The following is a 72,089-nucleotide window of genomic DNA, read 5'->3' on the forward strand; positions in this document are numbered from 1 at the left end:
AAAGTTACTACATAAAGAATAATATTTATTATACCAATACAGTGAAATTTTATTTCATGCAGCTTATTTTTTAATTTAATTTTATTTTCAATGTGATGTACAGTGGGGGTACAGTAATTGTAAGGTAGTGAATACATAACTTTTCAAACTTGTTACTCCCACTCTCATTTTTCTGTTTTCCTTCACCCCTTACTTGTGACAAGTTTTAATGTACATTTCCAGCATATTTTCTTATGAGTATTGCTATTACATTGGTTTATCCTTGGTCGTTTGTCTTGCCATTTTGTTGTTCCTCTTCTCTTCCCGAATTAAGGTAAATATATACACAATACACAGGGTACCCAAATCAAATGCAGCAGGGGATAAACCATAAGGAAAAACACACAGAAAATAGAAATCACATAGTACATTAAAAACAACAACCGCAAATAAAAATCTGTTTCCATATCTTGAAGTTCATTTTGCTCAGCATCAGCATAGATGGTCATATATATGCATAACAAAGCAACTGGAAAATAGTAGTTTCATGGACACTATATCATGAAAAAAACATGTGAACTGTTTTTGATGATAAAGGTAGAATTAGGATTGGTGAATTCGCAATTCTGATAAGGGAATTTTAAAAAGTTTTAAAATTATGACAGGTAAATTTTAATTGTACAAACTTTTTTTTAACAACTTAGCCTATTAAGAAAATTTAAAATTGCCTGGGAAAATAGGCTTTCATGCAAACAAATACATGGAGACTTAGTGGATAGAGAGCAATGTGGGTGAAGGTGCCTCATTTTCATACTAAACAAACAAATCTCAGAAACCTTGCTATAAATCATGTAGGGTCCCTTGAGAATTGTCCTTACCCAGGAAATATACTCTCACTGTGTTAAACAAGGTTGTAGTGGAAGTTAAATTCCAAATTCTTAAAAAAAGACATCAAAATTTTTGAATTGACCTTTAATTACCAAATAGTAATTTCCTGAAAAAGCTAATTTGATAAAAATATTTAGGGAGAAAGCGCCCTCCACAATGAAAGAAGGTATTGGGTTTACACTTTTCTGATTGTAATATTTTCCACAATATTTTTGCACGTGAAGCACTGAAACACAGAAAAAAATCTGATTGGATAATTCAAACCAATGATTTCACATTTCTAAGTAGCTCAAAAAATATAATAACCTTTTTAACATGAGATAGTGAAGACTTCTCTTATTACATAAGCCAAAAAGTTTGTGGATCAGAAAAAAATTGAGCAAATTGAAAAGGTAAGAAAATGCGTTCTTTGAAGCCCTAGCTAAGCATATTGGCTTGAGCAGTGGAGGGAGGCCAAAACACTTTTATATACATGTGTTAATATTTTTGCTACCTAAAGTGATTTTTCAGAGCCTATTTGGCTCACTACAATGCAGGACAGATTGAATGAAGACATGAAAATAAATTCCACATCCAAATAAAAGAGAAACCATGAAGATAGAGCAGTGGGGGAGGCCTTATAGCCCGTCAGCTTCACTAGACTTGAAACCAAGAAGATGTGATTAATTGGAAATCAGGCAAGAGCTAAGAGGAGGACATAGAAGTTGGACATAGAAGTATTATCCATTTTAACAGACACTGTCATCCAAGGTATGGGTGATTTAACACTATTCTTCTCCATACATGTTGTTGAGCAAATGCAAGACCAAGAGAAAAATAATCTATTGAAATAATTTTGTAAATAACAACTTCACTGTTCGAGATTTGGTATCTAAGGAGAGTCTTAAGAGAAGATAAAAGTGGAGTATTTTCAGTTTCCTCTAAGCATCTTGTTAGCAAATTATAACTTTGAGTTTAGAAGTGATTGAACCAAAAAGTTGAGGAGTACTTATTTTTGTGGGCATTTTAGACATAAGAAGACTTTCAAGGTAAAAGAAAAAAGTATAGCTAAATATTTGTGATCACAGCTTCTTGGACTGGTTTTTGGAGACAAAGTTTTACATTATACTTTGTCCTCATTAACATAGATGTTGGGATTTTGTGGCAACCAAATGAAAGGGGGAAGTTTAATGGACTCACTTGGACAAGTAAACAGCATGATAGACATAAAATGGCCAATAATATTTAGAGAATTAGTTTGACCAATTACTTTGCCAGAACAAAGAAGGAAAGATACAGTTCAAAATCACTTGACTTAAAAGTATGAAAAGAGTAGTGAAGAGAGATGAGAGAAAACCTAGAGGACTCTTTTCTCTCCAGTGTAGTAATGGGTTCTTGATCTTGTTTCTTCCATTCTATTCTCACAAGCTATAAACTGTGTCTCAGGACTGGAGTATCCAGTTCAGACAAATAAAACTCGCAGAAGAAAATATTTGCATTAGATGTAGGTGATTTATAACCTTAGGCAATGTATTTAAATTTGTTCAAAATTCTCCCCTAACCCAAACTGCCCAATTTGAACAGCTTTGGTTGCTTTTCCAAAAGACTGCCCTTCACCAACTATTTAAAATTTTGAGAGGTCATATACATACTCTCTAGAGATTTCCTTTTCGTTGTGATTTTTGTGTTTTTGTTGTGTTTTTTTCACTGAATTTCAAAAGGTCATGCAAGTGTGTTACAATTAAATATGTCCATATAATTGTCCAATGCTCCTGAATCAGAGTCACTTCTATCATTCTCAACCAATCCCTTCTCCACGATTTATTTGATTTACCACTTACTTTATCATATGTGTACATTGAGTATTCTAGCTGTACTTGCCCCTTGTTTCATTTTTCATTACTTCTGTATCTTTTCTATTATTCATTTCTTGTTTCACTTTCCTGATAGTCATTCTGTTAAACTATCTGGTAATAGTTTGAAAGGTTTATATACATACCATTGAGTTTCAATTCTGCATATACTTTAATCGATGTCAGCTTATATTTCCATAAATTATTCATTTGCCATAACAATTTGCAAGACTGGAGATGTGAAGCACCTAGACATGATTTTATTCTCATCCATTTGGAAGATTCATCTTAGTCAACAAGAAAGTTTAAAAATATCTTAGAATGTATTCCTAACTACCAGTTTTTATAAATGGCTTTGTACAATGGTTTGTGATTATTTTATTTTACATGGGATAATATTTTCTACTACCTATAAGTTTGGGAAAAGGAAGAAAATTAAAATTTACTACTATATAGGAATATGATAGAAATAGATGACAGATTTCATGTTTGTCACATCTCTGATGAGTACCCATATTCAAGACTTAAAGACATATTTCTTACTATGCTAGGCAGATTGAGAAAACATAAAACAACATATGATAAGGCAACTATTCGTGACTTTTTAAAATATATCTTATTATGTGATGAAATATTTTAGTTATTGTTTAGGTTTGACATTTGGGGGGCTGATCTACTTAACACATTTCTGGAAGCCACCTACTGAACAACACAAATGGTGGGTGGTATTATTTCTACACTTTTGTGAGTGGTTGAACCGGTTTGCCATTAGTGCTGGGTAAATAAATCAGCTCTATTGTAACTTGCAGCCTAGACTTGAAAAAGTTGCAATGTCACTAAGCATCATTTACTAGTCAAATGTTATTTTGGCAAATGTGATTTTTAAAAGTTTATTTGAAAAGAAATATATTTTCATGAGATTAAATGTAGGTTATCATTGGTTTGAGAATGACAACATTTTGATACAACAGAACCAAGTTTACTGAAGTACCAGTATTTTGAAGAACTAAGGATCGTCTCAATTAATGTTTTTCTGAATTATATTTGACCTCTAAGTCAAGTTTTTCTAGCCTTGGTAGACTGATTATGGATCTATCGTTCCAGCAACTATTTTTTGGCCTACTTATGCTAGACTGAAATCTTTCATTAATCATTAGTAGAGGGGCATTAAAAATAATTTTGTGACATTTGTGAACTTTTTCACTCATATGGGCTGGTCATCTGTAAATTGAAAGTTTGAATTATTGTACTTTCTCTCAGATTTTGTGATCTCATCTTTCATTTTAAGTTGCCTTGCAGTTCACAATTGCTTACTGCTAATTCATTTGTCATAAAGAAGTGGAGCCCTTAAATATTATAGGAAATGAGAAATTGAGATGGGTCTTCAATTACTTTCTGTTGGCATGTTGCATGGGCTTAGGTGAGAAGTCTTGCCCTCGTTATCTGATAATGTAGATAACTGGGACCTGGGATCCTAGGACCCGTGTGTCTTGCAGAAGAATAATACCTATTAGACGTTATATCAGCAAAATTTGGGTATGATCAGTAGGAATGCTTCAGAAATATGGAGAAAAACATTTTGGGACCAACGAGTTAAAACAATAAACAGAGTAACAGAGTAAAATCCCTTATAGATTAGAGGAAAACAACATTTTCTTTTACTAGGGGAATTCAGAAGACCAAGTACACTTAGAAGGTATCACAAGTTTATACCAAAGACATTGCACTGATAATTTTTGTGTTCTAATATATATTCTAAGCCTAACTATTTATATTCCAATTTATTTATTGGAATAAATATCCATTTATTTGTCAAATTATCAAATAATTCTGGTAAGATTCACTGTGTGAAATATAAAATCAGCACATATAAATATAAAATATATAACTATATTTAATATAAGAAAATGTTTTGCATTGTTCTGTTGTGGTTACGGTATCAAAGGCTACTCTGTTTTAAAATAGTACTCCATTATCTCTATCTCAGTGTTTGGTAGAGTTAGACCTAAAGCTTTACCATTTGTAGATTTACAGCCTAGAGGCAAATGGAAGCATTGTGATTAAAACGTTACCAATTTACGACCTAATGTACAGAAGAAACAAATAGACTTCTCCTGGAGATATGGAAATATTTGGTGATAGAAAGGCAATAGTGTAAGTTCCTGCTTGGTTGGAAGGTCGACAGGCCAGCACATTAGGTAATCATGCATATGAACAATTTTTGCACCTTCTTGGCTTTATCTACTTTTGAAATGTTAGGTATAATAAACAATTATATTTTGATAAAATACCTTCTAGCCTGAACTGTTCTGTTTGAACTGTTCATGTCTCTATGATCCCTTGTAACTAAGATTAGTTTTGTTCCAGTAAGATAATCTATGCTGTCAAGGTAATATATCCTGGTTGGTCTGTTCCTACAAGGAAGAAGGGTAAAGGGTCAGAGAGACATATGTGCCAGTAAGACCTCATTTGGGAAATTTTAAGCTGCAGAAATTTAGAAGTAGCTCTTAAGCAAGGCTTACTTTGAATCCATTAGCTCCACAAAGCTAACTCAGTTGATAAAGCCATCACCTGTGGACCTAGCTATAAATGCTTCAAAGTATGATCAAAACTAAAATGAAAAACACTTAAAATAGTCATTGACAAAAAAAATTACAAATGTGAGCAATCAACCAAGCAATATAAGTTTTTTCCAATATACTCAGAATTTTAGAGAAATATGATCAATAGCATTTTTAGGAACAATATGGTATTCTTGTTGGAAATAGGCAAACAGGGGTATATGCCTGTATAAAGATTGCATCGTTAATTACTTAAATTTACAGGATACTATATTCTTCAGCAGTACGTCTACACATATTACAACAATAAAGAGATTAAGATGGCACTTGCAAAAAGATGTTATGAAAATTTGTGAAGTATTCCATATTTTTTATTCTTCAGATGTAAGAAATGAAAAACTGGGGCTGGGAAGTTGGGTCAGTGGTAGAGCACTTGGCTTACTTGCCTGAGGCCCTGGGTTCAATTCCTCAGCATCACATAAGAAAAAAGCCGGAAGTGACGCTGTGGCTCAAGTGGTAGAGCACTAGCATTGAGCTGAAGAGCTGAGGGACAGCGCCCAAGCACAGAGTTCAGGCCCCACGAGTGGACCCCCCCCAAAAAAGAAAAAGAATTGAAAAACTGTTATTAAAAAATTGATGACAAAAATACAAGTCTAACAATGCATGTAATTAATTGAATTAAAAGTTAGTTTGACATCAGTGTGTTAAATCTACACCTTAGAAAGGTCTTTACATTGCATAACTTTTACAAAACTTTTGAAATTAGATAACATTGTCATTTTATCCCAGAGAAATAAAATAGTATAAGGACCTAGGGAAAAAGGAATCTTAAACTGTTTCTATATGGAATGCAATCTGAAAGGACACATTTATTAATGAACCTATGTATTATAAAACAATGTAGAATTCAAAGTATTATATTGAGGTGAGAATGAAATAGATTATGGACATTATACAAACAGAATACAGAATATTTTAAAATATATTTTTTCATACCAGCACCAGAAATATCTTTAATTTCTGTATTACTCATTTCAACAGATAAGTTTAAATTATCTCTGATTAGAAAGTCACAAACTCTGCAGAAATCATTATAGAGATATACAAACAACTCTTGAATACATTCTGACATCAAAGTCAAGCAATTCACTTGGAAGAATACCATGGAATTCATGAATTTTTAAAGTAAGATATTGTTGTTGGTTTGTATTGTGAAAATATTTTGTATGGACACAAAGATGGACTGACATTTTTGAAATTTAAGAAACATAACCAAACCATTTTTTACTTAGAAGAACAATTTGTACAGCCTTCCACAACTTCAAAGAGGTAGTGATACATAATTATCCTTTTGTCAATATCAAATGCAGTTTCTTCCAAATTTTTCTTCAGACCTGGGTTGATATAATGCATCAACAGAAGGAGATCCAGTGTATCTTTGGTATTTCTATTCCCAGCAGCAAGATGCAAGGGGGTCAAGAGAACTTTAGTTTCGGCATTGGTATCTGCATCATGATGAAGTAAAAAAGAAGCCACTCTGGTATTATTCCACATATAAGTACTGTGCAGGGGTGTCCTGCCATTCACAGTTATTGCATGAATATCTGCCTTGAGACACCTACTCATGGACAATGTCTACATGTCCACTGTAAGCTTCCCGATAAAGAGGGGTATACTCATCGTCATCCTTCGTATTCACATGAGTGGCCTTTTTGGAAAGTAATCTCCACACTGTAGTAAGCCGATTATTTTCGGCAGCCCAAAGAAGAAATTTGCTTGGATACTTCTCCATTTTTTCTTGCAAATGATAAAGTTCCTCACTTTTTCATCTTGTTCCTTGTCTTCATCAGAATTGCCTAATCAGAGACTTTGAGTACCAGTGGGAATGAGGTGTCCATGTATTTCCCCAATAGTTCACGTTGGTTGAACTGGTCAGAAAAATCCAGAGAATTTTCTGCATCTGTTTTTTTCACCATGATTTATTTTCTCTGTTTCCATTTTTACTATTCTAAATTATTCTATCTGGAGAGTAGGGAATTGATGGAGAGCAGAGGAAAGATTTTCCTCAGTATTCAAAGGTACAGACTCAAAATGAGGGCCAGTGGTGTCTTCATGTGCAGGTTATTCTAGGAATGAGAAAATAGGAAATAATGCCTTCTATGTAAATGATTTGGGAAATGGCAGAGCAGAAATTGAAATGATGCAACCAAAAATATAAAAGCAAAATAAATTAGGATAATTATGGAACAGTCATATTATCTATGAGAAGCATGAAGGGGAGAGAGGAAGAGAAAGACAGATGTGCAATGACCTACCTGGCCACAAAATCCATCCCTCTTATCAATTTATAAAGCAAATAATTTTATTTTTAAAAAAAGATGGAAATGGAATTTATGTATTTACTTGAAAATAGTAAATATATTTTTAGTAGCCTACATGAAGAGGCATAGCTTTGACCAAATTACAGACAAAAATCCAAATCCTTGATAATTCTAGTAACAGATCTGACTGAAATCATTTGAATTACACTTTTCCTATACAATGAAGGAATAGGTCCAGGTTAGGAAAACAACTAGAGAAGGCAGGCCAATTGTATCTGTGACAAAACTTTGTGGAAAATGGTATTGAACATTACTTACTGGTGATCCATTTACGCTGGAAGTGTGATTCTGAACTATTATTGCTTGTTGATTCTGAACTATTGCTTTAATCATTATATTCTCCAAGAAGAAAAGGTGAGATTTAATTGATAGCAAATACTACTAATGCACTTTGACTTCTCATTAAGCACCTTCAATCATCAAAATCACCCGAAGACAGTAGACAGGGCTATTTTTTTAGATGAAAACAAGTGTCTTTTTAAAAAAAAAAGAAGAAATTTAAGTATTCCTACAAAGGACTCCTATTTTACTACAGCATTATACATTTTTTCTAATGATGGATAACGATAAATAATGGATTGAGTAGAAAGCACTTAAAGTTCATATGTTCAATAGTGAGTTCTCTTATATTATATCATGATATTTTTTGTTTATGGTCTTAAGAAGAAATTTCCTAGCTTAAATTTCTGACAGGACAATGTCATCACTGTACATCTTGCTTCTATATTCTCAGTTTTAAATTACTATCTAAGTATGTGCTTTAGATAATTATAGAGGAAAATGTAGAAACCACACTGGTGGCTCATGTCTTTAATCCTAGCTAATCAGAAAGATGAAATCTGAGGATTGTGGTTTAAAACCAAACCAAGCAAAGAAAAAGTCCTTAGATTCTGATTTGAAAGTAACCAGCAAAAGCTAGAAATGGAGCTGTGGTACAAGCAGTAAAATGCTAGCCTTGAAGAAACTAAAACAAAAAAACCAACAAATTGTGGGACAGAGCCAGGCCCTGAGTTCAAGCCTTAGTATTAGCACCAAACAAATGAATTAATGAATTAATTAAAATAAATTAAGTGGTCACATGTGGCGAGGCAAGTAAAATGTAACACCCGTGGTGACGGGATTGTGTACTATTTTGTATTGAGGTAAATTATCATTGGTCCTAATCACTAATATTTAAGTTGAACCTTTTTTTACTAAACCCTGAATTTAGCATGCATGTATATGTGTGTGTACATGTGCCCACATGTGTGTATGTGTATATGTGTGCGTTTGCTATTGCAATATTGCTTGCCAATGTGGACAGGATGAGGCTGAAAAGAGCTAACTGTGTTGCAATGTTCTATTTATCAGTATTCTCTCATGTCATTTCAGTGGAACCACCCTTCAATAACATCATCATAATCGAGGCATTTACAACAATAAGTTAGATAAAAGAGATCACTTTCAGCTCTTATTGTATGTTAGGGAAGAAGATACAAACATAATTAGGTACTAAGTTATCACTGTAAGATGACTGTCAGTACAAAATATGTATTTGACCTCTTAAATTGGTTATACTTTTAACGTATACTCATGGAGTGAGTTTGACCGACTTGACCAAACAGGTATTTCTCTGTGTTTATTCCTGTGAAACACCAAGTGGATAAACTCCGGATTTCTGTTGAAAACAACTCTCTTTGTAAGATCGTATCTATTCTTTTCTTTTTTTTTTATTTTGAAAATACTGTACATAAGAGTTACAATATCATGGGCAAGATAATGAGTACATTTCTTATCAAGCATTGTAGCCTCCTAATTTGTTTTCCCTTCCCATCACTTCCCACCCTCCCCCTGCTCCCCCACAATCCTCCCCCCCCCCCACTCACGAAAGTTGTAAAGTTCGTTTTCGACATAACGACTTGTACATCTCATTGTTGCAATGGGTCCACTTGTACCCCTATTTAAACCATTTGTTTTTCCCTATCCCCTCCACAAATTATACTGACATCAAATACAGTGAAGGCAGGGATTACACTGTGCGGGAGGGACATATAAAGCAACAAAGAAATTATCTTATAAATGTGTTAGAAACAATCGCATGAAAGAAAAAAAAAACCTTTGAATACATATCTTAGGGTTCATTTCCCTAACATCACCTTATCTGACCTTTTGTGCTTGACTCAGACATATACTAGATATTGCAAATAAGGGAAACCATGGGACCTATGTTTCTTTGGGCCTGGCTTACTTCACCTAATATAATTTTTTTCCAAGCCTTTCCATTTCCTATCAAATGGGGCAATCTGTAAACTTGTTCAACCACTTTGGAAAGTAGTATGGAGGATCCTCAAAAGACTCTTCATAGAGCTCCCCTATGACCCAGCAATTCCACTTTTTGAATTTACCCAAATGTTTACAAACAAGACCACACTAAAGCTATAAGCACGAATATGTTTATTGCAACATTATTTACTATAGCTAAGATATGGAACCAACCCAGATGCCCCTCAGTAGATGAATGGATCAAGAAAATGTGGTATATATACACAATGGAATTCTATCCCTCCATCAGATCATATCTATTCTCACTAAGATAATGAACCCTGTTTTTTATTAGGTTTGAATATCCCATCATTTTGACTGAAAATCACTATTGTGGATATGCTTATTAGATATACATTTCAAAAACAAAAAAAAAGCATGTGTCACCTCCAGATTGTAGATGCATTTGAAGTTGTTTTGTAAATGCAAAGGGGTCTTCACTAACTGCCTTTTGTGGGAGTAACTTTCATAACTTTAACAAATAATGTTTTCAAATATCTTTTCCAGTATAAATAACATCCCAGAGAGAGTCTTGCAATTTCTCAAAACCCTTTGAATATTTTAGTATTATTTCAGTTCATTGACTATAGAGCTACAGACATTTCTGAAATAAATATTGTTAAAATCTGAAAATGTAAGTGGGTATATAGACTTTTTTATGCATCTTTTTATGAAAACCCAGTTTTTCTGAAACTAAATGAAACAGAATATAAGAACGTAATTTAATTAGGTAAGCTAATTATTAGTGTAGCTTTGTTTTCTGTTAATACAGTAATTTGAATGTAGGTGATGTAGTTAAATTATTTCCTTTGTGTCACTGTGCTTCAGTTATTTTTAGAATTTTTCTAGTTGTAAGAGTGAATTTGTAGTATAAATAAAGGTCTTTAAAATGATTAGGATTAATCTTGTGTTTTGTGTCTTACTCCCAAGAAAATACGTTATTTTCAAGTGTTAATAGTTTGTCAATATCATTCTCATTATCATAAGGAATTTAAAAAATGCATTATTATTGTTGTCTTTTTAAACCAATTGTATTCACAAGTTAATTCATGCTTAGGTCTTGGTGTCTATGATTTTTAACCTATCCTTCCTTACACTAATGATAGGTCAGATTGTATTTTTGAGTATATGAAAGGTAAAATATTTATCTGGGTCAAATGTGATTTTTATATCAGTCTTGCTTTAACAGCATGTTAAAGTAGTACCTTTCTCTCAAAATGTTGGGTATAAAAAGCAATCAAAATACTTCTAATGGTAACCAACTTAGGTGAGGTACAATGTGGAAATGATTGGTCCATAAGAGCTGCAGTGTGTTTCCATCAGGAATTGGGAAGATCATTCTTTCAGTAAGACTGGTAAACAGATGGGGTAGAATATGATTTCTACTATTTTGAGCTAGCTGGATGCATTGGATCATTTCCACCATCCTGCACTATCTACAGGCTAAGATTGGAAGGATTGCAGAATCCAGACCAGCCACGGGAGGAAGCTAGATGAGTTGGTGTGCAATTCTGATGCCATTGAAGATGGGAAGGCTTAAACGACAGATCAGGTGCATGTTCTTGTGGAAAGAGAACCCCTATCCTAAATTTAACCACTGATATGACACCAGCAAGAAAAATATCCCAAGTTGAAATCCTCATAATTTTCCACAACCAAAATAAGTATATACATTTACATCCAAAAACTTAGTACAATCTGTTCTTTGCACTAATATCAGCTTTATCTAATTATCATATGATGTGACAGAATAGTTTCTTTATTAAACGTAAGATATATTTGAAAAACCTAGAAAATTCTTTCTCACTTATTAAGTGCAATCGAATGTCAAATTGCCTCATTTCTTACATATTTGATGACCACTATAAATTCATGTTATGATTATTTTTAATAGTAATATATATATATATTTATTAATTTATTTGTATCAGTTTTTAAACTTTTTGCTTCTCTGCTGAAGCTAAAATATATTCAACATCAAAGTATACTCCTTGAGGTCTTAGGGCAGTTTTTTACAAAGTTTTTAACAATGGCTTCTAAGAATTCTTAATTGCTATATTATTTGGTTTATTATTAATTTCAATTTCATTTTATTTTAAAGGTAATGTACAGAGGAGTTATAGTTACATAAATAAGGTAATGAGTACATTTCTTATGGAAGGAACATTTTTATCTATTCCATTGATTTTTTTGTACACTCAAACTAAGAACTACTGATGCTTTTACTGTTGCTATTGATCAATGGGTAATTTTATACCCATGTTAATTTATATTTTCATGATTTTTACACATGTAAATAATTCAGACATGTATATTTTCTTTTAAAATATTTAACATGTGAATATTTAAAAATTATTTTCATAATTTTTATTTGGTTTTGAACTTAAATAAATTTATTTTCTTCTAGTTATATACATAATTTTCCAGGTAGCAAATATTCACTGTATTTTCAAGAAGCACATACTTTACTATGAAAGGCTTCATTGTCTGGTCACATTTTGAAAATATTTGTACTTGAATTAAAAAAAAGAATGTTTGAGCTGGGCATAATGATTTCTGGCTTCCATTTTCTAGCTGTGCTGGGAAGTGTAAATAGGGTTTGTAATTTGAGAGAGCCTGAGAAACTATGAGACTTTATTATGAAAATATCCAGAGTGAAATGATTAGATAATACCCATCCCTAGCAAGATATAGAGCACCTGATTATTATATTCTAAATCTTGAGTTAAAACACCAGTAACATCAACCTTTTGTCAAAATAAAAGGATACGTGTTTCAAAATGTTCATTATTTAAAATTTATTTGCAAATGTTCTCATGTCTTCTATTTCTTAATTCTGTTTACTTAATCTATAAGAATCCAAGTATATTGTGACTATTTTATTTCTACTAAACTTTTAAAAAGTATGAGCCATATTATGATTTCATATATTAACATACTTTTACTATTTGTGATATGTTCCTGTTTAATACGATAATATCAATATTACAAATGTGTGTATGTGGTGTGTGTGTATGTCTTTTTGTGTTTATGTGTTTTTGTGTGTGTGTGTGTGTGCTTTGTTTGTACTTTGTAATGCTTAGGAGATCACACAATTTTTTCACATGTGCTAGGCCAATGGTTTACCACTGAAGTATACTGTATAGTTATAATCCAAATAGTGTTTTAAATTATGACTTTTAAACTTTCATTTCTAGTGTACTTTTTCAAAATTATATATGATAAAATGTGGTGCATATTCTATCCACATTAGCAATTTTTATTGTTATTTAGAATATTTACACTGCCTTTCCACTTCCAATCTCTTGTGTTTGTTATTGACAAAGGTTATACTTTGCTTCTTTTCTCTCTTTGTTCTTTTTCCTTTTAGAGTTTACCTATTCTTTCTCTTAATTCTTTGGAAATTATCATATTTCTATTACAATTTCTTTACAGGTCTATACAATGCATTATTTCCTATTTTATTTTTTCCCATTGTCTCTGACTTTCAGTCTAAACTATTAGGTGGATTAAAAAGAAACTTCATTCAGGACAGTTTATTTTTCTCCTTCTCTTCTCTTAAGACTTTCTGATGTTTGAAACACAATACCAATGACATACAGCTCCTATGTGGTCCATCATTCTTTCCCTCTCACTCACCTCTGCTGTGCAGCTTAAGTTATCATTAAACTTTATTATGCTACAACGTTATCTAAATCTTCACTCATTCCTAAATTAATTTTAGTTGTAACAAGAATTCTCTAAAAACATTTTTCTATATATGATATCTGGGATCTTGTGTTTTCACAAGGTGCAAAATATGAGTGATTATCAAACATCTAGATATCTCTGTAGAATATTGGTCCACCTGCTCAATAAACTCGAATGTAAATTCAAGGAATGCAGGTCAGTCAGAAAAATCTTGTAAAATGGTGTAATGAGACTTCATACTAACTTTGAATCTAATGACAATGTTTAGTAGTAATGACAACATATTTCTACTATAAGAACAGATGTATAGAGAATGTAACAGATTTGTCAAAAATAAATTCTTAGTTTTATGGTCAATAGATTTTGAAAAGTATGTCATGACATTATGAAATAAAAATAGAATCTTAAATGGATGTATTGACACTATAGCCCCTCGAGATTTAAAGAATGATCTTAGACTATTACCTCAAAGCTTTGTTTTGTTTTATTTTTTGTCGGTCATGGGTCTGGAACTCTGGCCTTAGGCGCTAAACTACAGCGTTTAAAACAAATATGTCATTTCTGTTTATTTTGAGGCTTTTTTTTCTGTTTATTTTGAGTTTATACAGAGATAACTCAATCAAAAAGGCACTTTCAGTTCAAGGGAGTGCCCTACCGCTTAAGCCACAGCACCACTTCTGATTTTCTAGTGGTTTATTGGAGATAAGAGTCTCATGGACTTTCCTGCCTGGGCTGGCATTAAACTGTGATCCTCAGATCTCAGCTGCGTGAGTAGCTAGGATTACAGGTGAGCCACAAGCACCCGGCCTACATCAACCTTATACAAAAATTTGATATAAAAATTATTATCAAACTAAATGTGATAGGTAAAAACCAATAAAACATAAATGTAAAAATAATGACATTGGATTAGTAAAGGAGAAGAAGAAGTACACCAAATGCAAGATGCTGTCCACACATATATGTAAATATAAATCCTGTGTTTAAATAATGAATTTATGACTATCGTGGCCCACTCTGGGGATCAATGTCAGATCCTGGGAATGGCCTAACTCCTTAGTTGCTCACAGACTGGTGAATTCACCTTGAACTATTTACCAATTAGTCTCCTTCCATTTGGAGGTGGCAGGACCAGGATTCCAACTGTGGCCTCCAGCTCCCACCACTTAAAACTGATGATAGGGAACTCACCAGTCTGTCCAAGAACATCAGCAAGACCTATGATTAACCAGGCATAAGTGGCTCTCACCAGGCCTCCTTGGTACTTACAAGGCTGTGATAGGAGGGTCATGGTCAAAATAACCCTAGGCAGGAAAGTCCTTGAGACCCCTGTCCAACTTGTGCCAACAAAGCCAGAAGTAGAGCTCTGTGGCTCCAGTGGTAGAGAGCTAGCCACACAGGCCCATACTCCACGACCTTATATCCCCTCTCCTCCCAACCACTGGGACCCGTGCCTCCCCCATGCCCCATGGTCTGGCCCCGGCCCTGCCACAAATGCACCCCAGGGATGGGAGTGGGTGTTGGCCCGAAGATTCCACCCCCATATTTAGCACCCAGTGTCCCAGGAAATGGGGAGATGAAGGGTTGGGTGAGGAATAGGCACAGCAGAGCCCCTGGCCTGGAGTAGTGGGTGCCACACAGTGGCGTATCCGCACCCTTCCTCTCCCTGGTGGGAACATGGTATCTTTAGTCAGAGGTGGGGTGCAGAATGTTCACACCTACCTTCAGGGGTTTTTTCCTTATTACACGGGTGGAGGGTGTTGGATGCAGAAGATAGACCCCCCATGCTGTGTGAGCCTTCGTCTTCTGTGCTGGGTCACCCTTTCACTTGAAGAGGGTCCCAGAAAAGCCCAGTAGGGAGGTGAGGGTGCTGGTGGTCAGAATTCATGGTGAATATCTGGGAGGAACACTCTCCACACACACGCACATACACCCGGCCTGTCCCGCCCTCCTCAGCTGTCAACAGTTCTCATAGGGTGATCATATTTCCCAGCTCTGCCAGCTTTGGCTGATGCTCCCTGTCCATCTGGTCTCCAACAAACTCCGGAGAGGCACTGCTCTGAGTCTGTGTGTGTGTGTGTGTGTGTGTGTGTGTGTGTGTGTGAGAGAGAGAGAGAGAGAGAGAGAGAGAGAGAGAGAGAGAGACACAGAGAGACAGAGAGACAGAGACAGAGAGAAAGACAGAGAGATCACCTTTCTCCTTGTACAGCCTGACTGTGATCAGGTGAGTGATCAGTTAGCAAATTGCAGGTGCTGCATGTAACTCGGGCTGGCTATGAGCCATGATCCTCATGTCTCAGCTTCCTGTGTAGTTAGGAGTATAGGCCTGAGCCACTGGCACCTGCTTAAGTTTAATTCTGACCTTCTTTCTTTCTCTCTCTCTCTCTCTCTCTCTCACAGGAACTGATTTGAATGGGTGCTGGAGGAGGTAGCCCAGAGTCCTCATGTGGCTAGAACCAAGGTGGCCCTCTCATTCTAGATGTGGGCTGAGGGTCAGGTGCTGTTTCACTTAGTCTGTTGTACCAGCTCCATGAGGTAAGCCCCTCTGTGCCTTGGCTAGACCGTGACAGTTATTCATTGTCCATCTAGCCTTACTGGACTTAGTATTGCATTACATGTACTTTTCTAGCAAAATTTTCTGGCCAAAGTTATGATACATAGTTACCGAATGAAAATGTAATGCCATCTTAAGAAAGTCCTTTAGGGCTCTGGGAAAGTGGCTTCATGGTACGGTGATTGCCTAGCATGCATGAAACCCTGAGATCAATGCCTCAGTACCACATAAACAGAAAAAGAAACCATGAAAATGGTGCTGTGCCTCAAGTGGTACAGTGTTAGCCTTGAGAAAAAAAAAAAGCTGAGGAATTATTCTCTAGCCCTGAGTTTAAGCACCAGGACTGGCAAAACAACAACAACAACAATAACAACATCAACAGCAACAACAAACATTTAGTTTGTAAATGCAAAATAAAGAACCCATACTTGGAATATATAATTGCTCCTTCCATAATAATACCTAACAATAATCCTTAACTCATGTACTTTACCTACATTAGGATAGTGTGTTGAAAAAAATGCTTTGTTCATTAGGTCATGGTAATTAATGCCAAGAATGTGCTTAGATGTCAGATGAAGATTAATTCTGGAAATTCAAAGATTCCAGGCTTTTGAGTGGTCACTGCTAATCACAATGAGAAGGGTAGTCTAAGTGAGATTTGGAAACCTTTTTGGCCAGTCTTGGCACCAAAAGGCAGAGGCTAGTTAACGGTTGTGACAGAACGGAAGGAATAACTACAGAAGAAAAGTATAAGTGATAGTATCTAAGATATAGCAGAAAGCGTTCTAGAGAGCCATTTTTGGTTATTGAAGAACTAGTTATCAACTAGTCTTATTCCTCATTGCCTTTAGCATTCTAAATCTCTTAAGTTAGTTCTTAACCTTTGTTTGATAAATGTATCTCTTTCTATGCTGTTCTTTCATACCTGATCTCCTTTGCTTTCTAATAATGTCTTTCTCTTTCCCTATGAACATTTCCTGATACTAAATACTCCTACACAGATGGAAGAGGATGCTAATGCAAGGGTCCCATAGCTCATAAGTCATTAATATAACAAAATGGAAAAAGAATATATTTATTGCTACCTCAATTATTCTGAAAAGTTGCAATGCCATATAATTTGAGTCCGATTTCCATTCTTTGTCTAGGTAGTGTCATTAAGTGAACATAAATGCAAATATGAGCTGGGTGTTGGTGGCTCATGCCTGTAATTCTAGCTACTCAGCAGGTTGAGACCAGAGGATTGTGGTTCAAATCCAGTCTGTTCAGGAAAGTCCATGAGACACTGATATTCAATTAACCACCAGAAACCAGGAAATAGTGCTGTAGCTAAAGTGGTAGAGTTCTCAATTTGACCTGAAGAGCTGAGGGACAGCACCCAGGGTCAGAGTTCAAGGCCCACAACCAACAAAAAAGTGCAAATATGACTGTAAGTTTCCCCAAAAGTAATGATGGCATCAATACTAATCTTCCCAAGCAGAGAAAAAATTCCAAAATGATTCAGTGCACCTATTTTTGCTGAGTTTTTTAATTTATAGATTCTTTGTTGGACATATTCTCTTCTTTAAAAATTGACAAATATTAGCTTTATAATAAATTTCATCTTTTATTTCTTGGTTCAAGAGAGAAGTCCATACAGTTGAGGTCACTTGGATATCTTGCTATCTTAGTTCAAAGCCAACCCAGACAGAAGAGTCTTTCAAACTCTTGTCTATAATGAAACACCAAAAAAATCCAGAAGTGAAGTTTTGGTTCAAACAGTAGAGTACTAACCTTGGAAGCAGGTGGGCAGGAAAGACAACTAATCAGTGACAGGGTCCAGCCTCTGAGTTCAAGCCCCAGAACCAGCACAAACTAAACAAACAAGCAAATAAAACAAACCCCAGGTATTTCTTTGGGACCCTACTTAAAGTTGTACTGGTCTAAGAAGAGTCTGTTTTTGCTGATGATACTCACTGGATCCTGCTTTTTTGGAATCCTTTTTGCTCCAGGGAACTCAGGACCAGACTAAAGGAATTGATAACTGAATCCTACAACAAGAGAATCAGCTCAGGAGTGAAACATCTGTCCATAAGACACTTTAAAACCTCCATATCTTTGTTTCTTTGCAGTAGAACACTATTAAAACAACGTTATTTCCATTTTTTCTATGCTGGCCTTCAAATGGCACATTGTTTCCTTTTGTAATACTCTCAAATAGAAGTTTGCACACAAGTTTTATATGAGTAAAGAACACACTCAAAACAGTCAATATCCTTCAAGCCTTGTATTTTTTTCTTGTGCAGTAAAAAGGAAAGGAAAAGTTAAATTGAACTTTGTCATTCCTTTATGTTCAATTCCTCTCCTAGGATCAGTTTCCACATCCATTAACAATTACTTTCACTTACTTCCAGTTACAATCTATGGTAATGGGTTCTTGATCATGTTTCTTCCATACTATCTTCATAAACTGTCAAGTGTGGCTCAGGACTGGAGTATCCAGTTCAGACAAATACAACTTGAAGAAAAAAGATAATGTTTTCAGCAGATGTAGGTGATTTATAATATTAGACAATCTACTTAAATCTGTTGAAAATTCTCCAAACTGCCCTCTTTTAAAAGCTTTGTTTGCTTTTCCCAGGGCTGCCCTTCATTAACTGTTTTAAATTTTGAAGGGTCATATTCATACTCTCTAGAGATTGATGTTTGGTTTTGATTTTCGTGTGTTTCTGTTTTGTGCTTTTTTTGTTTTTTTCACTGTATTTCAAAAGGTTGTGCAAGTGTGTTACAATTAAATATATCCATCTAATTGTCCAATGTTCCTGGATGAGAGTCACTCCTTCTATCATTCTCAACCAACCCCTTCTCCAAGATTTAGTTGATTTAACACTTCCTTTATCACATGTGTACATTGAGTATTCTAGCTGTATTTGCCCCTTGTTCCATTTTTCTTTTTTTATTGTGAAAATACTGTACAGAAGGGGTACAATTAGATGGGCAAGATAATGAGTACATTCCTTATCAAGCATTGTAGCCTCCTCCTTTGTTTCCCCTTCCTATCCCTTCCTATCCTCCCGCCACCCCCCGCCCCCAGTCTTCCTCCGTGCCTCACCAAAGCTGCAATGTTTGTTTTTAACATAAGCACTTGTACATCTCCCTTGTTCCATTTTTCATTAATTCTATGTCTTTACTGTTATTCCTCTCTGGTTTCAAATTTCTGATAGTCATTCTGTTAAACTGTCTGTTGATACTTTAAAAGGTTTATATACATTCCGTGGTATTTCAATGCTACATATACATGAACTGATGTCAGTTTTTATTTCCACAATTCATTCATCTGCAATAACAATTTGCAAGACTGGAGACATGAAACACCTAGATATGATTTTATTCTCATCCATTTAGAAGATTCACCTTTAGTCAACAAGAAAGTTTAAAAATGGCTTAGAATGTATTCCTAACTACAAATTTTTATAAATGGCTTTGTACTATAGTGTGTGATTATTTAACTTTACATTGGATAATACTTTATTCTACCTATGAGTTTTGGAAAAAGAAAAAGAAAACTAAAATTTACTACTATAGAGAAATGTGATAGAAATAGAAAACAGATTTTGTTTGTCACATCTCTGAAGAGTACCCATATTCAAGACTTAAAGTCATATTTCTTACTATGTTAGGCAGATAGGGAAAACATAAAACAAAATATGATAAGGCAATTATTTGTGACTTTTTAAAATGTACCTTACTAAGTAATGAAATTTACTTTATTAGTTAACGTTTGGGTTTGAAATATGGGAGGGTGATCTATTTAACACAATTCTGGAAGGCACATACTGAACAACACAAATGCTGTGTGGTACTATTTCTACACTTTAATGAATGGTTGAACCTGTTTGACATTAGTGCTGTGTAAATAAATCAATTCTATTTAACTTGCTCTCTACACTTGAAAAATTTGTAATGTCACTAATTATCATCTGCTTGTAAAATGTTATTTTGGCGAATGTGATTTTTAAAAGTTTATTTGAAAAGAAATACATTTTCAAATTAAATGTAGGTTAACATTGGTTTGAGAGTGACATTTTTATACCATAGAACCAAGTTGTACTGAAGTGCCAGTGTTTTGAAGCACTAAGGAGCTTTTCAATTAATGTTTTTCTGAAATACATTTGACCTCTAATCAAGCTTTCTGAAACTTGGTAGAACAATTATAGATCTACCCTTCCAGAAACTATTTTTTAACCAATTTATGCTGGACTGAAATCTTTCATTAATCATTAGAGGAGAGGTATTAAAAATAATCTTATAACACTTTATGATCTTGTTCACTCATATGGGCTGGTCATATGTAAATTGAAAGTTTGAATTACAGTACATTCTTTCAGATTTGTATCTCATCCTTCATTTTAAGTTGCCCTGCATTTCACAATTGCTTACTGCTAATTCCTGCATATCAAGAAATTGGGGCCCTGAAAAAAAGGAAATGAGAAATTGAGATGGGTCTTCAATTACTTTCTGTTGGCATGTTGCATGAGCAGCAGAGTAAAATCCCTTATAGATTAGAGGAAACATTGTTTTTTACCATGTGAATTCAGAAGACCAAGAATACTTAGAAAGTATCACAAGTTTATACTGAAGACATTGCATTGATAATTTTTATATTCTAATATATTTTCTAAACCTAATTATTCATATTCCAATTCTATTTATTGGAATAAATAAATATCAATTTATTTGTCAAATTATCAACAAATGCTAATAAGTTTCACTGTGTGAAGTATAAAATCAGCACATATAAATATAAAATAGATAACTAGGTATAATATAATAAAAAAGGAACATGTTTTGCATTGTTCTGTTGTGGTTAAGGTATCAAAGGCAACTATGTTTTAAAGTAGAATTCTATTATCTCTAACTCAGTGTTTGTTACAGTTAGACCTAACGCTTTACCATTTGTAAATTTAAAGCCTGTAAGCAACAGGAAACATGGTGATTAAAACATTACCAATTTGAGGCTTAATAAGGAGGAGAAACATAGGGACTTGTCCTGCAACTCTGAAAATATTTGATGATAGAAAGGCAGTAGTGAAAGTTCCTGCTTGGTTGGAAGGTAGACAGACCATGACATTAGGTAATCATGCATATGAACAATTTATTCTCCTCCTTGACTTTAGCTACTTTTGAAATGGTAGGTATAATAAACAATTATATTTTGATAAAATACCTTCTAGTCTGAACAGTTCTGTCTGAAATGTTCATGTCTCTATGATCCCTTACAACTAAGACTTGTTTTATTCAAGTAAGACAGTCTATGCTGTCAGGGTGAGATATTCTGTTTGGTCTGTTCCTACATGGAAAAAGGGTAAAGGGTCAGATAGACATTTGTGCTGTAAGACCTCATTTGGGAAATTTTCAGCTGCAGAAGTTTAGAAGTAGCTCTTAAGCAAGGCTTACTTGGAATCCATTAGCTCCACAAAGCTAACTCAGTTGGATAAATAAGTACTTGAAACAGCCATCACCTTTAGACCTACCTATAAATTCTTGAAAGTACAATCAAATCCCAAATTAAAAAGACTTAACATAATGATTGACAAAAATATTGCAAATGTGAGCAATTGACTGAACAATATAATTTTTTCCAGTATTCACAGAATTATAGGGAAATAAGATCAATAGCATTGTTAGGAACAATAAGGTTTCTTTGTTACCAATAGGTACCCGATAATATAAGCCTGTATAAAGATTGCATCATTAACTACTTAAATTTAAAGGATATTACATGCTTTAGCAACACGTATACCCAAATTACAATACAGAGATTAACATGGCTCTTGCTCAAGAATGATATGAAAATTTGCGAAGTATTCCATATTTTTCATTCTTCAGATGCAAGAAATGAAAAACAGTTATTAAAAAGTTGATTACAAAATTACAAATGTAACAATAAATGTAATTAGTATAATTAAATGTTAGTTTGACATCAATGTTTAAAATCTTCACCTTAGAAAGGCCTTTACATAGCATAATCTTTACAAATCTTTTGAAATTAGACAACTTTGTCATTTTCTCCCAAAGAAATAAAATAGTATAAGGACGTATATATAAGTATAAGGAAAAAAAGGAATCTTAAACTGTTTCTATCTGGAATGCAATCTGAAAGGACACACTAAAGAACCTATATATTATAAAACAATATAGAATTCAGAGTATATCTAGGAAGAATAAAATAGATTATGGACGTTATACAAACATAGAATATAGAATATTTTATACTATACTATTTTCAGACAATGACCAGACATACTTTAGTTTCTGTACTACTCATTTCAACATATAAGTTAAATTATTTCTGATTAAAAAATCACCAACTCTGCAGAAATCATTATAGATGTATATAAAACTCTTGAATACATTTTGACATCAAAGGTAGGAAATTCACTTGGACGAATTCCACAGAATCCATGAATTTTTACAGTAAGATATTGCTGTTGCTGGGCGCCAGTGGCTCACTCCTATAATTCTAGTTACTCAGAAGGCTGAGATCTGAGGATCTCGGTTCAAAGCCAGCCCAAGCAGGAAAGTCCGTGAGACTCTTATCTCCATTAAACCACTAGGAAGCTGGAAGTGGAGCTGTGGTTCAAGTGGTAGAGCACTCTCCTTCAGCTGAAGATTGCAGGGATAGCACCCAGGCCTAGAGTTCAAGCCCCAGAACCAACCAAAAAAAGATTTATTTTATTTAGATTGTGAAAATATTTTGTGTGGACACAAAGGATGGTCTGGCAATTTTGAAATTTAAGAAACTTAACCAAACCATTAGGACTGAGGAGAACAATTTGTACAGCCTTCCACAACTTAAAAGAGGTAGTGATACATACTTATCCTTTGGCAACATCAAATGCAGTTTCTTCCAAGTTGTTCGTCAGGCCTGGATTGACATAAGGGTTCAACAAAGGGAGATCCAGATTATGCAAGTGGATCAAGAGGCCTTTAGTTTTGGCATTGGTAGCTACATCATGATGAAGTAAAAAAGAAGCTACTCTAGTATTATTCCAGATATATGCACTGTGCAGGGGTGTCCAGCCATCTACAGTTACTGCATGTTCCACTTGAGCAATCAACTCATGGACCATGTCTAACTGTCCACTGTAGGCTTCCCGATGAAGTGGGGTATATTCATCGTCATTCCTAGTATTCACATGAGTGGCCATTTAGGAAAATAGTCTCACACTGTAGTAAGCCGATTATTTTCAGCAGTCCAAAGAAGAAATTTGCTTGGACCCTTCTCCATGTTTTCTTCCAATTGATACCATTCCTCACTTTTTCATATTGTTCCTCATCTTCATTAGAATTGCTGAACCAGAGACTTTGAGTGCCAGTGTGAATGAGGTGTCAATGTATTTCCCTAATAGTTCATGTAGGTTGAACTGTTCAGAAATATCCAGTGAATTTTCTGTAACTGTTTTTTTTCACCATGATTTATTTTCTCTTTTTCCATTTTTATTACTCAAAATTATTCTAACAGGAGAGTAAGGAATTTAGGGAAAGCAGAGTAAAGATTCAAATGTACAGACTCAAAATGAGGACCATTGGTATCTTCATGTGCCGCTTATTCAAGGAATTAGAAAATATGAAATAATGACTCCTATATAAAAGGCAAATGACAGAGCAGGAAGTGAAATGAGGAAACCAAAAATATAAAAGCAAAATAAATTAGGATAATTATGTAGCAATCATATTATCTATGAGAACCATGAAAGAGAGAGAGGAAGAGAGAGAAAGATGTGCAATGACATAGCTACCCCAAAATCCATGCCTCTGATCAATTAATTGAGCAAACAAAATTTTATTTTTTTAAATAGATGGGAATAGAATTTATGTATTTACTTGAAATTAGTAAATACATTTTTAGTATCCTACATAAAGAGACACAGCTTTGACCAAATTACAGATAAGAATCTAAATCCTTGATAATTCTAGTAATAGGTCTGACTGAAATCAGTTGAATCGCACTTTTTCTGTGCAGTGAAGGAATAGGTCCAGGCTAGGAAAGCAGCTAGAAAAGGCAGGCCGATTGTATCTGTGACAAAACTTTGTGGAAAATGGCATTGAGGATTAACTGCTTGCACTGGAAGCATGATTCTGAACTATTGCTTGCTGATTTTGAACTATTGCTTTGATCATCATATTCTCTAAAAAGAAAAAGTGACACTAAATAGCAAAGGACTACTAATACATTTTGATTCTAATTAAGCACCTTCAATCATCAAAATCACATGAAGACAATAGACAGGCCTACTTTTTTAGATGAAAACAAGTGTCTAAAAAAAAGCAAGGAACTTAAGTAGTCATGCAAAGGACTTTGATTTTACTACTGCATTATACATGTTTTCTAATGTTGGGTAACAATAAATAATGGCTCTATTAAAAAGCTCTTAAAGCTCATACGTTCAATAGTGTGTTCTTTTACTCTATATCATGGTATTTTTTGTGTATAGCCTTAAGAAGAAATGTACATTACTAACTTGAATTTCTGACAGGACAATATCATCACTGTACATCTTGCTTTTATAATCTAAGTTTTAAATTATTGTCTGAATATGTTCATTAGATAAACATAAAAGAAAAAATAGAAGCCAAACTAAAGGCTCATGGCTTTAATCCTAGATAATCACAAAGATAAAATCTGAGGATTGAGGTTTGAAACCAGACCAAGAAAAAAAAGTCCAGGGGCTGAGAAGGTGGCTCAGTGGTAGAGCTGTTGCCGTGCATGCATGAGGCCCTGGGTTAGATTCCCTGGCATCACATAAGAAAAAAGAAAAAAAAAAGCCGGAAGTGGCGCTGTGGCTCAAGTTTTAGAGCACTAGCCTTGAGCTGAAGAGCTGAGGGACAGCACACTCCTGAGTTCAGTTTTCACGACCAGACCCCCCCAAACAAAAGAAAGAAAAGGAAAGTCCAGTAGATTCTGATTTGAAAGTAACTAGCAAAAGCTAGAAATGGAGTTGTGGTACAAGCAGTAAAATGTTGTCCTTGAGAAACTAAAACAAAAAAATAACAAATTCTGGGAGCCAGGCACTGAGTTCAAGCCCTAGTATTAGCATCAAAAATGGATTAATTAATTAGTTAATTAATTAAATATAAATAAATTATTTGGTCACATGTGGAGAGGCAGGTAAAATGTAACACCCGTGGTGACTGGATTATGTATTATTTTGTAATAAGGCAAGTTATCATGTGTCCTAATCACTAATATTTTTTTGAACTTTTTTGTACAATAAACCCTGAATTTAGCATTCATGTAATTGTGTGTGTACATGAGCGAACATGTGTGTATGTGTATATGTATGCGTGTGCTGTTGCAATGTTGCTTGCCAATGTGGACAGTTTGAGGCTGAAAAGAGCTAACTGCGTTGCAATGTTTTCTTTATCAGCGTTCTGTCATTTCATTTCAGTGGTACCATCCTTCTGTACCTTTTATTTGTCAAATAATATCATCATAATCAAACCATTTACAACATTAAATTAGATAAAAGAGACTGCTTTCAACTCTTATTACATGTTAGGTGAGAAGATACAGACATAATTAGTAGTAAGTTATTTCTGTAAGATGATTGTCAGTACAAAATATGAATTTGACCTCTTAAATTGTTTATATATTTAAGATACACTCATGAAGTGAGTTTGACTGACTTGACCAAAAAGTATTACTCTCTGGTTATTCCTGTGAAACACAAGGTGGATAAACTGTTTCCGGATTTCTGTTGAAAATAAGTTACTTAGTAAGATCATACCTATTCTCACTAAGAGATAATCAACCCCATATTACATTTGAATATCCCATCTTATTGACTGAAAATAAGTATTATGGGTATGCTTGTTAGATATTTCTTTCAAAAACAAACAAGCAAAAATCATGTGTCATCTCCAGATTGTGGATGTATTTGAAGTTGATTTGTATATGCAATGGGATCTTCACAAATGGCTCTTTTGTGGGATTAACTATTGCAACCTTAACTAATAAGGCTTTTAAATATCTTTTCCAATATAAATAACATCCCAGAGAGAGTCTTGCAATTTCTGAAAAGCCTTTGACTGTTTCTGTATTATTTCAGTTCATTGACTGTAGAGCTAAAGACATTTCTAAAATAAATATTGTTAAGATCTGAAAATGGAAGTATATAGGCTTTTTATGCATCATTTTATGAAAACCCAATTTTTATGAATGTAAATGAAATAGGATAAAAGAATGTAAGTGAATTTGGTAAGCTGATTGTTAGTATAACTTTGTTTTCTATTAACACAGTTCTTTGAATATTGATGATGCAGTTAAATTATTTCCTTTGTGTCTCTGTACTTTAGTTGGTTTTAGAATCTTTATACTTATAAGAGTGAATTGTAGTATAAATAAAGTTCTTTAAAATGATTAGGATTAATCTTGTGTTTTGTGTCCTACTCCCAAGAAAATAAGTAATTTTCAAGTGTTAATAGTTTATCATCATCATTATCATTATCATAAGACATTTTGAAAAAATGCAGTAGTATTGATGTCTTTTTAAACCAATTGTATTCACAAGTTAGCCTTTAATTCATACGTAAGTCTTGGTGTCTATGAGTTTTAACCTCTCATTCCTAACATTAATGATACGTCAGACTGCATTCTGGGGTATATGAAAAGTAAAATATTTATCTGGGTTCAAATGTGATTTTCATATCAGTCTTGCTTTAAGAACATTTTAAAGTAATATATTTCCCTCAAAATGTTGGGTATAAAAAGCAATCAAAATGCTTCTAATGGTAACCAACTTAGGTGAGCTACAATGTGGAAATGATTGGTCCATAAGATCTGCAGTCTATTTCCATCAGGAATTGGACAGGTCATTCTTTTAGTATTACTGTGTTAAACAGAGATGTGGTACGCAGGCAGTGCAGAGTTGAGTCACGGGATAGAATATGATTTCTACTATTTTGAGCGAGAAATCAAGAATGTTATGGTTTAGCAGTTCCTTTCAGCATGGAGGTATAAATTGATTATGATCATGGAGTTTTCATATTACAGTTACTTATTTTCTTTTCTTTTTTTTTTCTTTTTTTGGTCAGTCGTGGGTCTTGAACTCTGGGCTTGGGCACTGTTCCTGTGCTCTTCCACTCAAGGTGAGTGCTCTACCTCTTGAGCCACAATCCCACTTCCGGCTTACTAGTGGTTTATTAGAGATAAGAGTCCAAAGGAGGAGGCTACAATGCTTGATAAGAAATGTACTCACTATCTTGCCCATGTAATTATAACCCCTCTTTACAGTATTTTCACAATAAAAAAAAAAGAAAAAGAAAAAAAAAAGGAGTCTCATGTTCATTTCTGGGTGTGCTGGATTTGAACCATGATCCTCAGATCTCAGCCTCTTGAGTAGGTAGGATTTCAGACGTGAGCCACCAGCACCCACCTTAGTTACCTATTTCCTAACAAAGTTAAACTGAAATATTATTAGAGTGTGCACAACAAATTTGGGAAATTTTCTTAGAATTAGTAGTCTGAGTGCTGATATTTTAGTCATAAAATAGAATGAGGTTATTTGATATGGTGGGAATGGGCCTCAAGCTAACACTTACCATGTGTGCAATCTTGTACTAGTAATTCCAACTCAGAAGTCTTCAATATCATCATCTTAGAATTAAAAATAGAAGTAGTTCCACTTTATGGGATTATTGTGAGGACTAAATTAGATACCATAGGTAAAGTGCTTGGAAAAACAAGCAGTATTTAATACTTTCTACCTGTTATTTTATCATGTGATGAATTCTAATATTTTTACTATGATTTTTATATTGTGTCTATTTAGGATATGCAATGTACTGTATTAATATTCATTGCGTTGTTCACTTTTCTGTCATTATGAGAAAAACACCTGCAAAGAAAATATCTGAGGAGGAAATTATTATACTGATTCATGGTTTAAGAGCACAAAGTTTAAGAGCAGATATCCCCATTGTTTTTAATTATATTTTATTAAATAGTTGTACGAAGGAATTTCCATTCAGCAAATCAGTTTGTAAGTACAATGGATCTTTACATAACTTTCCCACACCCTTCCAAACCTCACCCCACTTTTTTTTTTTTTAGTTTCCTGCTATCTGCATTGAATATTATGCCTTAACTCTCTTCCTCCATAGCTCTCTTCATTCCTTCCCTTTGACTTCCCCTCACATCTTCCAAGTGATAGTTTTCTGGTATTCATTTTATAGGATTAAAAGTTCAATTTTATAAGAAATTACACCTTTTAACTTCTCTGCAAATAGCATGGTTTGGATAATACTGTTGTGTAAACTTGCATAAAGTTCTAGCTTCTAAATACACAAAAGAAGTGGGTCCTTTGTGTGTCTGGCTCTGACGTAGTTTACTTAACATATTTTTAGATCTATCCATTTCTTCGCAAATGATGTAACAGTCTTCATAATGGATGGGTGCAATCCAATTGTGTATATGTGCCAAACATTCTCCAACCATTCCTCCCCAAAGGACATCTGGGTTGTTTCCATAACATGGCTATGGTGAATAGTGCAACAGTGAACATATTTGTGAAAGTGATTTTACTGTAACCTTTTGGAAAAATTCATCACTATCTTTCTGGGAGCAATCGTCTAGCCAAGTTTACAGAATAAGCACATCACTCCCTTCATCTCTATCACAAAGTTTTGCAAGTCCTCAAAAACAAATTAACTCCTCCTAATGATCTCAATAAGGTAAAACCACACGGTGCCCATATTTTTTCAAAACATTTTTTCATAATTATTTAGTGAGAACCTGCTATGTACTTTACTAATGTGGGAATGAGGGAAATGACAATAAAGTAAGAAATATGTAATTTAATTACCTATTACCATATTTAAAATCTTTTTCAGCTCTAACTCATAGCCTCACTATTATTTTAATCTTTATTTGATTGCTTCATCTCTCCCCTAAATTATAACAGGTGATATAAATATAAAGGCAAAAAGTGTGGTTTGATTTTGACACTCATGTGTGAGGATGCACAATACGAGCAAATAAATGGATTGGAATTAATAATTATTATCCATTTTGTTAAAGTAAAGGTGGTTTCTCCAAACTGATTCTCGCAATACATATTCCATTCAATAAGAAACATGTGACAATTCCCTTATTAACTTTTGTTTCCATTTTATTTTATATCGAAGGATGATTTCATAAATCTACTATAGATGCAATAGTAGATGTTAAAATATTTCTATCTGTATGCATTGATATATACATACACACATATACAGGACATAATGATAATTTATAACTTCTTAACTGTACAATTTACTAAATTATTAAAAACATAGATGACTTATGCCTGGAATCCTGGTTACTTGGGAAGCTGAGATCTGGTGATCATAGTTTGAAGCCATCCTGGGAAAGAGCCTCTTTTCTCCAAACAACCAACAGAAAATCAGAATTGGAACTGTGGCTCAAAGTAGTAGAGTGGTAGCCTTGAGAGAAAAAATTCAGGGACATTACCCAGGCTCTTAGTCCAAGAACTACAATCTACCTAAAAAAGTCTATTTAATTTATCCCTGGGTAATCGAGTATTTCCATCACCCAAATGTAGATCCATGCTCATTTACAAGGTAACACTGTTATGTCTGGAGTACCACATAACATTATCACTTAAGTAGAAAACATTGCAACATGGGTTAATTCTATCTCTCTCATGGATTTTTCTCCACTCAAATACTCAAATGTTACAATTATTCCAATTATTTAAAGCCATAGCTTTTTTCTTTAATACCCATAATATTAGAGTTTGAATTGAGTGTCTTGTTTCTCCTAAATGGGTGTTCGTATCATTTTGTCATGCTCCCAGACAAAAATTATCCTGATTAATTTTCAGATAGAATCTGGATTCTTACTTGTGTATGATCCTGGGCTCAGTCCACTTGGTGTTATTTTTCCTGGAATTTAGAATAACAGTTGCCTGGAATTGTGTACAGATTGTTCTGCCAGTCTGGACTTTAACCACTATCCTCACAACAGTACACTCCCATATAGTCAGGATTTTCATAAGCTTATAATAGCTGATTTTTAAAATATCTGTGCATTTCCTGCAGGTTCTTGAATACTGAATTAATTTGTGTTTTTTTTGTTGTTGTTTTCTTTCATTTGAAAGCATGTGTTGAGTTGCTCCTCTCTTTTTTTTTTGTTTCTTCCACTCATGTTCTTACCTAAAGTGCTGAGAAACCAATTGTGCTTTCTCAAGATAGTGAAGGTGAACATTACTTAGTCCAAAGCAATTTCAGTAATATTTAAACACCTTCATATCTATGAATGGTGTACATATGCTAAGTGCTGAGAAGAGTCTTTTTATTTTCACAGTTGTCTTTGGCATACACAGACAGATCATGAATTATATGAAGATAATAAAACTACAGATGTTTGCCTGGAGGAGAAAAACCTATTATTAATTGTTTGACAGTGGATTCTTTCTCATGAAAGAAATATGCTGCTTTATGCAAGATTTCACAAAATCATATTGATAGGAAGAACCTAAACAATCATCTAACACTACAGAGTTGAGGGAGATGAATTGACCTCCTGAATAATTTACTTTTGGGTCAAATAAAAGCATAATGAGTTGTAGTAAATAGGTGCTTAGCTGAATTTGGCAGTTTGTGAACTAGTACAGGTAAATAAAGTACAGCAAGGTAAGAAATAAAGAACTCTGTATTGAAATACATATTTGTGTGTATGTGTGTGTATGCACACTTGTCATGTACACACACGCACATGTGCATGTGCTCATGCATGCATTCATCATTCCTGCGGCTGATAGTGCCTGAGCACTATCCCTAGGATTCTGTGACCAAGGATAGTGCTCTACCACTTGAGCCACTGCTGCACTTCTGGTTTTTTGGAGATAATTGCATGTATTTTCATGATTGGAAAGGCTTTGAACAGTGGTCTTCAGATCTCAGCCTCTCAAGTAGCTAGCTAAGCTGATTCAGCCTCTTAGTAGCTAGTTAAAATTCTGCCTGTCCTGTATGCTTCACTGCTCTTCTATTCTTTTCCTGCGATAATCACAAGCCTAAGTCATATATGTGTCTAATTTCTTTAAAAATACTGTTACTGCTCTGCACCAGAAGTTCCCATCCGTACTCTTAACTACTGAGGAGGCTTGAGAACAGAACCCAGTCCAAATTTTAGTGGCCTTCCTTCTCAATCTATAACTGGGTGCATTGGATCATTTCCACCATCCTGTACTATCCTAGAGACTAAGATTAAAGGACTGCAGGATCCAGGCCAGCCAAGGTAGGAAGCTAGACAAGATGATGTGCAATTCTGATGCTATTGATGATGAGAAGGCTCAAAGGACAGATAAGGTGCATGTTCTTGTGGAAAGGAAACCCCTATATTAAAATTAACCACTGATATGGTGCCATCCTAGCAAGAACAATATCCCAAGTGGAAATCCCCACAATTTATCACAATCAAAATAAGCATATACATTTACATCCAAAAACTTAGTACAATCTGTTCTTTGCTCTAATATCATCTTTATCTCATTATCATATAATGTGACAGAATAGTTTCTTCATTAAACTTATGATATATTTAAAAGACCTAGAAAATTCTTTTTCACTAATTAAGTGCAAACGAATGGTATATTGCCTCATTTCTTAAATATTTGACTACCACTGAAAATTCATATAATGTTTATTATAGTAATATATTCTGATTTATTACTTTTCTTTGTAAAAGTTTTTAAATTTTTTCTTCTCTGATGAAATTTAAGTATTTAAATATTATCATCGAAGTATATTCTTTGAATACTTGGGGCAGTTTCCTACAACGTTTTTAACCAATATCTTCTAAGAATTTTTAATAGGTGTATTATTTGGTTTATTTTTAATTTCTATTTAATTTTATTGTAAAGGTAATGTACAGAGGGCTTACAGTTACTTAAGTAAGGTAATGAGTACAATTCTTATGGAAGGAACATTGATACCCCCTCATCGATTTTTGTTGTACACTCAAACAACTTCTGATGCTGTTGCTGTTGCTATTGATCAATGGGTACTTTTGCTTCTTTGTTCATGTGGTTTTTATTATAAAAATTTATATACAGAGGGTTTACAGTTACTTAAGTCAACTAAGTGTGCACTTCATTTCATTTTCTAAATGTCAAATTTTGAAAATAATTACTTATTTTCTTTTGTTTCTTTAATGTAATTTTTTAAGAGTTGTAGGATTAGTTGATTTACTTTTGCGTGACTTTTACACATGTAAATTATTCAGACACATATATTTTGCTTTTAAAATATTTAATATGTGAATATTTAAAATTGTTTTCCTATTTTTATATGGTTGTTGAATTTAAATAAATCTATGTTCTTATAGTTATAAACACATTGTTCCAGGTAACAAATAGTTACTGTATTTTCAAGAAGCACATACTTTATTAAGAAAGGCTTCATTACCTGGTCACTCTTTTGTAAATATTTGTACTTGAATTAAAAATGTTTGAACTGGGCATGGTGATTTGTGGCTTCCATTTTCTAGCTATGGTAGGAACTGCAAAAAGGGTTTGTAATTCGGGAAAGCCTGAGAAACTAAGAGACCTTTTTATAAAAATATCCAGAGTAAAAGGATTAGCGATATATCCATCCATAGCGGGATATAGAGTGCCTGGATATAATATTCTAAATCTTGAGTTAAAACACCAGTAACATCAATCTTTTGTCAAAAGGATATATGTTTCACAATGTTTATTATTTAAAACTTGTTTGCAAAATTCTCATGTCTTCTATTTCTTAATTTTCAATTTACTTAATCCATCTGAATCCAAGTATATTGTGATTATTTTATTTCTACTAAACTTTTAAATAGTATAAGCAATATTATGATTTCATATATTAACCTACTTTTACTATTTGTGATAATTTCCTGTATTTAATATGATAATATCAATATTCCAAATGTGTGTATGTAGTGTGTATGTGTGTGTGTTTATGTGGTATTTTTGTGTATGTGCTTTCTGTGTACTTTGTAATGCTTGGGAGATCATACCATTGTTTCACATATGCTAGGCCAATGTTTTACCACTGAACTATATCGTATAGTTATAATGCACAAAGTTTTTTAATTATGACTTTTAAATTTTCATTGCTAGTATGTTTTTTCAAAATTATGTATAATAAAATGTGTACTATATTATATTCACGTTAGCAATTTTTAATGTTATTTTATTGTTATTTAGAATATTTCCACTGCCTTTCCTTTTCGATACTCTTGTGTTTGTTATTGATAAAGGTTTTACTTTGCTTATTTTCTCTCTTCATTGTATTTGCCTTCAGAGTTTACCTATTCTTTCTCTTATTTATTAGGAAATTAATTATCATATTCCTATTACAATTTCATTACATTATAAGAGGTCTAAAGAATGTTTTACTTTCTATTTTATTTTTCCCACCTTCTCTGATTCTCAGTACACACTATTATGTGTATTCAAAAGAACCTTGATTTAGGTCACTTTGAATATTTTCCTCCTTCTTTTCTCTGAAGTCTTTTTGATTTTTGAAACACAATACCAATGACATACAGCTCCTATGTGGCCCATCATTCTTTCCCCTCTCACTCCCCTATGTCTTACAGCTCAAGTCTTTATCATTCAGATTATTTAGGCTATAGTCTTATCTAAATCTGAATTCATTCCTAAATTAGTTTTAGTTGCTTGAAGCATTGCCTAAAGACATTTTTCTATATATAATATCTGGGATCTTGTGTTTCACAAGCTACACAATATGAGTGACTATCAAACATCTAGATATCTCTGTAGAATATTGGTCCACCTGCTCAATAAACTCATATGTAAATTCAAAGAATACAGGTCAGTCAGAACAATCTTGTAAAATGGTGTAGCTTGAGCCCTCATATAAGATTTGAATCTTATTACCATGTTCAGTAGTGAAGACAACATATCTCTACTATAAGAACAGACACATAGAAAAGTGTAACAGATTTATTAGAAATAAATTCTTAGTTTTATGGTCAATATATTTTGAAAAGGATGCCATGACTTTATGAAATAAAAATAGAATCTTAAATAGGTTTATTGGCACTATTGCCTCCATAGATTTAAAGAATGATTTTAGACTACTACATCAAACCTTATACAAAAATTTAAAATAAAAAGTGGTTATCAAACTAAATGTGAGATGTAAAAACCTATAAACATTCATGACATTAAATCAGTAAAGGTTTCTAAAAATTTGACACGGAAAGTATTAGTTGCTAAAGAAAAGCAATAATAAACTGGTTAATATCAACTGATAACCTTTCATAATTCTATGAAATAAGTGAAAACATATCCAACAGATAGAGGACACGTATTTTTCAATGCTACAATGTTAATACTACAATGGTCCTGAGTCTTAAGTACTTTTACACCTTCTAACACTATATAAGTTTTTCCCTGCAGGATAGCTTTTAAAAAACATATGTAAGTTAATAGTAAATAGGAGGAGCACATGAATTAAGCTCCTCATTAGGATCTAAGAACAAATATAAAAAACTCACTAGTATGATCATCATATAAAAAATGACAAAAATATAGTAATGCATTTGTGGAGAAATTGATATACTCCACATATCAGAATGATTTGTATAATACTGCAATCATTTTAAGCAGCAAATTTTCGAGTCTTCAAAAGGTGAAAGAGAATTGGATGATCCAGCCATCACACTTCTATGTATGTATTAAAGAGAAGTAAAATCACTTGTTTGGACTGGGAATGTAGTTCATTGACAGTGCACTTGAATAGTATGTGTGAGACCCTGGAAATAATCCCCCAAAACAAACTTTCAAAAGACACACTATAGAGAATGTACTCTGCAAAAATTCCTGTAACTGAATTTTATATCTATTTTAATGTCTGTTCTAAAATTTACAACATTTCTATTTGAAGAAATGCAAGTTTGTGAAAATTAGGCTTGGAAAACCTGTGATTGTACAATTCACTTCCAAAGCACTAAAATGTATACAGTAAAAGGAGATAATACATTGCATATAAATTATATGAGAGCAAAAATAAAAACTATTGTTAAAAATACTTTACACAAATTGCAGAATATCTGAAAAGATATTTTCGGAGTTGGCTAAAAAAAACTACAGCTTTTAAAAAAAGATGATATTTCTGTTTATTTTTTGGTCTATTGTTTTGAGTTTATGCAGAGATAACTCAATCAAAAAGTGTATGTGATAAATGGAATATCTAGGAATTATGCATCACTTATGAGTAATTGATAACCTTTTCTGGAAGAAACTTTTAGCAAATGAGAGAAGACCCAAATCTATGCATCTGCATTTTATGAAAGCCATATGTTACTTGTTCAATCCAATTGCTTTTCTCTACTTTGCTAGGAAGAAAAAGTATTCTCAGGTTAAGAGGCAATAGCAGTGAAAAGAAACAAAATAGACAATCATCTTGATTTATTTGTGAAAATATTAAATAAAACAATTCCACTCAATCGACTCCAAATTTGGTATCTATGAAGATGTTCCTGATTGCCAACATCCATTGAATTTTTGGAATTTTAATTTCTACCAACATATGAAAACTAGAACAAGAAAAAATTACAGTCTTAGAGCAAACCAGCCTTGGAATAATTTTCTTAATTGTTGTGAAATTACAGAAGAATTGATACTGTTAAGAAAATGATCCTTTCCTATGGAAATCAGTTAAAAATGGTTATCACTTATTATAATTCCAATACCAAACAAGAGTAATTTTATATAATCATTAAAATATCATTTCTTACTATTGTAAAATAGAATAAAAGACCAGTCTCAATATATTATCATTATTCTTAATTTCTAATCATTATCTAAATATCTTAAACAATCTAAATATTCATGTCTTTAACATAGACGTAAATATTCTATACTTTCTTTTTTTTTGGGGGGGGGTCCGGTCGTCGGGCCTGAACTCTGGGCCTGGGCGCTGTTCCTCAGTTCTTCAGCTCAAGACTAGTGCTCTACAACTTGTGCCACAGCACCAATTTGGGCTTTTTTCTTTTTGCTAATGTGGTGCTGAGGAATCAAACCCAGGGCCTCATGCATGCAAGGCAAGCTCTCTAGCACTGAGCCACTTTCCCAGCACCAAATATTCTATAATTTTTACTTAACATTTTCCAGGTGCATGTATTCATGTTTCTAAGAAATGTTCATAGCAGTTAAAAGATGTTTTGTGAAATTAATGTGCTATATTTTGTTGTTTTTGTTGTTAGTGTTTGTAATTGTTGGCATTGTCCCTAAGCCTTTTAATGCTCAAAGCCAGCACTCTACAACTTGAAGCACAGAGCTAATTCCTGTTTTTAGTGGTTAATTGGAGAAAGAATCTAACAAGTACTTTTCTGTCTAGGCTAGTTTCAACAAAATTCTAAGATCTCATTACCCAGAATAGCTCGAATTATAGGCGTGAGTCACTGGCACTTGTTTTATGTGTTTTTAAATTTTTAATTATGTTTTATGATATTTGTTTCACTATATTGTATACTGTTCTACACATAAATTTAGATATATGTATATATTTCTGATGACAATGATCTCTAAAAATGTATGGTTTTCTTTTTTTTCTTTGATTGGAGCTTTAAAAAAAAAATTGGTAGAATACCGTACAGAGGAGTTACAATTACATGGGCAATATAACGAGTACATTTCTTATCAAGTATTGTTGCCTCCTCTTTGTTTCAACTTCTCATCCCTTCCCATACTCCTTCCACCTCCCTCCACCCAATCCCCCCCCCACCATAGTTGTAAAGTTTGTTTTTCGAAACAACGACTTGTACATCTCATTGTTGCAATGGGTCCACCTGTATCCCTATTTATAAGATTTGTTTTTGCCCTTTCCCTCCAGAAATTTTACAAACATCAAATACAGTGAAAGCAGGGGGGAGGGACATTCAAATGAACAAAAAATCATCTTATGAATATGTTCTAAGCAATCTCAAGAAAGAAGAAAACATTTGAAGTCGAATCTTATCTCTTAAAACCTACCAGTTTTAAGAGATAAGACGAAGGACAAAATTTCTCTTAGAGACCAATATATCTTCAACATATTTGGTTCTAAGCATTCCGTCTAAGGCAAATTCAACAACTAGTGAAACTTGTGTTGGCTGTAACTATGTGTCTTTCTCCATGTGTTCATGTACACGTGGGTATAAGTATGTGTGCATTTGTGTGTATAGTAACATACATGTGTACACATATAAGGGCTTATACACATATATGTATATATAAATAACTATACATTTAAAATATATGTGCACACACTAATATATATATATATATATATATATATATATATATATATATATGCACACACACACACATATATCAGGTGTTCAGTGATTTAACCTACAGTTCCCAGCACATTGTCATTCTCACAAAGTGTACATGATAAACTGCTCTGAGGTTCTGTGGTATATAATGTGTATCACTTTGTACTCATTTCCCCCATTACCTTGTTTCTCATCCCTGTGAACAACTTCAGTCTATTTTCCATAGGACAGCTTTGTTTTCATTACATGTAGTTACTTACTGATAATAAAATAAAAAGGTTGTTTGTAAAAGAAAAAGAACTTTTAGGTCACAGGTTAAAAGTATCATATTCATCCCAATGTTTCCTATGAGATAAAATTTATAATTGTGGTAAAAGAGAAAAGGAATTCCTAGATCTGTTGTTTTGCCATTTAGAATGACAGAGAATAATATAACGTCACTGTTATAACTCTTAAAGAATGCAAGGGTAACTGATGGTCCCTATCATGTTCCTACAAAACCAGTGGAACCTGAAAGATAATAGTAGACTAGCAGAAATTCTAAGTAGCAGACATGCAACATGAAAGAGAAAGAGAGAAAATGAGAGTGAAAGAGAGAGAGAAAAATCATAATACTGAAAGTGCATAACAGATAAGCAAGAGCTGTATGAGAATACTCATACTGCTATCCTTAGATTCTACATGTACGTTTGAATGTATTTGATGTATGATAACCCATCAACATAAAATATAAAGTAATTTTGATAAAACATAAAAATGACTCAGAACAAATTATAAATGCTAAAACAATCTTCACAGAAGTAAACTCTCAGAGATATTTCATGACTTTGAAAAGAATAAAGTAGCTTTGGTTAATAAAAATTTAGAAATATGACAATTCACAAAAATATAAAATGATATTCATATATTTCATTATATAACCCAAAGTAGAAAACAAATGTTGTTTAGATGATTTTTTAAAACACAGTATCTCAGGTGCTGGGAAGGTGGCATAGTGGTAGAGTGCTTGCTTTGAATGCATGAGGCCCTGGGTTTGATTACTCAGCACCACATAAGCAGAAAAAGATGGAAGTGATACTGTGCATCAAGTGGTATCGCTTGATAAAATTTTTAATCAATATTTTGTTTTAATTTTGTTCTTTGTAAATTCATGTGCATCTATAAAAAAATGCTGTGACAATCCCATTAACATCCTCAAAGTACCTCTTAATGATGACTTAAAACGTTGTATTATAGTACAAGAAAAAGAATGCTACAAATAAAGAAAACCAATAATTAAATATTAATGATTAATAAAGTAAAAAAAATTACCAGTGTTTCCAGGACTTGAAGTGTATTACATATTAGATTTTTACTATTTTCTCGTATTCCTGTACATTTAAAACTGGCTAAGTTTATGATGTTCAACAAGAGTTTTATAGGCGATGAGTAGGCGATGATTAGTATATATGGCTCATTTTATCGTTTGTACATGACTTATATCATCATTTGTTCTTCGCTAACATAAAAAGTATGGAAGCCCTAAAGTTTTAACAGAAACTGTGTAATTAACAAAGTCTTAACTCTTCATTCTGCTTCTTTAGACAAAGACTTTGCAACTTCTCAGTAAAGTTTCTATAAACTCTGAAATGTATATATTTAGTAGTATATGTCTGCTAATATAAATCTTAAATAGTTTATGGAAAAGTATTTTCACCTGCCAGACTTCATTTTGGCATATATAAGCAAATTCTCAAAATTAAATGTTTAAGCAGTAAAACTTTAACAAATCTTTACACTTGCTGCAGTGTTCATTATGGCAGGTGCCTTGTATACAATAATTGAATTCCTCCTCCTACAATTTCTTGAACAACAAATATCTGGAATTATTTTGTTGTGGACAGGTTAATCTTGACTTTATTCTTAATTGTGTGCTTATGGAAGAAATACATGATTCTAAAATTTCACGACAATTCTTTTGAACTTACTTTTTCTTTAATTGTCTAGTTTAAGAAAATCAGTTGCACTTTAGAGATTAAAAAAAAAACTGTTCTGTGCTCAATTTGGCAGGACATACACTAAAATTGGAACAATATAGACAACATTAGCATGGCAGCAGTGCAAGGATTACAAATGCAAATTACTGAAGCATTCCATTTTTACAACAACAGCTGGAGGCGATGTGGCCAGAAGGGAACCCTACTGCATTATTTGTGGGAGGGTAAACTTGTCCAACCACTTTGGAAATTAGTGTGGAGGTTCCTCAAAAGAGTCCATATAGAGCTCTCCTATAACCTAGCAATCCCACTTTTGTGCATTCACCCAAATCACCACATGCAAGACCATATTAAAACTACCAGCACAACTATGTTTATTGCAGCATCATTTAACATAGCTAAGATATGGAACCAAACTCGATTCCCCTCAGTAGATTAATGGATCCAGAAAATGTGTGTGTTTGTGTGTGTGTGTGTGTGTGCATGCGTGTGTGTACATGAATTGTATGCCTACATCAGAAATAATGGCATCACCCAATTTGTTAGGAAATGGAAATACTTGGAAAAAATTATATTAAATGAAGTAAGCTAAGTCTCAAAGAACATATTTCCCATGGTATCCCTTATTTGCAATAATTAATATATGTCTGGGATAAGCAGAAAAGATCATAAGCTATGTGCATAGGACTAGATAAGATGATATTAAGATAAATGAACCCCAAGATAAGAACGTAAGTTGTTTTTTCTTTCTTGCTGTTGTTTCTAATGTATTTATAATGTACAATGTGATTTTTTTCCTTTTTTTTATATAATCCTCCCTCATAGTATAACCCTTGTTTTCACTGTATTCAGTGTTGGTGCTCCTGCATCTTGTATATCTACTTCGCTAATTTGGGGAGGGAAAGAGAAAAAACAAAATGCTTAGATAGAGATGCAGGTTGACCCATTGTAACAATGAGATGCACAAGACACTATGTTGAAAAACAAACTTCACAATTTAGGAGGGCAGGGGGTAGTGAGGGGTGGAGGGCTTGGGGAGTGTATTGTGGAGGTGTGAGGGAAGGGATGGTGGGAAAAACATTTAAATAAAAAAATAAAATACATGAGAGCAGTAACACAAGAGATGGGAGTGGGGGAAATACTGTACTATACAAAGAAGAGTAGAACAGCTGTGGAGAGCAGTAATTTTGCTTTAACATAGGAGGAATAAACTAGCAAACAAATTTTCAGCCTCATGTCAGTCACTAAGAAGAGCGGAAAAATGCACAATCAGTAAACCAATAGCGATAAAATAGAACACTAAACAATGAAGAGGAACAGATGACTTGGAACAAGAATAACAAATGACACAATTAGGAAACAAATAACAAGCTGGTAAGTTTAAAAAAATTAACCATACTTCTATCAAATCTTTTTTACCTCATAATTTGTTAGAACTATAACTTAAATCACAGATTAATAGCATATTATTTTAATAATAAGTTACTTATTATTGATTTCTTAAGTTTAATGTTTAATATATAATTTAAATTTTAGTATCTATGGCAACGAAGAAAGTGAAACTAAGTTTAATAAGTTTAATAATATATTTCATGAATTGTAAAATTGAGAAACATTAGAATTTAAACAAATAATATATCATTATTGTTTCAATTCTGTGAATTATGTAATAATTATGTAATAATTCAAAGTGTATTCTTAATGTTAAATAATAAATTATTGCACATGACTCTTGGTATTAGGCAGAAGGGTTCAGCACCGTGGTAAAATTCACACAATACTGTACATGAGCATATGACTCCTCTCTAGCTTATATTGTGGAAATTTGATTTCTACATGCATGTTAAATTCCTGTCTAGGTGACAGCTATACAATTATATATGTGAGGAGTATTTCAGATGATACTTAAAAGTCATATTCATTAATTAAATTTTTATTATTTTGTACTAAATAAATATTTATAGACAGACTGAATTTCTGAGTAGATGATGGTGTATGTGTGCCAGATTACATGTATTGAGGATTATTTAATATTTCTGACATTGTTTCTACGGTTAGATTTAATTTTCCATAAGGGGTTAAGTGTATTACACTGGATATATGAAAGTAAACTGAATGTTTATTCCATTAATCCTTTGCCACTTGTCTAATCCCAATATAAATTATCCATGTATTTGAAGTAATGAAAATAACAACAGATATAAGCAAGATAAATCAGTCATACTAGACAAGTATTTTCACCTTTATTTTGATAGTTGGTCCTCTTTTACACTACAGAATATTCTTGGGAAAATGTGCTCCAGGCTGACCACAACTGCAGAATATTTTGGTTTGATCTGTCATAAGAGTAGGAAAGAAGGTGAACCTTCCTTCCAAAAGTCAGCTCCCAAGGATGTGATCTGTTTTATGGTGGTGACTTGGAAATGAACATTTTTCACAGTTAATCTTGAAAAGCAATCTTGATAGACCATTTCTGTACATGGTTACAAGGATTATTCATGGCTTTTCAAGGATGCCAAATTGCCTCATTTTGAGACAATTAAGACAGGAATTTAGTTAGCTGTTCTTTGTATCTTTAGGAGAAAAAACCATTGACTCTAGGCCAGAGAAATCAATGAGGCCCAGAGAAGCTACTACCTTGAATAGTAATCCTAGACATCTAAAAACAAACAAACAAACTAAAACCTCCAGTAAGCACAGCCAGTCAGGGCTGCTATCACAGTCTACATGAAGTCAGTCAAAAAAAAAAAAAAAAAAAAAAAAAACAGAAGCTGAGAATAAGTTAGCTGATAACTAATATATTTTTATGAGGGAGAATGAAATGAGATTCCAGAGAGAGGGTCAGAAAGACTGATCAGAGAGTCTAAAATTGGTCACACGAAGATTGGAAAATAGAATTCCTTGTAGAAGAAATAAATCATACAAAGCCTGTGCATGTAAGTACAAGACAGCAGACCAAATTTCAGAAACGCACAATTTCTTAGAGGTCAGCTTAATGAATTATCCAAGGAAATCTTTCAATTCTTAAAAATTTACCACATGTGGGAGAAGGCCAATTGCTGAAGAGAAAGAAAATGGCATCACTCTGATAGGAGGTCCAATATCACATTAGGAAGCAATCGAGCACAGATTTGTAATAAAAAGAGAAAAAACATTATTCCAAATGAGGGTTTCATTTCTTATGATGTAATAGTTCCTGATTTAGGTGCTAGAGATTACCGTACAATTGATCCAGTCTCACAGCTCAGTTAATATTGACTGCAATATTCCCACATGTAGGAAGGAGAAAATTTACAAATGTCTGATGACTGAGTTGAGGGAGAAGTGTTCTAATAGTGATATCTGAAGTTTAAACCCAATATAAGAGACGGATTTTCTTCTTTTATAAAAAAACAAAAAGAACCATTTTTAGCCTGGTGCCAATGGCTCACAGCTGTAATCGTAGCTACTCAGGAAGCTGAGATCTGAGGACTTCTGTTCAAAGCCAGCCTGGGTAGTAAAGTCCCTGAAATTCTTATCTCCATTTAATCACCAGAAAACCAGAAGTGACACTGTCGCTCAAGATGAAGAGCACTTACCTTGAGTTGAAGAGCTCAAGGTCAGTGCCCAAGTCCACTCTTCAAGCCCCTTGACCAACAACAACAATAAAAATCTCCCTTTTCTTGGACTGCCTACATATTTTCCTAATATTCAACAAAGAAGGCATTTTATCACCCAGTATATTTAAGTCCTATCCTAGCTACTGCAAATAGAATGATTTGGTACCTTATGTCAAGAGATTCGTATTTGCGGAAACAAATACCAGCAGTAGTAACTTTCTTTCCAGTCCTTGAACTCTGGGCCTGGGCTCTGAACATGATTATGCTAGCAGCTTTAACATGAGCTTGTTTGTTATTTATTGGATTACTGTCCATGAGGAGTATTACTGAGTCATAAGGGAGATCTAGGTTTAGTCTTTTGAGGAATCTCCATACTGCATTCCAGAGAGGTTGAAAAGTTTAATTTCCCACCAACAGTGTAATAGACTTCCCAATTTACTACATCCATGCCAGCATTTGCTATTGTTAGTTTTCTTGATAATGGCCATCCTAAATTAGACGAGGTAGAATTTGTCTTGTTTACTTGTAGATTTGTAGGCACTTTCTTGCTACCATAAATGAATCAATGAAACCTATATTTCTCTGAGTCTGTATTCCTTTCTCTTAGTATAATTTCCCCAACCTTTCATTTTCCTTAAGACTGGTGAAAAGTCATCCTTTTTGATGAGTGAATAGAATTTCATTTTGTGTGTGTGTGTGTGTGTGTGTGTGTGTGTGTGTGTGTGTGTGTTCATGATGCCTATAGGCCCATGAGTTCATTTCTAAGCCTTCTGTTTCATCTGTCATTTTGTAATTCCATATTAAATTTGGATTGCTTTCAAGACTGCGTTGAAGAATATTATTGGGATTTTGATGGGTATTGCAATGTCAATTGTTTGGGGGCAGTTTTTTTCCAATGCTCCTGTTTGGAAGAATTAACATCCTTAAAATTGCAATATTGAAAGACTTTCCATTTCCTTTAATCTGCTTCAATTTCCTTTTTTAGATTTTTAATGTTTTCACAGTAGAGTTCCTTTGCATATTTAGTTAAATTAATTAATTCCTAGTTGTATTGTTGTTTCTTTGTTTAGATTTGATTAGATTTTGAGGATAATAAATATGAGTTTGCTTTTTGGATTTCAGCCTCAACCTTCCCATTGTTGGTAACACAGAAAAACTACTGATTCTTGTGGGTTTTACACCCTGCTACATTGCTGAATGTTAGCATAACCTTTACTAATTTGAGGGAGGAACATATAGGTCCCTTTAAATATAGGATCATTTCATCTGCACAAAGGGTTTGATTTACTTCTTTCCTATTTGAATTCCCTTTATGTGTTTCTCTTGCCCTTACCTCTTGCAACATGAAATATATGTTACTACATTAAAAGAAAGAGAGCAGACTTTTTAACCTGTTTGCTACAAGAAAATTAATATTAAGCAGAGCTAATTGAAGTAATTACTTATTTTCTCTTCAGATGGTGAGTATAGTTCTCTTGGATATCTTGGAAGAAAACACTTTACTGGTGCATTACATTGAAATAACTGGCTAAACTTTCTTCTTCAGAAAGGCAAAAGCACATTTCTTTCATATTAGTATTATAAAATCATAAATAGCTGCATGTTGAATTGTTTTCCTCTGTAATTTTGAATTCTATTCTTCATCCATCAGGTATGTAGAGCTTTGAATGACCAATTATTTAAATTCCTATATTGCTTATATTGTGATGTAAATCTTAGGAATATTAATATGGATTTATCTTTGAGTCTCATCGTAAGCTACATTCATATTAAACTTATGCAGTCTCAAGAAAGAAACCTGAGTATTTTACTCTTTTCTATGTTTTATTCAATAAATCTTTTCTTTTTAGAAATATGCTCTCATCTTTAATATTGTTCCAGTAAACATCATGTATTTCTAGTAGTTTTACTGAAATAAATATCAAGTTTGGAACAGAAAGACATACCAAACTCAGTGTTATCACTTTAAAGTAAATCCTTGGGGATTATTTTTATACATAAAAATATAAAAGTGCAGTGAACATGTTTATACACGAATAATATAATGGTTAAGTCAATTAGACACAAGAACTACCACATCAAAACTCAATTTACTTAAAGGCACCAAAATATTTGTGTTCATGAATTTTTAGAAAATGACTAGTCAAAACAAAGTTTATATAATATTTGAAATTTAAAAAATGAAAATTAGACCCAGATTTGCTGTCAATATCCTGATTCAAGGAATACATTTACTCAGCAAACCGAGAAACAAAAAATAAGGGATTGTCACATAGAATGAAAGATGTAGAAGCACACTGTCTTTCCTTAAGATGTTAAGCACATGCAAATAGTCTGATTTTTTTCAAAGATACTATAAAAATTCACAAGAGGATTTGAGATCAGAAGTGATACATAAGCAAAGTAACTGGAAAACTGTATATGTAAATTGGGCTTTCAATATAGGATGACAATTTTTCAATAAATGAGCCTATAGAAGATGATTTTGTATCTCCAACACACAATCAGTATTCTACATTTCCCTACATACTCCCATTCTCTAACCTCAGTTTCTGATCAATATGCTTCTAATTTCATCATGTCAATTGCTACTAAAATAACAAGGTGGGTGGTTTTTTACGTTTCTAGATCCAATAAATTTTAGTATTTTGGAATAGTAATATAAAATCATGAAGTTTGACTTGAATAATAAATTTGGGGATATTGTATTCAGGATACTGTTAATTGGCCTGAAGCAGCCAGGGATCCTATTATGAATGCACAGACATACAGTATACTAAGAACAAGGGACCTGATCTCAGGGAAAGATACAGGACCAGGCACGATCCTAAAGCAAAGAAAAAGCATAGGAGCAAACATCAAACCACTATCAATACAAAAGAATGAAACTGATCTCTGATGGGTCTGGGTGGTAGTTCTGTCTTTGTGTGGGAGAGAGAGAGAGAGGGAGGAAGAGAGAGAGAGAGAGAGAGAGAAAGAGAGAGAGAGAGAGAGAGAGAGAGAGAGAGAGAGAGAGAGAGAGAGAGAGAGAGAGTGTGTTTAGAGTGGCTTCCATATTTGCAGTGCATAGAGCATTACTTGTTAGGGAGAAGGTGCTCATATTAGAGCTCTGATACCACTGTCATCATTTTTTATTGTGAAAAACACTTGCTTAAACTCTAATTAAAAAAGGGAAAAGTAAACTAACATTTTACACGATTGTTTTCAGAATTAATTGGTATATTTAAGGCCAAAAGGAGAAACTGGAGATTAATATGATATATTTGTCCCTTCTGAATATTACACAACAATAGCTGTGATTTCAGGAGTCTCCAGCATTGTCCTCACAGCTGAATTACTAATATGCTTAAGAATATGAAACATATGATAGAGAAATAGATCAGCCAGCAAGCACAAAGAACTAGTGATAAAATCGAACTTTTAAGCAGGTTGCCACATCTTTTAGGAATGTAATTCCTTCGTACGAATTTTAAATTTTGTGGCTTCCCTCTGTGATTAAAAGGTAACAAAATACTATAGAAACAAGAATTCCTGTTCAGCCAAGTAGAAAGTGCTTGTGATCCCATCCTCACGTTGCAAATTTCCATTTCATAAAACTCTCTTTTAGAGTGCTTTCATTTAATACACTTCAGCACCTCATCCTTCCCTGTGGAAGACAGGAAAAAAGATAATTTTGTTTTAATATAATCTTACGTAAATTAGAGTGGACAGACATGATTTGTATAATTACAGAAGTTAGTAATAAATGTAAGTAGGGATCATGTCACAACGAAAAATATAATTAAATTCACATAACAAGTCTAGAAGTCACAGCATTTTGTGCATGAAAACATAGATTAGTTGCAGAATTTCTGTTCTGAGATTAACTTTATATTAAAGTATAATACACTTTGCCTAAGGATTGAAACATTTTATTGAAAATATATTTCTTAGAGATAGTTTTTGCTGCATAATTTTAAGAAGAAAATAGTCCCAAAGTAATCATTTTTCTTATTATTTTACGGTTTCCATGTGATTAACTTCCAAATTAGAAATCCAGGTATGATTTAATTTAATATAAACAAAAATATTATTAAGTATAAAAACCTTATACTCTCTACATTCTTCACACTAAGGTCATCAAATATGGTGAGTCTGAATAATTAGTCTCTGTGTGAACTATGTAAATATCACTTACAATGTGAGTGAAATGTTTAGAAAGTAGTATGTATTTTTGTTTAATTGCTCTGAAGAGAAAATAAATGTTATAATCAAAGGCTAAAATGGTTAGATTTAAAATTTAGAATTCAGGAAATGATTTTGACCACACTGGTTATTAGAGCCTTCACAAAAACCTCATGAGAAAATTCATATTGATGAAGCAAATATCCCAGAGGTTAGACATTTACGAATAGAAAAATCCTGTCATTCTGAATATATAGAGCTACATATCAAACATAGAAAATTTAGCTTTTAAATACCTTAATATATTAATATATTTACTTGCAAGGTAAATACTTGTTCTGAAAGGAGAATTTGAAAAATAAACATAAGTATTCATTTGATAAAAGACAATGTTTAAATATCTCTCATTCAAGAAGCAAGATGTACAGTTTGTTCTTTTTCAAGCCAATTATGTTCTCTAGACTTACCACAAACAGTAGATTCGTAAACCTAAATCATTGCTTTGTAGGGAAATAGAAATTTATTGTCCTAAAAGTCATGACTATAACTTTTTTCTCAAACAATTACTAAGTAACTGTTTTATATTTTTATCATGGAATCATATTTGAGATATTTTTATTGATTAAGTTAACTAATTCATCAATAACAATATATAAGTTATGCATGAACAAAGTTTATCTAACACAAGTACTTTCTTCACAAGTCATATCATGGCTCTGCTGAAGAACACCAGAAAGAATGACATTGCCTCATTTGTTAGGAAATGGAAAGATTTGAAAAAAATTATATTAAGCCAATTAATCCAGGCCCAAAGAAATATAGTTACCAAGGGTCCTCTTATTTACAATTACTAGTATAAGTCTGAGACAAGCAGAAATGGTCAGATAAGTTGATGTTAGGTGAAATGAACCCCAAGATAAGAATTCGAACGCTTTTTTTCTTTCTTGCTATTGTTTATAACATATTTATAAGATGATTTCTTTGTTGCTTTGTATGTCCCTCCCGCCTGGTGTAACCCCTGCTTTCACTGTATTTGATGTTGGCATAATTAGTGGAGGGGAAAGGAAAAAACAAATTGTTTAAATAGGGATACAGTTTGAACCATTGCAACAATAAGATGTACAAGACGTTATGTGGAAAACCGAACTTTACAACTTTTGGGAGGGGGAAGAGGAGAAGTGGGAGATTGGAAGGAATGGGAAGGGGAAATAAAGGAGGAGTCAATAATGCTTTATAAGACGTGTACTCATTACCTTGCCTATGTAATTGTAACCCCTCCGTATGGTATTTTCACTATAAAAAAAGAACCCTATTAGGTAGTGTTATTTATTTCTTAATTTTGAGTTATTTTGTTAATGGTTATTACTTCCCAGAATTGGCAGTTTCATTATGCTCTTTCCATAATATATTTAAAGCATTTGATTATACTTCCTCTATTTACTTTTTCGTACTCCTTCCTCCAAAGAACTTCTGTTTTTCACATAAAATTACATCTTTATATATGCACATATAATTTAATTTGGAAGATTTAAGGTGAAATGCTACTTAGTTCAAGATGTACAGTGGATTAACAGGATGAATAAAAACTTGAATATTTTTGTTAAATTCTGAATTGAGCTATCATTATAGTTATGGTTAGGGTTAGGATGCCAGACAGAATTAGAATGAGGTTAAGAGAAATAGAAAATTTAGGTTCAACACAGGATGACTCATTGCAACAATGATACTCACAAGACACTATGTTGAAAATCAACTTTACACCATGGGGAGGGAGGAGTGAGGGAGGTGGGAGAGGGAAGGGATAGTGGGACAACAACAAAGAAGAGGGTAACAATGCTCAACAAGAAATATACTCATTACCTTACGCATATAACTGTAATCCCACTGTAAGTGTCTTTACAATAAAATAAAGTTTTAAAAATGAAAAAATAAAACCTGACATGAAATAGAAAAACACTTTAAAATTTTAGGTTCAAAATGTAAGTAAAATTTAGACCTACATGCCTAGCAAGAATTAGGATAATTTTGAAATAGAGCCTTGCTATTAATATTATGATTCAGTTATATATAGGTTTAGGATTAGGCAAGGTGTTCAAGTTAGAGCTGGGGTAAGGATGAGAAAAATATGTAAGATATTGTATAAAACTGTAACATGTTTTAAGAAGAATGAATGGCATCAAAGTTAGAATGAGAGAAAACCAGTGTCTGTGTTACTTTAAATATTCAGATATAATTTGGTTTAAAGTGTGAGTTTTTTTAATTTCTTGTTAGGATTAGGGAAAGATAAGCTTTAGTTTTACACTAAGAAGTAGAAACAAAAAATGTTTGATTGAATAAAATCTACATAAGTTTCCTTACATTAACCATTTGGTGTTAATTCAGATTTTTATTAAGATTAGGTTTCTGGTTAAATGGGGTTTAGGATAAAGAAATGGGTTAAACTGGTGGCTCATGCCTATTATCCTAGCTACTCTGGAAGCTGATTTCTGAGGATCACAGCTCAAAACCATCCCAGGTAGGAAAGTCCAGGAGAATGTTATGTCCAATTAACCACGGTAAAACCCAAAAGTGGTGCTGTGGCTCAAGTGGTAAAGTGCACACCTTGAGCTAAGGAACTCAGGGACTGTCCCCATGCCTAGAGCTAAGGGATCATATTGAGGCCCAGAGATCAAGCCTCTCAACCAACAAAAAGAAAAAACAGGAATTGGCTAAATGTTAAGTATATCCGAATTTATTTCAAGTTCTAGGAATTCAGGAAAAGCTGAGGTAATAGAAGTACAATGTATTTCATAATATCATTATTTGAGATCAATGGGTATAATGATTCCTGCTGTGGAACAAGATAGATTCACAGTGAAGAGTGAGAAAATCACTAGGGTTTAGGAAAACCTGCAATTTACTTCAAGAATTAAATCTCTATTGAATTGAGATTGGAATTTCAGTTAGGATGACACAAAATCAGTATTTTTCATAAATTCAAGAATTAGGATAACATTAGATTCAAAGTTATGGTTAGGATTCCAACCATGTTTAGGGTTAGAGGGAAGGAGAAAAAAATGAGGCTCAAATTGAAGCTAAATTTTAGAATAAACCCGATAAGATTAGAATATTTGTGAACGAAATTAGTGCTATTAATATTAGAATCTACTTACAATTAGGCTTCTGGTTATTCTCAATGTTCCAGTTAAGATTAAGTTTAAGGTTAGAAAATGACTAAGATATTGGAAAAAAATTGAAATCTTTGTTTGGAAGGCTTATTTCTATAAAGAGGATGTGAAAATTACTGTACTTCTGTTACTGTTATTATTATTATTGACATAAAATTTCGATTAAGATTAGGTCAATATTTTGTTCTTATTATGATTACTGATATGAAAAAAGGTTTTAGTATAAAATTGAGTTTTCACCAACAAGTAGAAGAAAAAAATGTGAGATTGAATAGTAACTAGAGCATTATCATTATATTTAGAATTTCTCAGTGATCATTCTTGTAATGATTAATAAGAGTTTTCCAGCCAGGTTTAGGTTGAGAGTTAGTGTTAAGTAATGAACTAGATGGTAAGTAAATCTGAAACTGTTTTAGGTCACAGGGGTTCCAGAAACGGTAGGATCAATTGAGACAACAGTATTTTTCCTGATAGGAGAATTTGAGGACAAGTAATATAGTGGTTCATGTTAGGGAACAAGATCACTTCAAAGGTAGAGTCAGGAAATTTGTGGGAATTAGGGCAAATTGAAGCTCATTTCCAGAGTGCAAACTGGAGTATTCATTACAATTAATTAAAACTACAGTTTTTTTCTTAAACATTAGAATTGGACTATCTTTAGGGTAAAAGTTAGTTTTCAGTTCCAGTTGAGCGTAATGTTAGCATTAGGGAAATGGAAAATTTAGGGGTCAAACTGAAAGTAAATCTTCAAATAACAAATCAAGTTAGAATTATGATATATGTGAAATAAGAAACTGCTAATAATATTAGGATTAAGGTGTGATTAGTGTGAAGGTTAGCCTCAATGTTCCAGTTAGGGTTCGAGTTAGAAAAATGGCAAGATATTGAGTAAACCTACAAACTTTTAAGAAAGATGAGTTAAATCAAAGATAAGATGAATAAAAACTCATGTATTTTTATGGCTTTTAGAATCCTAAGGCAATTAGTTCTAGGGTTAGGGTTATTTTCTATTACAGGTTAGACAGGGTTAGGGAAAGGAAAGTTTTAAGGTAAAACTGAGTTTTCTTCTAACACTTTCAAATAAAATTATTGTGAAATTTGACAAAAGGTACAGAGTTTTCCTTAGTTTCATATTTAGTGTTCAATAGGGTTAAATTAAAAGTTAGGTTTTTAGTAAGGTTCAGGTATGTAGTTAGGTTTAGGAAATAGAGTTGATTTTACGTAAACCTCCAACTTCTTTTTGGAGATATAGAAGTAGAGTAATAGTTAAGATCAGTGGAAACTAGGGTATTTTTCATGATATGACGATTTGAGGTTAATGATTCATAATAGGGAACAAGATAAATTCAGATACCAAGTTAGGGTATCTGTAGGATTTGGATCAAACTGCAAATCATTTCAAAGACAATGAGTATCTGTTAGGATGTATCTAAACTTGAGTATTTTCCATTAACTTTAGGATTGGGTTACTATTATCATCAAGGTTACTCTTAGGGTTCTGACAAAGATTAGAGTTAGGATTAGGTAAATGGAAGGTTGAGCATAAAACTGAAGAGTAAATCTGAGAACTACAGGCTGAGGAAGAGTTAGGATGAATGTTAAACACAGGATTGCTATTTACATGAGCATTCAGGTACATTTAGTGTTAGGGTTAGCCTCAATGTTCCCATTAGGGTTAGAATTAAGGTTAGGGTTTGAAAAAATATAATATATGAGGTACCACCACAAACTATTTTAAGAAGGATGTGTTGAACCAAAGTCAGGATGAGTAAAAACCAATATATTCATATGATTTTTATTTTAATCCATAGGGTTAGGATTACTTTTCTAATTCAGATTAACCTTAGGGTCAGGGAAGGGTAAGATTTGAGGTAAAACTGTTTTCTACTACTAATTACGGGTCAATTATTTGTGAAATTTAATGTAAACTACAATGTTTCCCCTACATTTCCTATCAGAGATCATTTGGGTCAGGTTTAGGGTAAGGTGTCCAGTAAGGTTAGGGATAGGGTTATGGTTAAGTAATAAACTAGAGTGTAGTAAATCTGAAACATTCTTTTGTATACAGGAATTCAGGAAAAGTTAGGCTCAATAGAATCTACAGTATTTTTTGTTATGTATTTTAATATTGTGAGCATTTGAAGTCAATGGTTAAAACTACTCCTAACTGAGAATAAGATAGATTCAGAGTTTGAATCTATGCTGAATCAAAACTCAAGTTCTTTTTATAACATTAGGATTGGGCTACCATTCGCATCAAGGTTATGTTTAAGATTCATGTCTGGGGGTGTTGGTGTTTATGGAAATGGAAAATTTACTGTCAAACTCAAACTCAAACTAAACTTTAGATCTACAAGACAAATAAATTTTCAGATGAATGTGAAGTAGACTTCTGATACTAATATAAAGATTCTGGTGCAATTAGGGTTATAGTGAGTTTCACTGTTTGATTCTGGATTAGGGTTAGGCTCAGAAAAAAGGTTTCGATGTCGGGTTAAAAATAACCAATTTCAACAAATATCAATTCATTCAAAGGTAGGATGAATGAAACGTAGTACATTAGGAGGGTTATTAGGGCTAGGTTTAGGTTTGTTTTTCTAGTTCAGGCTAGGTTTTGAGTTGTGGAAGAGGAAGCTTTAGGATAAAACTGAGTTTATTTTTATTAACAGATGTAAAATAAGTGTGAAATATTCTAGAAAGTGTAGTATTTTCCCTACATTTACTTTTCATTGTGTATTAGCCTTAACTTTATAAATTTCGGTTTTAAATTACATGTAGATTTAAAGTTGGAGTTAGGAAATGGATTAATGCTAAGTAAATGTGAAAGTTATTTTAGGATCTAGGACAGAAAAAGCTACAACCTAGAGAAATCATAGTATTTTTCATGATGTCAACATTCCAGGTCAATTGATAAAATGGTTCATGTTAGGGACCAAGGTAACTTCAGGTCTAGAGTCAGGAAATCTGTAGGACTTAAGGTCAACTGCAACTTATTTCAAGAGTGATAACTAGATTATCTATTAGAATGAATAAAAATTGAGTAGTTTTTATTTACTTTATGAATTGGCTACAATTAGGATGAAGTTTAGGGATAGGTTTCTGGCAGATATTAGGGTGCAGGTTCGAATAATGGAAAATGAAGCATCGATATGAAAATAGAATTTAGAACTACAAGAAACAAAAGACTTTGGACAAGTGTAGAGTATTGGTAGTAATTTTAGGATTTTGGTTTAATTATATTTTGCGTGAGCCTCAGTGTTTTAATTAGGGTTAGAGTGAAGTTTAGAAAAATGGTAGGATACTGCATAAAACTTCAACTTATTATAAGGAGGATGCATTAAATCAAAGTTAGGATGGATGAAAACTATTCTGGTATCATTCCTTTTAGGTGAGATTTACATTAGTACTGGTTAGGGTTAGGAAAGGGTTACATTAGGATTAAATTGTATTTTCCAATAACAAGTAGAAGAAAAAATAAATGTTATATTGAACAGAAACTTGAGAATTTACTTACATTTTCAATATGGTGTAAATTTGGTAAGGGTAGTGGTAGGTTTCTGGTTTTGTTTAGGAATTGGGTTAGGATGAAAAAATGGGTTGGACAGCTGGTAAATCTGAAACTTACATTAACATCTAAGAGTTCAGGGATAGTTAATATCAATGAAAACTATAAATATACATATGTGTGTGTGTGTGTGTGTGTGTGTGTGTGTGTGTGTGTGGTGTGTGTATGTGTGTGTGTGTGTGTGTGTGTGTGTGTGTGTGTGTGTGTGTGTGTGTATGAGAATATGAGGTCCATGGATGTAATGTTCATGTCAGCGAAGAAGATTCTTGCATAATTATGAGTCAGGTAACCTGTAAGATTTGGGGTTAATTCCTTTCAAGAAAGACAAATGGTGTATCACCTAAGATGAATAAAACTCCAAGATTTTTCTTCAACTTTAGGATTAGGCCACCATTAGGAATAGGGCTCAGGTAAGAGTTCTGTGCAGAGATATGGTTAGGGTTAGAAAAATGGAAAAAGGAGGCCTAAACTAAAAGTAAATACACGCCAAGTAAAGGTGAGGAGGAATGTGAAACATACGTTGCAATAATTTGAGGATTCATATATAATTAAATTTAGGTTTAGCCTGAGTGCTCCAGTTGGTGCTAGGGATAGAATTAGAAAAGAGAAACTATGAGGTAAAATGCAACTTACTTTTTTTTATTGTATTTTTTCTATTGTGAAAATATTCTACAGAGGGGTTACAATTACATGGGCAAGATAATGAGTACATATCTTATCAAGCATTGTAGCCTCCTCCTTTGTTTCCCCTTCCCATCCCTTCCCATCCTCCCCACCACCATCCCTCCCAAATCTCCCCGACCCACCCATCAAAGTTGTAAATTTCGTTTTTGACATAACTTGTACATCTCTGTTGCAATGGATCCACCTGTATCCCTATTTAAACCACTTGTTTTTCCCCTTCCCCTCCACAAATTATACCGGCATCAAATACAGTGAAAGTAGGGGTTATACTGTGGGGGAGGGACATACAAAGTAACAAAGAAATAATCTTATAAATGTGTTAGAAACAATTGCATGAAAGAAAAAAAAAAAAACCTTTGAATATATCTTAGGGTTCATTTCCCTAACATCACCTTATCTGACCTTTTCTGCTTGACTCAGACATATACTAGATATTGCAAATAAGGGAAACCATGGGACCTATGTTTCTTTGGGCCTAACTTACTTCACTTAATATAATTTTTTCCAAGCCTTTCCATTTCCTAACAAATGGGGCAATGCCATTCTTTCTGATGGAGGCATAGAATTCCATTGTGTATATATACCACATTTTCTTGATCCATTCATCTATTGAGGGGCATCTGGGTTGGTTCCATATCCTAGCTATCGTAAGTAATGCTGCAATAAACATAGTCGTACTGGTAGTGTGTTCTAGTGCTTTAGTGTGTTCCTGTTTGTAAACATTTGGGTAAATGCCCAAAAGTGGGACTGCTGGGTCATTGGGGAGCTCTATGTGGAGTCTTTTGAGGAACCTCCATACTACTTCCCAAAGTGGTTAATAAGTGGGCTAAAGACTTAAAGAGAAACTTCTCTGAAGAATTAAGAAGGATGCCCAATAGACACATGAAGAAATGCTCAAACTCCCTAGCCATAAAAGAAATGCAAATCAAAACAACATTGAGATACCACCACACTCAATTTAGAAAGGCTAAAATCAAGAACTCTAATAACATCAGATGCTGGAGGGGATGTGTACAGAAGGGAACCTTACAGCATTGTTGGTGGGAATGCAACTTACTTTTAACAATTATCAATTGAGTCACTGTTAGAATAAAAGAAAATAAGTATGTTTGTGGGACATTTTGCATGCAAGAATAATTCGAGCTAATTAGGTTTAGCTTTCTAGTTTTACTTAAGGGTAGAGTTTTAAAAATGGAAGCTTTAGGGTAATACTGACTGTACTACTTTCAATCAAAATTAAAATAGATGTTAAATTTTATTAAAAAAATAGCAGTGATTTTTTTCCTTTCTTTTTACTTTTACACTTTTGTTTTTAAATTAGGTTAAATTTAGTGTTAGGTTAAAGGTTAGGTTTAGGGATATAGTTAAGTTTAGGAAATCAATTAATGTTAATAAAATTGGAAAAGGTAGGATCAATGGAAACTAGAGTTTTGTTTTTTTCCTGATATCCACATTTGAGGTTAATGGTTGTAATACTTCATATTAGTTTGTGAAATAGCTTCAGATTTTCAGTCAAGAAATATGTAATTTAGAGTGAGAAACTGTTATGTTTCAAGAACTATCCTTTATATCAATTTTAATTATTTACACACATTTAAACTTTCAGAGGTAGATACATAGTTCTTTGATCACTTTTGTTATTGTCACTGTTATTTAACTCTGCCATTACATGAAGACTAAAGTATCCTTAAGTTCTTATTCTAGTGATTAGAATATATCATTTAAATAAAAATGAAAACAATCAGTATGAAGACTTGAAAAAGTTAGAGACTTTGTACTCATTGTTCCCTTTCACCATCCTCTATGACTGAACCTCTCTTTCCCTGGTATTTTTCATTCTAGAGAAGAAAATTAAATTAAGTTGGCACTGGTAAATGTATTAACATTTTCTATAATGAAAATCTAGAATGTATCCTTTAACCTACAGACTTTACTAAACTTGTTCTCTCACCTGCATTATTCAATAAATGATGCTGCTTCCAAAGGAGTTCTTAAGCATAAAATGTAGCTAATGAATAATGTTCATTTTCTCTTCATGTTCGCCTTAACAGGACAGAGAATTCTAGTTAATGACACAATGGTACAGCCATTGGATGAATGTGAAGATGATCTTGGATGAGATCGTGCAGAGGGGCCATGAGATCAATGTCCTGTCATTCTCTACTGCCATTCGTGTGGATTCCAGAAAATCATCCCTTTTTAAATTTGAGATTTACCAAATGTCTTTGAATACGCAGGTGTTGAAAGTCATTTCAAACAGTAGGTCAATGAATGGACATATGAGTTCCCAAAATACTGTCTGGAAATTTTATTCAATATTGCAAAGCATGTCTAGAGAATTTTCTGATGTTTATGAAATCCTCTGCAAAGACATGTTCTGAACCAAGAAAATTTGAAAAAAATTACACGAAGAAAAGTTTGATGTCCTGCTAGCAGACCCCCTGGTTTCCTGTGGAGAACTGCTGTCTGAGCTACTGAAAATTCCTTTTGTGTACACTCCCTGCTTCTTCCCTGGCAATGAATATGAGAAACAGTTTGGAAGACTTCTGTTTCCACCTTCCTATGTGCCTATTGGACTGTCTGAGATCAGTGATCAAATGTCATTCATGGAGAGGGTAAAGCAGATGATGAATATGATTGTTTTTGATCTGTACTTTCAAACATTTAATGAGAAGAAGTGGAATCAGTTTTATAATGAAGTTTTAGGTAAGCTACCATTTAAATTTTTATGATTTAATCCTAACTTTCTGTTCCTTTGAAGGTGAGCTGAAGTAAATATCAATCTTAAGCACCTGAGGGAAATTCAGATCAACGAAATGAAAGGCTTACATTAGAGGAGGAATTAAAATTCTCTGGCTATCTTCTTTTTAGAAACATTTCCAGAAGGAATAACTCTGCTACTTGAATCACAGACTGCGTTTCCAGAGTATTGTGTATTTTACTACACTTTTATGTCAGGTTAAAGAACAATATTCCAGGTACCAAATGTTCACAAATATAATCCTTCCTATATGGAAGGTTAACTTCAAATAAGCTCAGTCAGAAAAGTCAGTGAGACTTTTAACTCCAATGAAACAGCAAAAGGCCAGAAGTAGAGCTGTGGCCCAAGTGTGGTAGCGTGCTAACCTTGAAAAAAAAAAAGCTCAGGGATAGAAGGGTTGACATCATCCTAAAAGCAAAGCAATATATCCATTACCTGACTTGTGCAACTGTAACCGCTCCTTACATCAGCTCTATAATAACATTAAAAAAATTGAGTGATTATTAAAAAAAACTCAAAAACAACACAGATCCTGATATCAACCCGTAGACATGTACAAAAAGAAAGAAAATGAAGTATAAATCTCATTAATGTCTTAATGAGTACAGCTAGGTAGATTTACTCCCTACAGTTGGTAATTTGTCACCAAAACTATGAACAAAAGGAAAATATTCCATCTTTTGTAGCTTACTTTTCTCAGTTATAAAGTATTCATTTACCTATAGTTCTAGGAAGAGCTAGCTATTTACTTATTTACAATTAGTAAATATTGTCTGTCCCCCCAGAGAAAATGCACTAGTGACTGCATCTAATTGTCTCTCTCTCTTTCTCTCTCTCTCTTTTCTTTGAGAGGGGGAGAGTAATATTATCAACTACTTAATATGAAACAAATGCAATAACACAACTCAGAATTTAATTAAGACTCAAAAAATTATTGTTGTGGGAAATAAATCAAGGATCAACACATTTCATGTTAAACTAGAGAAACCTGAGAATACTTTCTTAGAGTATGTGATATTAGTAATTGGTTCTGGACATCCATATGATTCTAACATTTTATTTGATACTTTTATAGCTTTGAGAGAATGTATTTTATATACAGAGTAATGCTTGTGTCATTATAAACAAATATCCCTTATCAAAATATAATATCTACAGGTCTTACCTACATTATTTCACTTATTTCATTAAATCATGTGTTGTAGTCAGGGAAAAGTTTTTCATGATCCTTCCTATCATATTCTTTTCTCCATTCAGGAAGACCCACCTCAATCCTTGACCTCATGGAAGCTAATATATGGCTCATTAGGACTTACTGGGATGTTGATTTCCCTCACCCACTGTTACCAAATTTTAAATTTCTGGAAGAACTCCACTGCAAACCTGCCAAACCTCTGCGTGAGGTAAACCTGTCCCTGTTGGCTTGGTGCTCCCTCTCCCTGTCCCACTTTTCCCTCTGGCTTTTCCTCTCCCTCTCTTTTTCCTTCTTTCTGTACTTCTTAATGGCTTTGCATCCTCTCTCAGGGGTCTCCATCAGCAAAACAGATGTGAGAGAGGGAATGAAGTGTCCTGTTAATTGTGGATTCGTGTATTTCCATTCAACTCTCTATGCTTCATGACTGTCAAGAAAAAGGTAAGATAATGAAAACGATTGGAGTATATGATCAGTTAAATTGAGCCTTCATTGTTGAAGTCATAATGAAGAATGCATTTTCCATGTAAAGATTATTTACTGACTACAATATACGAGAAGAAAATGGTGGCTATCCAGAGAAAGGAAGTAGAAAGAGATTCTGAACACAGATTTTAATTCAATTTGGATTGGGTAACTAGAAAATAAAACTTGTCTGAAAGTGTTTTCAGACAAGAACAGGGCTGAAGTCTCTGCACCTATAGGACAGAAAGGAAGCTTGGGCTGGACTCCTAGACAGAGGGTGCCAGCAAGATAAAATACAGTGGAGCCATGAAACAAGGGTCTGCCTCATTTGTTGCCCTGGAGCAGCAAAACCATAGTACACAGAAAGTGCCTCTGGGCTCTAAATCAAGTTGGGGAAGGCTTGGATTTTGCTGTTGTGTCCAGCTGGGTGGGTTTCTGCTCTGGGTTTAGGTGAGCATAGGGGTCCAGCTGTGCTGCAGGCACAGGGCTGATGATGCCTGTCTGCTGGTTGCAAGCAGGCAGGAGGATTTTCTACCTGGACAGTGAATCCCGACCTTCAGATAGCTGATTTTTAGTAGCAACTGCAGATGTGTGCCACTACTGCCTGGCTCATTTTAGAAGCCATAATTGTTTTCTTTTTTCTATATTTTTAAGTCCAGGACCAGGACTCCCACAAGCCAACCAATGCTTTCACTAACTTAGCCAGGCCTCTCCACCCCCTTAATGCATCTTTTCTTCCAACTTGCCTTTTCCACTTATTTTTTGTTTTGACATTGTTATATTTTAATTAATGAATTTATTTATTTTTCTGTTGGTTCTAGCACTTGAACTTAGGGCCTGGCAACTGTATGTGGGTGTTTTTGCTACAGGTTAACACTCTCTGTAACACTTGAGCAATAGCTGAACTTTTTTCTTGTGGGTGTGAGTGTTTGTGCGTGTATGTGTTTTAGAGACTTTTATTGGAAATAAGAGTCTCATAGAAACTCCTAGCTTTGGCTGGAGGTGGCTCATACTTAAAACACTAGCTATTCAGAAGATGTAATCTGAGGGTCCCAGTTTGAAGTGAGACTGGGCAGGAAAGTTTCTGAGATTCTTAGATTGAATTAACTACCAAAAGACAGAAGTGGAGTTGTGCCTCAAGTGCTAGATTGCTTGTACCAGAGATGCTCAAGGATAGAGCCCAGACCCTGAATTCAAGCTCCAGGAATTCCCCTCTCAAATGAATGCCTTTAGGGCTTAGAAGTGTGACTCAATGTGGTAGAGTGCCTGCTATTGAGCAAAATCATTACATACTGAGTTCAAGAGCAGGACTGTGAAATATAACTGGCCTTAAGCAGAGTCTGAAGTTCATTTCTGTTTCTTTTCATCTGTCTCTTGCTTTCACTACCTCAGGCTTCTCTGCAATTCAAATTCCACTTTAAAAGTTCAGACAAGTGACTTCAAACTCTTCCCGATGAGCATCAATTTAACTCCTAAATGAAACGTATAACTTAACTTATGAGCTAATTAATAAAAGGCACAATTATTAATTTTCTTACAATCAAAGAGAGTCAGAATATTGGGAGCAAACTCAATTTTCTACATGAAAATGTGTCTTAAAATTTTTTCCAACGAGGAAGAAATAATAGTGAACGAGAGTCATTTATTGAAATTAGGGAAGCTGATGCAGCTTTCAAACGTATCCAAACACATAGGAAAGAAACTCAGACATGTTACTGGGAAACAGAAACTCTACTTGCTCTTGCTGGGGAAGTGTGTGTGTGTGTGTGTGTGTGTGTGTGTGTGTGTGTGTGTTTGTGTGTGTGTGTGTACACCTAGCACAAGTCTTCAACTCAGGCCTTATTCTCTGCAAGGATGGGACTAAATCACTGAGCCACAGGTCTTCTGGCTTCTTAGTAGTTAATTGGAGATGCAGATCTAATGGATTTTTCTGTTTGGATTTAATCTTCTGATCCCCTACTGTTACTGTGGGTACTACCACAATGTGAGAGCCCTTTAAATTGAGAGTAATATGGAAGTCACTTGTGCAAGATGCAAAGTAACCAGTTCATTAATTGGGAGTAACACAAGCTCACATTTAGAGTGCCTTCAAACACATTGTTTCTGATAAGTTTATCTGAAGCCCAGAGCATAATCAAAACCCATTTGCCACAACATGTGTGTAGCATATATTTAATGTATAGAATATGTAAAATGAATTTGATCCTGAATCAGAAGCCATGCTGGGTGTGGTACTTAAAATATTCACAAATCGATTGTCATTGAAATGACTGGCAGACTAGCATGAGCAACAGAGCATCCGCTTAGTGAGAACAAGGCCCTGATTCCAAGCCCCAGGACCATAAAGAAGTAGAAGAAAGTGAAAGAGGAGGAGAAAGAGATTAAAAATGGAGATGAAGGGGCGAGAGAAGGGAAAAGGAAAAAGAGGAAATGGAGAAAGCAGGAGAAAGAGGAGGAGTATGGAAAAGGGAGAAAAAAGAAGGGAGAAGGAGGGAAAGAATGAGGAAAAGGACCAGTGGGAAGAGGAGGAGAGGAGACTGGAGGAGGAAGAGAAATGCAATATAACAACAAGAATGTTGGAAAATATTTTCCATAAGTGATCTGCATGTGCACGGCAGCATTATTTTTTAATCAGAGAGAGCTAGCCCATTGACAATGTGGGTGAGTACCTGTTGCTAGCTCATTTTATTCTGAAGACAGACACTGCTCCACGTTTTTGCATTGAGAAGTTTAGAAGACATCCTGTTCGGTGTTTCACAGATTCACTGCAGGATTTCTTTTTCATGTATCTTACATGGGAAAGTCCTAAATGCAACCTTCATTAATTAAAGAAAATAGAAGCAACATTTATTTGTATTACTGAGCATGAAGAAATCCTGGAGATTTCTGGTTAATTCAGAGGGTCCCAGGCAAAAATATAGAACAAGAGGAAAGTAAAACTCTTTTTAAAAATATAATAAGTTAGCATTGATGTAAAGATTTAGGGGATGTTTTTCCTTTTTACTTGCCAGCTGTTCAGTGCTACAGCAAGGCTGTGCCCTGAATCCTCTTTCAATTCACCATGTGAACCTCCATTTTACTAGTCCTCTTCATAACTCTTACAACTGTCCCCTCCTTTCAAACATGTAGCTTTATTCAATTTTCCTGTTCTAGCTTTCATTTTGGTACTAGCATCAGTAATCTTCTTCTAGTATTTGACAATGAAATTCCATTTTTTGATAGAGAGCTCAGTTCATATTGACAAAGGCAGACTAATGAGAATATCATAGAGCATAAAATACAGAATATTATTAATGTGATCATATGCAACTATTCCATAAATTAATATAAGTACACATAAATGTGTATTTTCATATAATTTTTAAAATGTGAAACAGTTGCATATCTATGTCATAAAATTATACAGATCACTAATAGTAGAGAATAAGCTAAACCTATTGTATCATTCCGAATATTCTTTGTAAAATTTTCTTTTTTCATTAATTTTCACATTTGGCTTTTCTTTTCCTAGCAACCAGTGATATATTGATGTCCCTATAGTTTAGTCACCTCTGAGTAATCTCTTTCATTTCCACCTCTAGTTAGTCCCTCATGTTAAATACCTGAGGTATAACTTGTCCCAATGTGCCTCAATAGGACAGCAGTACCCAAGTCCATGGCTGTGCCCATTCTTCCCTTTATTAGGGAAGGGGATATCAGCAACAGGGGTGTTAGGGATCAGGTGGCTGGAACCATGGTGTTATGAATTATGGGTAGCAGAACAGAGTAGCAGAGACTAGGATACAAGGGAAAGGGGAATTGTGACTGTAATTGCTTAGTTGCAGTGGCAGGAAATTGTGTAGTAGCAACAGCTTTTCAGGGATTGGGGTAGCTAACACAGGTATTGAGACAGATTAGCAGGGACAAGGAAGCAAAGGCAAAGTGAAAGAGTAAAAGCTGTGAGGGATTAGGGTGACACAATCAGGGTAACAAGATCATGGGTGTGCAAACTGGGTAGCCAGTACTACGGTAGAAACAACTGGTATGGTAGACTGATGTGGTGCAGAACTCTGGGTTTGCCTCTCCAGTTTTGACTGTTAGATCTTTAGGGAGCTACTCCTAGCAGCTCATTATCAGCATGTTGGGTTCAGGCATGTGCCATCCATAAATGTCTACTCCAAATTGATTGCATTCTTTGACACCGGCTTTGGGATCTTTGCCCTAAGCATCCTGAGAGACCACAATCCACAATGGTGCAGAACAGGCTCCACATAGTTACCTGCACTCAGCTTTTACAAACCTCACTGTTCCTCTCCAACGTCAATTTTCATGGTCACAAGGGATCTGAGGAGTGCTCAGCTAAGAACATAGGTAGCATCTTAAATACACCCCTGCCAATCACTGCTCATGGAGAAATGTACAAACGTGCTGAGGTCAGTCTCTCCATCTCCATTTCTGGTTCACTAGAAAAAACGATGTCACAATTCAACCACCAGACTGCTGCTATGGCAGCAACTGAACCAATCATACATAAGTTAGTGAGGGGATACGTATCAAATATAGTACGGTAAATGCATAAATATATAGGACAGTACACAGGGTTTCCATCAAACAAGTTAGTTTATGTCAGAAATGCCAGACCAATCTTTCCCTAGATCTTCCTGTTCAGAAGGCACGGAGGACTCCTAGATACAACACAGATCTAATGATATGGGTGAATAGGAATGTAGGTTAGTAATGCTTAGTGATCTGAAGTTGTGCTAATGTGTTGTCTTGTCATGGCTGTCATCTAATCAATGCCTTTTCCTGACCTTCACCACATCTCTTTATTTGGCATAAGTGACAGGTGGGAAGATCTAACAAGATCACTTAGAGTTTGGGCCTGGGGTTAAAAACTCCATTTTGTGATCATAAAAATTCCTGAAACTAGATCACTTCCTGAAACTAGATCTAAGGGGCACAAGGAAGTTAGGGTAACAATTAAAAAATTTATAATTTCTTCAAAGTTTAACATCTGATGTCTTCCCTTCCCACCCTTCAGAATCCTATTTCCCAACTGTGTAGACACCCTTACACTCTGTTCTCCTGGAGCGTTTGAGTGTGGGGCATCATCTGCTTCTTTTGTGTACTGCTTTACAAAGGGAGCTTTTTCTCCTAGGCTCAAAATGACTTCAGTGATTGGGCTACTGTACAATAGGCTAAACAGGACTTGGTCATTTGTTCACACTCTTAAGTAGAACAGTCAAGGATACTAAGGACTAATCAGGGCTCACTTGCTGTCAGTGGTATTTCTCTGAGGAATTGCTGTCAATGTTGCCCACAGTGCCTAGGCTAAGGTCTCCCAGAAAGGCTCCAAATGACACCTTCTTGAGTCTCTGAGTTGATCATCATTGAGCAACTATGTTCCACAGTCTGTGAGTCACTCACTTCTGTGGGAATATGCCTATGAGGGTCTAAGAAGAGAATTCCCTGGAAGGAAGGTCCTAGAATGCCAAATATCTACTAGGGCAATGGAAACCCGCAGTTTGGCGTGCTTAATATCCAATGAACTAACAAGAAAGAAAGACACACTGCCAAACCCTGAAGCAAAGGGTCAGAAGTACTGAGGGGAAGATAGCCCCATGATCAGGAATATAAGTGGAGCTTACAAACCCCTTCAGGCTCTGACTTTCTAGGTTGAAATAAGATAACAGGCAGCTTGAGTTTCTAAGAGCTCATTGCCTAGGCTATATGGCTCTTTCAGAACTTCTTTTCCCTCTTCCTGTGTTCTGATAGTAACAGTTAGTACAGTGCTTCTGTCTGCTAGAGGCAATCTTAAACTTCACATAATGCTAAAAGTCGACAATAGATAGAAGCTGCTATTAAATCAAAAAATAGGAAATAACACACAGTGCTTCCCCTGAATTCCTAGCCCTAAGAAGTTCCCAATTCTGTGTACAGAGTGATCATGGGTGAATGCTAACAACCTCTACTGAATGGTGAACTTTCAACACTTTTCCCAACGGTATCGTCCAGTACAGTAGTTGCTACCTATAATCCTGGATATTAAGACAGAAATGTCTAAGATATTGCATCCCGAAAAAAGAAACTGGGCCAAGGACAGACAACTTATCATTGCTGGAAAAGGAGGAAGACTTAAATAGGAGAATTTTTCTCTGAGCACAGACATGGGTAGTCATTTCAACAGTTTTCAAATTGTGGCTCATCAGTAGAGACTACCACGTCAAATCTCACTAAAACTAATAATAAAACATATAAAAATAAAAAACCTATTTGTATTTCAGTACTAACATCTTTTTTAAGGTGTGTGTGTGTGTGTGTGTGTGTGTGTGTGGTGTTTGATTTTTTTGTATGGGACAACATTTTTTCTTAATAAAATCACATATTGGCACTACCATGTAGGTTTCCCATTCAAGTCTCATGGTGTTCTAACTGTACCACTTGAAACACACAATTCTGATGGCTAACTGGAGAAAAACATTTAATGAATACGCCAACCTGGGTTGGTTTCAAACTATGATTTTCAGATCTCACTCTCTGGAGTAGGAAAACTATAAGAGTAAGCTTCAATGTTCAGCTCAGTATTTCCAGTATATTACTCAATCTTTCTGAGTCTCAGGTTCTTCCCATCTGGAAAGTGAAAAGATTTACTGTATGGAGCTTAGAATCTGGTGGGAGTTATGACTGGTTGCAGGAAGTATAACTGTTCTGGATGTGTGGACAGAGCCTGACGCTCTCATAAAACTTCTGATATTTATATTTAAATGAATTACAGGAATTCGGAGCAAGAGGTATTTTTCTGTTCTTGTTTATCAATTTATGGGCAGGAAGGGATCCACAGAAATTCAAACAGAACAGGGATACAAATACAGCACTGGTTCTCTGTAGATATTATGTTGATAATGAATTATACCGGTTGTGGACAGGGACAGGAGGGAAAAACAGAGAAAGAGCAAAGGAAGTGATGAGACTGTCCAATAAGAAATGAAGTCATTACCTAACTTACAAAATTGTGACCCAAGTGAACACTACCTTAACAATAACAAAAAAATCCAGGTTTATGATTCTCTCCGGTTTTAGTTAGAGGCCCTTAAGACTTAGACCCATCTATGGAGTTTTTAAAGATCAATTTTTATGATAATGTAGTGCCAGAATCTCTTAAGAAATGTTATAAAAAGTTTGCATTCTTAGTAACTGTTTCTGTTTGAATGCAGATTCTCTATGTTGTTGGCAAAGCTATTTTTTTTAACTTTTTGTTTTCGGTACTTTTTAGGTGTTGAAATCCTTCTTAAAGCTTTGGGATAGAGGTCTACTATGTCTTGGCACCATGCCCCTAGGTAACATGATAATCAACCTTTGAAATTAATCTCCTTGACTATTAGTTTTATTTAATTATTATTTTGTAGGTGGTGGTGAACTCTGGGCCTAGTCACCATTCCTCTGCTCTTCAGCTCAAGGGTAGAGCTCTACCACTTGAGCCACAGCACCCCTTATTTTTCTGCTTACCGGGTGTTGAGCAATCCAACCCAGGGCCTCATGCATGCAAGGTAAGCAGTCTACCACTGAGGCACCTTCCCAGCCACTGAGTGGTATTTTTGTGCATGGGTTTATGCAGCAAATCTATTGAGCAAATATATTCATTTGCCATTAGACATATTCAAAATTATGAATTATCTGATATTTTAATGAATAAAACTCTTCTCATGGTTACCAGGAATTATTTGTCTCCTAATGCCAAAAATCACAAAGACGGGTATTTTAAACTAAAACTACAAAAGAAATTCAAGATCTTGGTGCTAACAAGAGAATTAAAAAGAGAATTCAAAATTGTTTTTCATCATGAATACAGAGCTCAAAGATCTTATAATACTTATTCTAAATGCAAATTAAAGGTTGAAAATCAGCCAGGAAGTAAAATTTATATTGAATGTTAATTTTTAAAGAGGAAAATAACATCCTAGATGGCAGACTAAAGACAAATACCAGAGCCCTGTATGCTCAATAAGAAATAAGAATCTTTTATTAAAAAATTGAGCTGGAAAGTGCACACCAGGCAAAAACAAGCAGTCACAGCACACCACCAAAAGAGACACACTCTAATATATATCTCAGAAAAAAGAAACAGTTTCAGACCTACGCTCATCATCTGTATCCATGATTTCAATAATATATGTACACTCCCCTACACCCCCACAAATGTATGCAACAGCTCAACCTACTCACAAACATCCACTCAACATGAATCAGACCTTCCTGTAATATTTGAAATTTTAAAAGAGTTAAGTATTGTAAATAATTAATAACAGATGCATAAGCAATTATTTTTGAATAGCATTCTGCTATGGAAATGAGAGTTCATGATTATTGTAAGTACCCAAAACATCTCTGAATCTGGAAAGAATTAAACAAGAGACAATCCAAATTTTGAGACTATATTTCTACCAGCTCTTCTGCAAAGGCTTAATGAAATGATACTTACAAGATTAAAAAATTATGTACTATATTAATACAATGAAAAATGGGTAAGTAAAGTGAAAGACACTGATCAGAGAGACCTATGCTGCCTCCAGCTCTCAGCCAGCTGCACACATTGGCAACGTTGATGCTACCTAAGCCACGGGGTTGTCTTCCCCAGAACAGTGGCCTTACTGGGGTTGGAGTTGGGGGGGGTAGGGAGAGGAGGGTAGGACATGGGGGAGGCTTGTTAGGAGAGGAAGGAGGGGGAAGGTCAGTGGCTCAGGCAGCAGCCACCCCTATGGTGGCTAGGTTCTGGGGAGTGTCTGTGAGGTGGGATGGTTGGGGCATATCCCCTGGGGCCTGGCAGCCTTGTGAGCAAAGGAAGGATTCTCAAGTCCTGCCAAGCAGAAAATGAGAAATGAGACAATCGGTGGATGAAGAATTTTAAAAAACAAAGGCAGGGACTTGGAGGCAAACTGTAGGGGCATTGAGGGTGGAGGCAACAGGACTCAAGCTGCAGTGATGCTTCTCCCAATACCCCTGGAAGTGTGTGAGGGCCAACTCCGCCGCCACGGACTCAGCCTGCAACTTATCTTGCACTGGGCACCAGGACTGTCCAGCAGAGCCTCGGCCTGCCCCATAGAGCAGTGGCTGGGAGGCCATGCACAGGGAGGATGAGGAAACATGCCTGACTGGCACTGTTCCAGCCCAGCCAAGAAGAGGGCATCCGGGGAAGTTCCAGCTGTAGGTCAGGACTGGTGCCATGGAAAAGACTGGGTGGGTCCTCCGGGGACCAACATGGTGGCTGTCAAGTGTGGGCTGGGAACTTCCTTAGCTTGCCCTAGGTGTCTCCACAGAAAGGCCCATTCACTCCTGTTCCTCTCCCACCTTCTGGATTCTAGCTGTCCTGCCTCCAGCCACATCCAACTACAGAGTCAACGGCACACCACTGAGTGTCCATTACGAAGATGCTTAAAGGGCATCCCAAGCCTGATTCACCATGCATGTGGGGCTCACGTGTGCCATCCTCCAGGCAAAGCATACCCCCATTTTAACTTGGCCACCCATGCCTAGGGGACCATGAACTGCATTCTTACACAGAAAGCCAGGGGTACACAAGGCTGTGCTTCATTCTAAGGAATCCTTTCCCTCCTCATGCTCAAGTGTGGGGTGGCTGTGGAGCCAACTTCACTATCAAGTTTAATTATCTGAAAGGAATAAGATACAGCTGCCACTGGGGTTCTCTGTGTACATGAGGTGTGTGTGTGTGTGTGTGTGTGTGTGTGTGTGTGTGTATGTCTATGTGGCGTGAGAGAGTCAGACAGCTGAGGTCTGGGGTAAAACACTTCTTCCCTTCAGCATTGAGTTTTGGTATCTAGTGGTTTTCCCCCCTCCACCAATTCTGAGTCAATGTAATAAAATTTTCCTTCTGTATACTTTTATCCCTTGATCTACTTGATGTTCACATTCCTATGATCTGCTTGCGAACTTCAACATTTGCTTCATGAAGGTAGTGCCTTTTAAAAAATCTTTTATGAAGTCCTTTGATCTCTTTAAATGCAATTTTTACTTAGCCCAACTGTTGGGGTCTAGGCTGTGACTGTTAATTCTGAGATTATCTTAGAGCTAATTGAGATATTATACTTTCAATCTACTTTTCTAGTGAAAGAAGTTCAGCATCTTTATTGAAATATTTACCTGGGTGTAAACAAACACAAAAACAGTGTTATAAATGTACAATCACTTGCCAGGCACCAGTGGCTCTCGCCTGTAATCCTACCTACTCAGAGGCTGAGATCTGAGGATCGCTGTTAAAATCCAGCCCAGGCAGGAAAGTCCTGGAGACTCTTATCTCCAATAAACCACTAGAAAACCAGAGGTGGCACTGTGGCTCAAGCGGTAGAGTGCTCGCCTTGAGCTGAAGATCTGAGGGACAGCGCCCAAGCCCAGAGTTCAAGCCCCACGACAGATCAAAAATAAAAAAATAAAAAAAAAATATGATCACTTGACTTTAGTAAATTGTGCACCACTGTAATGATTATTCTTGCTAATGTTAATAGTTGGAAATGGAAAAAAATCACAAATTAAAAAACTTAAAAATAGATCAAATAGATCAAATAGTAACACTGATCAGTAATGAAGTATAAATGTAAATGTTTAATAAATAAATGAAATATTTGAAATTCTTATCCACATAAGAAATACATATCAAAATGTCACTGAGATCCCATGTTACACATCAGAATAGTTATAACTACTCTAACAAATAAAAACAAATGCTGAAGAGGTTGAAATAAATCAGGAACTGTATTTAGTTGTGTGACATTTAAACTAGCGCAACCCATATGGAGGTTAGAATGGAAGTTTACACAATACCAAAAAAAGAAAACAACATATATTTTAATGGCCTTTACAGTAACTTGGATACATATTGAAGGAATATGATTTAACATGAACATCCATGTTCATGGTTGCAGTATTCATACCAACCCAGATCTGCAATCAAGCTACATGCACCAGTAAGAAGGAATAAAGAAAATGTGCTATTCATAGCTATAAACATATTCTGGATATAATAGAAGTTAATGCTTCCACTGTTTCATTGCAAAGTATTTTTGATATACACTTAATACTAATTTCAATGGGTTTTATGGCATTGTATTTTTACTTCTGTGAGGAACATCCCTATTGATTTTCAGAGCAGTTACAACAGGTTAAAGATATCCTATAATATGTGAATGTTAGAACAAAATTTAAATATATGAGTGAACACATACAGGAACATCATATATAGTTATAATTTGAAGCAAATTAAGAAGCAACAATTGTGAAAAAATAATGCTGGAACTTAAAAACAAATTATCTTGAAAAGTTGAACGAAGAAGATGTAAAATAAAATTCATCAAAAGCTGTTGAATGATAGAAGATGGATGAAGGTTAGAAAAAACATTCATCTGCATGGTCAATTTGAATGAAGTATATGTATATATGGTGTACACTGATGAAACTCATTCCAAAACATAAAATAAACTTAAAATGTTTATGAGAAGACAAAACAGGGTCTGTCTTTGTATATGTAATAGCAGGAATTTACAGGATGTTCAGAATTGTGAACGAGAGAGAATATGGCCAAAATTGTTGATGTGATTGAAGTTGCAAAATGCACCTATGTTTTTGTGGGAAAGAAGGAAAGAAGATGAAGAAAACATGTGGGGTGCTGATTGAGATATATTTTCAGAAATACAGACAAGGAAAAATACGAAAAATATGCAACTAATTAGTGTTAATTTAACAAAACATTTTGCTCAATTTTAAAAAATGAAACTATTCAATACTTAATAGCATCAAATAAATAGGCTATGGAAGAAAATGAGACATGGACAGATTTTCCCCAAAATTTGTTTTATTTCATAACAAATGGATTAAAGTAAAATGTAATTACATCTGAAAATGATAACACTTTCAAATGTCATTGATAGAATCTAGCAAAGAAAAGGAACTGAGAAGTAGAGAGTAAAAACAATCTGTGTTATAGATGAATATACTCAGTAGAAATTTGTGATGAAAGAGTGTGCTGTCTTTTCCTCATCAACATAGATCTAGGACACCTACCTTTTGACAGAACACTTGTAGTCAGAGCAGTAGAGTTATTAGTTTAAGCAGTAATTTATTACATTTATTCCCTAATCTTATGATATGATTTCTGAATGATGTGAGTGATCCTACGAGATTTTCTGATCTCATTTTCACCGAGTTTCTAATTCCTCCACCTGCCCATGATTTTTCTGCTACTCTTATTTTTCCTTGTTTCTGAACTTAACTCGTGTGATCTATTGGTTCATGAGAAAGAGCTGGAGACATGTGAGGATGGCCTGGATTCTGCACTAATTACCACTCCAGCTTAGATGATCTAGTGACGGATCTGGGCCTCAGAATCAGATATTAATTGACCTCTTTGGAAATCGAGAAAGTAACTCCCTCAGACAGAATGTGTCATTCCTTGAATTTCTCTGAAGAGATTTGGTACAAAGGCAAAATTCAGAGAATGAACCAGGAGATCACACAAGTATCTTCTGGTAAGAACAGAAACTGGACAAAGTCTATGGTAGAGATTAACTGAGACTGGGCATAAGGGGCATATAAAAGAATTTCCCTTTTTTGACTACAAGTAAGTTGTTTAGTGAGACATGATACCTTCCTTCATATCAGAAAATGCACTATGTGAAATATGTCACAGCCACTTTGTGGGAGGTCAGTTCCTCAGAGGAGAAGGGGTTAAATGTTGTGACCACCATTTTTCTCTCTAGGTTGTTGTCTCTCCCACACCTTCCCATGCCAGGAATATGTTGCTTCTTTCCTGTATTCAACTAATTGTCCTGACTTCTAGGCAGAAAGACCATAGGCTATTCTTTTGCTAATCTCTTGCATTTGCAGTAGAATAGGCCCAGGCTCTGCTCCTGCCAAGAGGTGACAACAAGGTCATATTTGAACTGAAGATCAATCATATTGAAAAAATAACTGAAATTAATAGCACCTTTTTATACTTTCATCTTTACTAACAGACAACTTCCTGGTTGCTCA

The 72,089-nt window shown here is 34.4% G+C and overlaps 2 non-coding genes and 1 pseudogene across 2 annotated transcripts; all 3 read left to right on the forward strand.

Annotated features, from left to right (window-relative positions):
• Positions 1-5,530: 5,530 nt before the first annotated feature.
• On the forward strand, positions 5,531-5,632 carry LOC122126495. Its single transcript, XR_006150952.1, has one exon. It is a non-coding gene; the product is annotated as a U6 spliceosomal RNA (small nuclear RNA).
• A 16,318-nt stretch (positions 5,633-21,950) lies between these two features.
• LOC122126488 lies at positions 21,951-22,047 on the forward strand (annotated as a pseudogene).
• A 17,485-nt stretch (positions 22,048-39,532) lies between these two features.
• LOC122126485 lies at positions 39,533-39,639 on the forward strand. The gene has a single exon (XR_006150949.1). It is a non-coding gene; the product is annotated as a U6 spliceosomal RNA (small nuclear RNA).
• Positions 39,640-72,089: the final 32,450 nt, after the last annotated feature.

This window comes from Dipodomys spectabilis, unplaced genomic scaffold (assembly GCF_019054845.1).
Source record: "Dipodomys spectabilis isolate Male_0828 unplaced genomic scaffold, ASM1905484v1 ptg000279l, whole genome shotgun sequence".
In the NCBI taxonomy this organism is placed as follows: Eukaryota; Metazoa; Chordata; class Mammalia; order Rodentia; family Heteromyidae; genus Dipodomys; species Dipodomys spectabilis.